The sequence below is a fragment of the Oncorhynchus masou genome, chromosome 17, assembly GCF_036934945.1.
Source record: "Oncorhynchus masou masou isolate Uvic2021 chromosome 17, UVic_Omas_1.1, whole genome shotgun sequence".
NCBI classification, from domain to species: Eukaryota; Metazoa; Chordata; class Actinopteri; order Salmoniformes; family Salmonidae; genus Oncorhynchus; species Oncorhynchus masou.
In genome coordinates, this window is record NC_088228.1 from 15,793,100 (window position 1) to 15,865,188 (window position 72,089).

The 72,089-nt window shown below is 42.5% G+C and overlaps 3 protein-coding genes across 5 annotated transcripts in view; all 3 read right to left on the reverse strand.

The window, feature by feature from the left end:
- Positions 1-16,101, reverse strand: part of LOC135558595 (choline transporter-like protein 5-A) — a 60,456-nt gene extending 44,355 nt beyond the window's left edge. The window contains exon 1 of one of the 2 annotated variants that reach the window (XM_064992515.1): positions 15,979-16,101. In XM_064992515.1, coding sequence (XP_064848587.1) covers positions 15,979-16,063 — 85 coding nt within the window. In that variant the 5' untranslated portion in view covers positions 16,064-16,101. The remainder of the gene's footprint in view (positions 1-15,978) is intronic. The other variant, XM_064992516.1, reaches the window with a different exon arrangement.
- A 5,978-nt stretch (positions 16,102-22,079) lies between these two features.
- LOC135558597 (epidermal retinol dehydrogenase 2-like) lies at positions 22,080-35,285 on the reverse strand. 2 transcript variants are annotated; one of them, XM_064992517.1, is made up of 7 exons: positions 35,177-35,285; positions 29,183-29,514; positions 28,633-28,764; positions 28,264-28,363; positions 27,482-27,626; positions 26,631-26,756; positions 22,080-23,277 (listed from the first exon to the last, which is right to left on the reverse strand). In XM_064992517.1, exons 2-7 carry the CDS (start codon positions 29,501-29,503, stop codon positions 23,181-23,183), a joined length of 921 nt encoding a protein of 306 aa, XP_064848589.1. In that variant the 5' UTR covers positions 29,504-29,514; positions 35,177-35,285; the 3' UTR covers positions 22,080-23,180. The 2 variants fall into 2 exon arrangements, with proteins under 2 accessions (XP_064848589.1, XP_064848590.1); XM_064992518.1 differs by lacking the exon at positions 22,080-23,277 and adding an exon at positions 24,991-25,739.
- Positions 35,286-39,978: 4,693 nt separating this feature from the next.
- LOC135558598 (proenkephalin-A-like) lies at positions 39,979-44,753 on the reverse strand. The gene is given in 4 exon segments (XM_064992519.1): positions 39,979-41,215; positions 41,218-41,371; positions 44,086-44,226; positions 44,454-44,753. Coding segments are annotated over 3 exon segments (669 nt in total). The 5' UTR covers positions 44,224-44,226; positions 44,454-44,753; the 3' UTR covers positions 39,979-40,838.
- Between the last annotated feature and the right edge of the window lie 27,336 nt (positions 44,754-72,089).

The following is a 72,089-nucleotide window of genomic DNA, read 5'->3' on the forward strand; positions in this document are numbered from 1 at the left end:
TATTTTGGTCATGTAGCGTATTTCAACATATGTCTCTGGCATTACGCATGTAGACAGAAACCACAAAGCAGAATAGAGTATTGCACCTTCTCTGTCACTGTCCATTCTCAGACAGCCCTGACCTTTGGAGCTGTGAGTTTAGTAGTACACTGGAACGTTACCTCTGGTGATATAACCAAAGATATCCCTCTGCAGTATCTGTTAACTCCACAGTAAGGTCACCTCCAGTAATAACATACAGTTCTGTCTCATCTCAGCACAGAGTGTGACTCACCTCCAATACTGACATACAGTACTGTCTCCTCTCACCTCCAAATAGGGTTGCAAAGGGTCAGAAACCTTCCGGTAAATTACCAGAATTTTTTTCATGGGAAGTTTGGGAATATTGCTTAAATTCATTTTTAAAAAGTTATCTTAGAACAGTGAACCTTTTTTGTGGGATACACATAAGGCAATTCTAGATCTTGTGGCATATTTTGGTTAAACTATCCCCAATTCAATGGAATTGCAACCCTCTGCATGCACAGTGCATTCTTCCATCACCTGTGCAGTGCACTCTTCTATCGCATGTACAGCTGATTCTCAAGATTTTGCACACTAATGAGATGCTATTGAGCCCACACTACTACACTGTATGAGACAAGGACTATATGCTTTCTGGTAAGTTTTGATTACAGTACTGGGTGGGGTGGATATTTTATATGACATACATTATTTTTTGTTAACTAGTAAATAGTAGCATACAACAAAGTGTTTTTAAATCATTTCTGCTAGTAAGTTTTTTCTACCATGTGGGTTTTAGCTTGCTTGAACCTGCTAACTGAGGAGTGTTAATTCACCTGTTTCCATACATGTTAAAACGTTTATCTTACAAAGGAGTTGTTTAATCTAACTGCTTAACTAATTATCTGTACATGGAATTGTATTTGGCTTTCTTTTTAACTCGTTTTTTCCCTAAACTTTACAGGAAAATGCCACGGGCACTATCTGATGTGTGGAGACATTTCACTGCAGCTAATATAGAAGGAAAAGCTGTGTACATTTGCAAATACTGTGCCCAATTATATGTGAAGAATGCAAAAAGATGCAGAATCATCTGGGCAAGTGCATCAAGTTTCCTCAGTGCACATAACCTCTGACAAAAGTCCCTCTACTTCTATTCGAGGTGAAAATGATGAATCAGACACCTTATCGATAGCAACAGCTCATGGTCCTCCTGGAATCAGAAGTTTTTTTGACTCAATGGAGGAAAGTCAGAGAAATTCTGACGAGTGTCTTGCTCGATCTGTGTATGCAACTGGTTCCCCTCTGATGCTCACAGGCAATGTGTATTGGAAGAGATTTCTGAATGTTCTTCGCCCAGCATATACCCCTCCAACCAGACATGTTTAATCTACTCATTTGCTGGATGCAGAGTTCAGAGTTTAAGTGAAGGTCAAGCAAATAGAGAAAGCAGACTGTATTGCAATCATCTCTGATGGGTGGTCGAATGTTTGTGGGCAAGGAATAATTAACGACATAATCTCCACCCCACAACCAGTATTCTACAAGAGCACAGACACACCAGTCTCTACATTACAGATGAGCTGAAGGCAGTCATGACCTTGGACCACAGAAGGTATTTGCACTGGTGACAGACAATGCTGCGAACATGAAGGCTGCTTGGTCTAAAGTGGAGTCCTACCCTCACATCCCACCCATTGGCTGTGCTGCTCATGCATTGAATCTGCTCCTCGAGGACATCATGGCACTGAAAACAATGGATACACACTACAAGAGAGATAAAGAAATGGTTAGGTATTTGAAGGGTCATCAAGTTATATAGCAGCAATCTACCTCACCAAGCAAAGTGAGAAGAATAAGACACACCGCCCCAGACCATGAGGGACCCTCTACCTCCAAAATCGATCCCACTCCAGAGTAGAGGCCTCGGTGTAACGCTCATTCCGTCGACAAATGCAAATCCGACCATCACCCCTGTTGAGACAAAAACGTGACTCGTCAGTGAAGAGCACTTTTTGCCAGTCCTGTCTGGTCCAGCGACAGTGGGTTTGTGCCCATAGGCAATGTTGTTGCCGGTGATGTCTGGTGAGGACAAGCCCTCCGTCCAGCCTCTCTCAGCCTATTGCGGACAGTCTGAGCACTGATGGAGGTATTGTGCATTCCTTGTGTAACTCGGGCAGTTGTTGTTGCAATCCTGTACCTGTCCCACAGGTGTGATGTTCAGATGTACCGATCCTGTGCAGGTGTTGTTACACATGGTCTATCACTGCGAGGACGATCGGCTGTCCATCCTGTCTCCCTGTAGCTCTGTCTTAGGCGTTTCACGGTACGGACATTGCAATTTATTGCCCTGGCCACATCTGCAGTCCTCATGCCTCCTTGCAGCATGCCTAAGGCATGTTCACGCAGATGAGCAGGGACCCAGGGTATCTTTATTTTGCTGTTTTTCAGAGTCAGTAGAAAGGCTTCTAGTGTCCTAAGTTTTCATTACTGTGACCTTAATTGCCTACCGTCTATAAGCTGTTAGTGTCTTAACGAGCTTTCCACAGGTGCATTGTCATTAGTTGTTTATGGTTTATTGAACAAGCATGGGAAACAGTGTATATTTAAACCCTTTACAATGAAGATCTGTTAACTTATTTGGATTTTTACAAATTATCTTTGAAAGACAGGGTCCTGAAAAAGGGGAATTTCTTTTGTTGCTGAGTTTATATCCAATGCAAAAACACATATACATTTAAATGGTATTAATTTCTACACATTTCAGTTAATTCTCATATATTCTCGTTAATTCCCACAGAAAGTTTCCACCTCTGAATATTTCCCAAAATGTGCAAACCTATCTCCAATACTGACATACTGCCTCATCTCATCACAGAGCGTAACTCACCTCCAATAATAACATACAGTTCTGTCTCCTCTCCAATAATAACATAAAGTACCGTCTCCTCTCACCTCCAATAATAACATACAGTACTGTCTCCTCTCACCTCCAATAATAACATACAGTTCTGTCTCCTCTCCAATAATAACATACAGTTCTGTCTCCTCTCCAATAATAACATACAGTTCTGTCTCCTCTCCAATAATAACATACAGTTCTGTCTCCTCTCCAATAATAACATACAGTACCGTCTCCTCTCACCTCCAATAATAACATACAGTACTGTCTCCTCTCCAATAATAACATACAGTACCGTCTCCTCTCACCTCCAATAATAACATACAGTACTGTCTCCTCTCCAATAATAACATACAGTACCGTCTCCTCTCACCTCCAATAATAACATACAGTTCTGTCTCCTCTCACCTCCAATAATAACATAAAGTACTGTCTCCTCTCACCTCCAATAATAACATACAGTATTGTCTCCTCTCCTCTCCAATAATAACATACAGTACCGTCTCCTCCCACCTCCAATAATAACATACAGTACTGTCTCCTCTCCAATAATAACATACAGTTCTGTCTCCTCTCACCTCCAATAATAACATACAGTTCTGTCTCCTCTCACCTCCAATAATAACATACAGTACTATCTCCTCTCACCTCCAATAATAACATACAGTACCGTCTCCTCTCACCTCCAATAATAACATACAGTTCTGTCTCCTCTCACCTCCAATAATAACATACAGTACTGTCTCCTCTCACCTCCAATAATAACATACAGTACTGTCTCCTCTCCTCTCCAATAATAACATACAGTACTGTCTCCTCTCCAATAATAACATACAGTTCTGTCTCCTCTCACCTCCAATAATAACATACAGTACTGTCTCCTCTCCTCTCCAATAATAACATACAGTACCGTCTCCTCTCACCTCCAATAATAACATACAGTTCTGTCTCCTCTCACCTCCAATAATAACATACAGTTCTGTCTCCTTTCCAATAATAACATACAGTTCTGTCTCCTCTCACCTCCAATAATAACATACAGTTCTGTCTCCTCTCCAATAATAACATACAGTACCGTCTCCTCTCCAATAATAACATACAGTTCTGTCTCCTCTTCAATAATAACATACAGTACCGTCTCCTCTCACCTCCAATAATAACATACAGTTCTGTCTCCTCTCCAATAATAACATACAGTACTGTCTCCTCTCCAATAATAACATACAGTTCTGTCTCCTCTCCAATAATAACATACAGTACCGTCTCCTCTCACCTCCAATAATAACATAGAGTTCTGTCTCCTCTCCAATAACAACATACAGTACTGTCTCCTCTCACCTCCAATAATAACATACAGTACTGTCTCCTCTCACCTCCAATAATAACATACAGTTCTGTCTCCTCTCCAATAATAACATACAGTACCGTCTCCTCTCTAATAATAACATACAGTTCTGTCTCCTCTCACCTCCAATAATAACATACAGTTCTGTCTCCTCTCCAATAATAACATACAGTACCGTCGCCTCTCTAATAATAACATACAGTTCTGTCTCCTCTCACCTCCAATAATAACATACAGTTCTGTCTCCTCTCACCTCCAATAATAACATACAGTTCTGTCTCCTCTCACCTCCAATAATAACATACAGTTCTGTCTCCTCTCACCTCCAATAATAACATACAGTTCTGTCTCCTCTCACCTCTAATAATAACATACAGTTCTGTCTCCTCTCCAATAATAACATACAGTACTGTCTCATCTCACCTCTAATAATAACATACAGTTCTGTCTCCTCTCCAATAATAACATACAGTTCTGTCTCCTCTCACCTCCAATATTAACATACAGTTCTGTCTCCTCTAACCTCCAATAATAACATACAGTTCTGTCTCCTCTAACCTCCAATACTGACAGCTACTCTCTCTCCTGCTACTCATTGTACCACAACACCTGATACAGAAATCTTAAATTCCAAACATCCACAGTACAGTATGCAAACGCATGTAGAATCACGCATGAATGCAGGATCATAGATCAGGCACGCACATACCATTCCCTTAAACACACTCCCACTCCCATCCATGTAAACTCAATGGCAGGGAGGGGGCAGAGGACTACTGGTGTGTCTGGCAGGTGGCTCCAGCAGTCCAGGACAGCCTGCCCCCCTGGGGTGCCTCGTTCCTGGGTACCCTCCACGCTCCGCCAGCCTTCTCTGATCCACCCCTGGGGGAATCTCCTCCCCGGCTAGCTCCCATTTCCCACTGCCTCCTCCCTTTGACTTTGTGATGCCTTCTCTCTGCAGTTAACCATCACAGTCATGGCAAACTGTAGCCTGACACTTTCCTCTGTTAATTACACTTCTCCTCCCTTTGACTTTGTGATGCCTTCTCTCTGCAGTTAACCATCACAGTCATGGCAAACTGTAGCCTGCCACTTTCCTCTGTTAATTACACTTCTCCTCCCTTTGACTTTGTGATGCCTTCTCTCTGCAGTTAACCATCACAGTCATGGCAAACTGTAGCCTGCCACTTTCCTCTGTTAATTACACTTCTCCTCCCTTTGACTTTGTGATGCCTTCTCTCTGCAGTTAACCATCACAGTCATGGCAAACTGTAGCCTGACACTTTCCTCTGTTAATTACACTTCTCCTCCCTTTGACTTTGTGATGCCTTCTCTCTGCAGTTAACCATCACCATCATGTCAAACTGTAGCCTGACACTTTCCTCTGTTAATTACACTTCTCCTCCCTTTGACTTTGTGATGCCTTCTCTCTGCAGTTAACCATCACAGTCATGTCAAACTGTAGCCTGACACTTTCCTCTGTTAATTACACTTCTCCTCCCTTTGACTTTGTGATGCCTTCTCTCTGCAGTTAACCATCACAGTCATGTCAAACTGTAGCCTGCCACTTTCCTCTGTTAATTACACTTCTCCTCCCTTTGACTTTGTGATGCCTTCTCTCTGCAGTTAACCATCACCATCATGTCAAACTGTAGCCTGCCACTTTCCTCTGTTAATTACACTTCTCCTCCCTTTGACTTTCCTCACTCGCTGTCTCCCCTGTCACTCTGCAGAATAATACCACTGTAATCCAAAGTTCCTCGGTGGTTAAGTTACAACTTGCCCATCACATTGAAATGAGTCATTTACTCAAATAACTATGAGACATCAGACAGAAAATAAACATGACGTAACACCAAGCACAAGATTCAGTCAGGACGCAGCCATCACAGAAGGGTCTATAGTCAACAGCTTGTGCTGTAACCATATCCATAGAACAGTGTTATTGTGACCAGCTGCTTAGTAACCTATGACAGTGTCTGTAGGAGAGAGACCTGAGGGACTGACGGCTGTCTGTGTGTTACTGTTAAAACTTCTTTGGGATAGCGGGCAGCATTTTCACTTTTGGATGAATAGCCCAAAGTAAACTGCCTCCTACTCAGTCCCAGATGCTAATATATACATATTATTATTATTATTGGATAGAAAACACTCTGAAATTTCTAAAACTGTTTGATTGATGTCTGTGAGTATAACAGAACTCATATGGCAGGCAAAAACCTGAGAAAAAATCCAAACAGGAAGTGGGGAATCTGAGGTTTGTCATTTTTTAACTAGGCCCCTATCGAATACACAGTAGGATATAGGTCATTTTGCACTTCCTAAGGCTTCCACTAGATGTCAACCGTCTTTACAAAGTTGTTTCAGGATTCTACTGTGAAGGGGGTCAGTCACGCACATTCACATGAGGTAGCTCTCCTTCCATTGCTTTTCTACAGACAATGTAATTCTCCGGTTGGAATATTATTGAACATTTATGATAAAAACATCCTAAAGATTGTTTGATGTTTCTACGACCGGTAATATAAGGTAGAGAGGGTAGGCCATATCCACACTAACAGTTTGGTTGTCTGTGTTATGTAGAGAGGGTAGGCCATAAACTGTTAGTATGGATATGGCCTACCCTCTCTACCTAACTCAAACAAGCAACAAAACCGTACCGCGAGTGCCCCCCCCAAAGTTTTTAGTCATTTTAAAATGACCATGAAATCAGCTAAAAATGAGTTTAATTTAGGAAAGCTGTTAAATAAATTAAAACCAAATTAAAAAGAGACATAACGGTATGTGATTATGTCTCAATGTAATCAAGGTAAGAATTTATTGTTATTTTCAAATACAATCTATTTTTGGTTGTGGTCAATTTGCAGTGTACAAATTATTATAATTAGGTTCCGGCACACGACCATGCGAACCAACAAAAATCAGCCAGCGGCTCAATCTAGTTGCCTACCCCCGTCATAGACAAATAAACCCATCTAAGAACCCATTACAGTTCATTCTAATCTACAGCGCTCAATAAAACCTTATGAAAAGGGAGATCCTCTCCTTTCTAGGTTTACCTACACACAGACCTTCAATCCACCTCGCTAAATCTCTCCAGAATCCCTGGGAAATCCAGCAAACAAGACAACTAATAACACGTAATGAGCGTTAATGAAGTCAACGCTGAGCTTGACACTCCCACTTAGTAGCTGAATGCTAGTGGGAATTGTCACTTCAAAGACCCAGAATCTGGAATCCAGATTGATTAACCGATTACAAAGTCTTAGATTCTACGGATTTATAATTTTTTAAATTCTACTGAATGTCTTACAGTAGACAAGTGTAACAGTTTAGCTTACTCTCCTCGCCCCTACCTGGGCTTGAACCAGGGACCCTTTGCACACGTCGACAACTGACACCCACGAAGCATCGTTACCCATCGCACCACAAAAGCCACGGCCCTTGCAGAGCAAGGGGAACAAATACTTCAAGGCCTCAGAGCGAGTGATGTCACAGATTGAAACGCTATTAGCGTGCACCACCGCTAACTGGATAGCCATTTCACATTGGTTACACTCACCCCCCTTTTGACCTCCTCCTTTTCCACAGCAACCAGTGATTCGGGTCAACAGCATCAATGTAACAGTATTGCTTCCGTCCCTCTCCCCTACCTGGGCTCGAACCAGGGACCCTCATGCACACATCAACAACAGCCACCCTCAAAGCATCATTACCCATCATGCCACAGCCCTTGTAGAGCAAGGGGAACAACTACTTCAAGGCCTCAGAGCGAGTGATGTCACAGATTGCACAGAACGCTATTAGCGCGCACCACCGCTAACTAGCTAGCCATTTCACATTGGTTACACAAGGACAAGCTAAGTTAAGCTGGCCTGTCTGGGAGAGAGAATATGTTGAAGAACATGCATGTTGGGTTTTGGGGGCTTATACAGTGGAGCATTTATTTTTGCCTGTGGATGTGCGAGTCCGTGGGAATGACCTTCATTTTCTCAACAAATTAACTAATTTCACTTCCTTAGACCGAGATTTGAGCGAGCATGCATGTGTATACAGAATACATACATACACACACACCACGGATGAGTCAGCTGCTAGCATGATACTAGACTTGAACTGTCACTCCCACAGAGTTCTCCTCAAGGACCCAGTCCCACAAACAATCCAAAAATATCAGCTCGTTCCCTCTAGTCTACACAAACACAGCATCTCTCACGCAATTAACTTGTGTTTACCTTACAGTAAGATAAAGTACCTACTAGTTACTCTCCGAAGGGAAGTTTATCAAACAGACTGTTGTTTACTCTGAGTTAAGCCTACAGGGAGTCTTCCAGCAAGTACACTTGATGACGGAGCAATCAGAGCAGTCCAGTCCAGAACAACAAAAGCATCCAACTACAAAACAAACAACAATCCACCAATAGATTCAAGACTGTTGTTGAGAATCATAAGAGAAGTGTTGAACTATGGGAAAGTTCAGTCATACACACTGCTCATTTATGTATTAAAATGCCACCCTATACAGAACGCTACTCCCCCCCCCACTACTATTTTCAATATATTTACGTATGTAGTTTCACATGGACCATGCCTATTAACATAATATTTCCAGTTTCACGTCAGTGTAAAAGTTCTGAAGATATGGTAGTTATTCAGTTCATGCATATTCCCTGTGAGGATGAACTGTCAGTCATCTGTAACTCCCAGATACAGTACTGGTCCCTTGTTATGCATGTCAATGAGCAAAGAGGAGACAGAGGCACTAGGAGACAAACAGACAACAGAAACCATCTTCAGTGAGGTCCTCCCAAACAGGCCTCTCAGAGGAACAAGTCAAGTGTACAGTGCAATGGGGAAAATTTCATTTATGCAAATTGCTCTAGCAACAGCTCACATCCATTTTTCTGAATAGTGGTAATGTACACTGAACAAAAATAAAAATGAAACATGTAAAGTGTTGGTCCCATGTTTTATGAGCTGAAATAAAAGATCCCAGAAATGTTCCAGGTGCAAACAGCTTATTTCTCTCACATTGTGAGCACAAACTTGATTACATCCCTGTAAATTTAAATGTAAAACGTTAGTGAGCATTTCTCCTTTGCCAAGATAATCCATCCACCTGACAGGTGTGGCATGTTGAGAAGCGGATTAAACAGCATGATCATTACACAGGTGCACCTTGTGCTGGGGACATTAAAAATAAAAGGCCACTCTAAAATGTGCAGTTGTCACACAATGCCACAGATGTTTCAAGTTGAGGCAGCGTGCAGTTGGCATGCTGACTGCAAGAATGTTCACCAGAGCTGTTGCCAGAGAATTGAATATTAATTATCTCCAATGTCGTTTTAGAGAATTTGGAAGTCTGTCCAAACGGCCTCACAACCACGCCAGCCCCGGCGCTTCACATCCAGCTCCTTCACCTGCGTGTCACACCCTGCTCTGTTTCACCTGTCTTGTGTTTGTCTCCACCCATCACCAGGTGTCACCCATTATCTCCTATGTATTTATACCTTTTTTATGCATCTGTGACCAACAGATGCATATCTGTATTCCCAGTCATGTGAAATCCATAGATTAGGGCCTAATTCATTTATTTAAAATGACTGATTTCCTTATATGAACTGTAATTCAGTAAAATCGTTGATTGTTGCATGTTCCATTTATATTTTTGTTCAGTGTACAGTAAATAGGGGCCAGAATATATGCCTGTTTTCACAGACTACATGTCGGTGGAAGTTTGAGGGCTATTGGTGTGGTGTTGTCAATGATGTGTGTGTGTTGATGTTTATTTGCTGGCAAGGCCTTATCTGTCCTCAGACAGTGATTTGTCTGAGGACAGAGATAATCCCGGCCTGTCACCCAGAGATAATCCTGCCTGTCCTGCTCCCTCCGTCTGAACACACATCACCTGGGAGAAGGTGTCTTTCACATACATGCATCATGTTCTCACTCTTTCTCTCAGAAACCATCCCTCCCCAACTCATCTTGTCTTAAAAACGAAGTTCCAAAGACAATCCCTCACTGCCCCACATCCAGATACAGATCCTACACCCGGGATGGGCAACTGGTGGCGACTCCCATTCGTAGGCCGGCAGATCAGTTTCCAAAAACACTCTTGCCAGTGTGTGTAAAGCTGTCAAGGCAAAGGGTGGCAACTTTGAAGAATCTCAAATATAAAATATATTTTGGTTACTACTTAATTTCATAGTTTTTATGTCTTCACTATTATTCTACAATGTAGAAAAATAAAATAAATAAAAAACTTTAAATAAGTAGATGTGTTTTGGGACCCTTCCCCAGAGCTGTGCCTCGACACAATCCTGTCTCGGCGCTCTACAAACAATTCCTTTGACCTCATAGCTTGGTTTTTGCTCTGACATCCACTGTCAACCGTGGGACCTTATATAGACAGGTGTGTGCCTTTCCAAATCATGTTCAATCAATTGAATTTACCACAGGTGGACTCCAATCAAGTTGTAGAAACATCTCAATGATGATCAATAGAAACAGGATGCACCGGAGCTCAATTACAAGTCTCATAGCAAAGGATCTGAATACTTATTTACATAAGGTATGTTTATTTTTAATACATTTGCAAACATTTCTAATAACATGTTTTCGCTTTGTCATTATGGGGCATTGTTTGTAGATTGATCAAATCATTTTTGTTTCTCATCAATTTTAGAATAAGGCTGTAACGTAATGCTGGACATGCAATTGCTTGTTAGGATCTCTAGTCTCCACCGAGTGTTGTAAACACCCCATGGTTCCTCTTATCCAACAGTCGGTGGAGAAACAAGTTTGAGTGTTCAGAGACAAAACAAGTTCTTCTGCCTGGCATGGAAGTGCCTCGAGTCTTCAGAGGTGTAAGGATAATTAGGAGTCTGAAACTAGGGGATTTGGTGCAGTGATACTGCTTTTGTTTCGAGCAAGAAAAGGAATGGCCTCCCACTGTGATAAGTAGCTATTGGCAGTGAGAATCTGTGGGTTTCATGCTTTAGTTTTTATCTGGGGGCTCTGTAAATCCTTTAGGTTTAGGGAGTGAGGATGAAAGGTAAAGATTATCTATTTTCTTAGAAAAAAACAGCTTGCAGCTCTTTATTAATCTGATGATAACAATTGTTATCACAAACCATTTCTGTATACCATACATGTCATACTGATCCGCCCTCATAGAATCATTACCGTACAGTCAATAACTCTGAAGTATTGTCTACTATAATCATGTAGGATCAGTGTCATTCAGCATCCTTGGGACATCTCTACCTAACCAGAACCCTTACCTGACCCTAGAAATGATCATTTAAAATGTCAACTTCAATGGGGTAGGGATGTCTCAAGGATCTTTCCAGACTGACAACTCACAAGGTAAAGACATAAATGTGTAACCACAAGTGAAAACTGTCATTTGACAGCAAGAAAAAAGAGCACCAATAGACAATGCAAACCAACCAACCTACCTATGTTGTACAGTTATATTCACAAGGACAAGCGATTCATGTCCTGTCTTTGTTCCATAAACCATTTTCCATTTGTGTGTTGCCAGCCTTCTCAGGATGACTTCAACCCATTTGAGGGTAACCAGGTGTGAAATACAGTAGAGATCCTCCTTTACTACAGACATTTACAAATATCTATTATTGATGTCACCTCGTAAAAAATTCAATCTCTATTCCTAAAACACTGAATAATTCAAGACTTTTATTCTCTAGCCTCACCTAAAATATGTTCATTCACATCTGTGATTTTACCATTTGGTGAGAAGTTTACAAGCATAATGAGGAGATGTTACTGATGGCAAAAACATAAAAACTGACTCGGGAAGGGAGTGAACAAAACCACATGAATAACCAAGAGTAAGGTTGCAAAATTATTTCCAAAAATTCACAGGTTTTCCAGAATAACAATTTCCTTAAGCCGTACACTCCACAGAGCTGGGATTTAAGGAAGAGCGGACAGAAAAAAAGCCATTGCTTGAAGAAATAAAATAAGCAAACACGTTTGGTGTTTGCCAAAAGGCATGTGGGAGACTCCCCAAACACATGGAAGAAGGTACTCTGGTCAGGTGAGACTAAAATTAAGCTTTTTGGCCATCAAGGAAAATGCCATGTCTGGCGCAAACCAAACACCTCATCACCCCGAGAACACCATGAAGCATGGTAGTGACAGCATCACACTGTGGGGATATTTTTCCCATCAGCAGGGACTGGGACACTGGTCAGAATTGAAGGAATGATGGATGGCGCTATATACAGGCAAAATCTTGAGGGAAGCCTGTTTCAGTCTTCCAGAGATTTGAGACTGGGAGGGAGGTTCACCTTCCAGCAGGACAATGACCCTAAGCATACTGCTAAAGCAACACTTGAGTGGTTTAAGGGGAAACATGTGAATGTCTTGTAATGGCCTAGTCAAAGCCCAGACCTCAATCAAATTGGGAATCTATGGTATGACTTAAAGATTGCTGTACACCAGTGGAACCCATCCAACTTGAAGGAGCTGGAGCAGTTTTGCCTTGAAGAATGGACAAAATCCCAGGGGCTAAATGCGCAACGCTTATAGAGACATACCCCACTATACGGCAGGGTAGCCTAGTGGTTAGAGCGTTGGACTAGTAACTGGAAGGTTGCGAGTTCAAACCCACGAGCTGACAAGGTCTGCCCGTTCTGCCCCTGAACAGGCAGTTAACCCACTGTTCCCAGGCCATCATTGAAAATAAGAATTTGTTCTTAACTGACTTGCCTGGTTAAATAAAGGTAAAATAAAAAATAATAATAAAAAAATACTTGCAGCTGTAATTGCTGCAAAAGGTCGCTCTACAAAGTATTGACTTTTGAGGGGGGGGGGATAGTTATGCACGCTCAAGCCTTTTGGATTTAATGTTTGAGGTTCTCTAAAAAACAAACATCTGGAATGATGCAAAGCCAGAACACACTGCAGTCAATGGACTAAATCCCTGTGGCTATTCCAGTAACTATATTACACAGGAATCAAGCAGTTGATATGGTCTGCGAAAGTGTGTATTTGGTTGGTCTGTATTGGTTGGTTTCTAATATCTTAAGCATATTATCTCTTGTAATATACAGTGTCCTCTCACTGGAATTGAGCCTTTATTCTCAAACAAATGTTTCCGGTCATTAATTTCCTCATGGATCATCATTATCTTAATTTCAATGTGGGCACACACACACACACACACACACACACACACACACACACACACACACACACACACACACACACACACAAAGCAAGCTTTAAACTGTGAGAAGACAGAAATGAAAAACAGGAACAGAGACAGGGAAGCAGCAGCATGCAGAGAAAATATGTTCTTCAGAAGAAAGAAATCGTTCAGAGGAGATAGGAGCCTTTGAAAATCATGAGGAACCACACAGCAACCGTATCCAGCAACCATTAGGAGGACTGTCAGCGGTTTCCCTCCCGCACACACCGTTGCCAGGCAGCTCGAGGGGAGAAACTACCAGATTAAAACCACATCTCTGGTTCATAACGATGCAGCAGAGACGCCACGGGGGAGCTGCTTCACTATGCATAAGCCTTTGTAAACAGGGGAGAGAAACTTCTCCAAGTACAAAGACACACTGGCCTACTCTCTTCCTCGCTACACTGCACCACCTCCAGCCCTACACTGTAGTCACCTAGGAAATGACACCCAAGCCAGTGATGTCTGTTTTTTGGAGTTTGTAGTGTCACCCACCAAATGCTGAACCCTGGTCATCAGTGCGAATCGAGACTGTGTTAGCCCATTGAACTAAAGCCTTGACACTGGGATGCTTCAGGTCTCAGGCAAGGTTAGCTTAATCTGCATGGGCAAGAGAGGAAGTGCCAGGCTTTGGCAATTTAACCCGGATGAAATCACTGTCAGCAAACAGCTGGACTTTGACTCAAGGACCACAGAAAGAGTACCAGTGTGTTACACTCCATGTAAATGCGTGAAACTGATCTGAGGCCCGTAACACACCCCAGAATAAAGCTGGGACGATAAACCGCAAATGAGCGATACCGACCATTTATCACGGACATTTTACTGATAACATTCCTCTAGTAAAGGCTACTTATCGTTAAGTTAGAAATAAAATAAGTCTGCTAATATGGGTTAACAGGACCATGATAGTCACAACATTGAAAGTAGTAGTTTTAGGGGTAATATTTAAAAAAATAACCGATGCGCATTAATGTTAAACTTATCGTTGAATTAACCGTTATCGTAATAATTCAGCCAATGTATAGTGATATAGATGTGTCTATATCGCCCAGCTCTACCCCAGAACACATTCACACACCTCACTGCCACACCTGCACTGCTTCAATGCATCCAACAATGGATTGTTCAAGTGAGAGAAAACCATTTCCCCACTCTGCTAAGGAATGAGGCATTTGGGCCAGTGAACATAATACTGGTTTATACTGGTCTGGTGCACATCCAACTCTTTCACTCAAATGGCAGCCTATACACATGCACACCAGAGGCTGGTGGGAGGAGCTATAGGAGGACACCTCATTGTAAATGGCTGGAATGGTATCAAACATACCAAAACCACATAATTGATTCAGTTTCATTCATTCCATTCCAGCCATTACAATAAGGCCATCCTCCTACAGCACCTCCCACCAGTATCCTCTGATGCACACCTGACAGATTATTTTCACTGAGCAGAATGATACTGCATTCCAGAAACAGAGCAGGTTGCTGTAGCCAGCGGGCACTCTAATACCAATCGACTGTGTCACAGAGAGCCTGGTATTCAGTAGAGCAGAGGGAAATATCCTGTAATTATGAACAACACAGCAACAATAGCCAGTAGACTACAGTGTTTCGTGGTGGCTTAATGTCCTTGAAAACCAGAAGTAGACTTGGAATGTTTTTTTTTGTGGAACGCATCAGAAAATAGAGGTCATTTTAATGTTGACAATAATAGAACATATTTTTTGCATCATCTTAAAATTCTCTGCGCACTTAAATGGGTATAGACTGCCTGTGTGATTTGTGCTCATGGTTTAGTGCGCAAAGGGCAACAGTAAAATTATTTGGATCGTATAGTTATGAACTCAAATACAGTAATTGGCCTATAAAAGTAGCCTAACAAATTATGAATAATGTTAAATACAGAGGGTTCCGTTACAGTTCACTGTCAGATGAGGTTGCAGTACAGTTGCCATCCTGCATATATACGGCGCCGAGATTTGTCCTGTGCGCGAGCGGCACACGACGTTTTAGCACCAAAGTTGCATGCCCGGCAATATGCAGGCGAGCGGCTCGTGCCATTGGTTAACCTGCGCGGCTTCGATTCGGACTCCGGACCAAAATAGCAAAGCTAAGTTAATGCGGAGTTCACGCGGGGTTGTTATGTCATAGCTAGCATTCATCATGTCCCATAGACCAACATTTCTTAATCCATGTATTTGGATGGCAGGTGGAATGCTCAAGGAGGCTCGAGAACGCGCTAGAATTAGTGGTCAAATTAACACCATAATACCCCGATACAAAAATAGACTTCAAATCCCCTTTCCCTGTTGCTTTGACAATATTTGAAAACTATTTCCCCTTATGCAATAGAAATATCATGTGCCAGCCGGGTAGGATATCTGAGGGTACAATTTCTCACCTATGCTATTGCTACATACGCTGTTAATGTGCAATATTTATTTAATAACAGACCCCATCAATGTGACACACTTTACTTCAATGAGCCTAGGTTAGGCTACTCACCGTAATAAAGGGAAGGGACGTCCGTTTTTCTTGCCATTTCACTGTGGACGGTAGAATCGTCTGGTGTGTAGTGATGCGATGGCATGGATGTTGGGAGTCAATGAACACTCCGGTATTTGGCTCCAAGTTTATAGGAAAGGTCCTCTCACCTGTGTGAAGCTAGCCACAATAAGGATTAGTCACAATTGTGGAATTTGTGGTTCGCCTTCAAAATAAAAGTCCATAATTGAAAGCGATTCAAAAGGATACCATGCGCCATATTTGGACAATATAATTAATGCTAAACAAGGTCGGAATGTTGTTACATAATTTCCACAAAATAACATAATTGGCTCATTCCTTCTAAATGGTGCCTTTTCTGTCGCCAGGAAATGTCACTACTTAGTGTAAAAGTGTAGAATCTGGATTCCAAAAGGCTTTCAATATCAGGTAAGGTGTCCTTTTACCTTAAAACCACTAAATATGAATATTGAATGGAATTTTGTATTTTTTGAACAATTATTTTATTTCAGTTGATGTAGGAGTTTTTGCCATGTCCCCAGCTGTTATTTGTCAAGTTCCACAAGAAATAGAAGCCATAAAATAAACCATTTAAAATACATCCTTACCTATGGATCTTGGGTCCATGAAACGGGGTATCAGCCTACTCCAACAGATTACAATTCTGAAATGTTTATATAAATAACGTCGTAGCTCTTTGTGGGACTGTGAAACCACATAGTAGGTTTACTGGTGATCTTGTGTGTCTCATTTCACAGTGGTTTCAGAGTCCTACAATAAGAGCTCGGACGCTAACAGTTGTGAAAATCTCTTCACAGCTGTGTTTTGTTGGTGTCACTGAGTAGGCTGATGTCCCATTTCATGGACCCAAGAGCCGTAGGTATGGCATGCTAAATTAATGTTCAATACGTACAATAGGCTCGAATAACCTGTACCCCTGCATATTTGACTCGGTACCGGTACCCCCTGCATATAGCCTCGTTATTTTATGGTGTTATTTAAAAAAAACGTTTGTATTTAGTAAATATTTTCTTAACACTGCATTGTAAGTAAGCATTTCACGGTAAGGTCTATTACACCCGTTGTATTCGGCGCAGGTGACAAATACAATTTGATTTGAATACTGAGGTGATTTCCCACACTTAAAGTTCCCTAATATGAGCTACAACGCTAATGTGTGTAAACTCTTCACAGCTGTGTTCTGTCAGTGTCACTGAGTAGGCTGATGCCCCATTTCATGGACCCAAGAGCCATAGGTAAGGCATTACAGTGCATACAGTATGCCCCCAATGCAATACTAAAGTATAATACATCCACAGTGTGAGTTCAACAGATTTGAGCTTGTGTGTTTTGTTGAATTGTTACACTCACCAGCCAGTGTCTCAACCAAGTCACAGACAGTTCTCTCTGCTACCACATGTCAAGCGGTACCGGAGCACCAAGTCTAGGACCAGAAGGCTCCTTAACAGCTTCTCTCACCAAGCCATAAGACTGCTGAACAATTCATCAAATGGCCACCAGACTATTTACATTGACACCCCCCCCCTCCTTCATTTGTTTGTACACTGCTGCTACTCACTGTTTATTATCTATGCAGTCACTTCACCCCTACATGTTGACCAACCTGTACCCCGTACATTGATTCGGTACTGGTACCACTGTATTTTGCCTCGTTATTGTTATGTTACTTTTTATTATTTTTAACTTTAGTTTATTTAGTTTATTTGGTTTATTTGTTAACTCTCTTGAACTGCACTGTTGGTTAAGGGCTTGTAAGTAAACATTTCACGGTACGGTCTACACTGTTGGTTAAGGTGCTTGTAAGTAAACATTTCACGGTAAGGTCTACACTTGTTGTATTCCGCGCATGTGACAAAAAGTTTGATTTGATTAGGTACACCAGCCCGTTCACGAAAATTGATTGCTCCCTACAAGACAGTGAGTCATGTGGCCGCGTCTTGCTGTGTAACACAGGCAGACGGGTATCAAGGCATTCAGTTACTGTTGGATTGAACATTTGAATGGGTAAAACGAGTGACCTAAGCGACTTTGAGCGTGGAATGATCAACAGGTGTGCCGGATCCAGTATCTCAGAAACGCCCTCTTGGGCTTCACGCGCACATTGTTTAAGGTTTACAGAGAATGGTGTGATAAATAAAAACCATCCAGTCAGCGGCAGTCCTGTGGGAAAAAACAGCTGGTTGTTGAGGTCAAAGGAGAATGGCAAGCAAACAGGCAAGCCACAGACAGACAAATAATGGCGCAGTACAACAGTAGTGTGCAGAACGGCATCTCGTCGATGCTTGTCACAGATGGGCTGTTGCAGCAGACGACCACACCAGGTTCCACTCCTATCAGCTAGAAATAAGAAGAAGCGGCTCCAGGGGGCATCACCAACACTAGACAACTGAGGAGTGGAAAAACTTTGCCTGGAACATGACAGCGAGTTCAGTTTACTAGAGTGGTCTGTGCAGTCCCCAGACCTCCACCCAATAGAGCATCTTTGGATGAGATGAAATGGGTTGTTCGCAGCATGAATGTACCGCCTTCCAATCTGCAGCAACTGCGTGATGCCATCGCATCAGCCGGAACCAACATCCCTTTTGGACATCCCTCCCCAAGGTACTACTTTCCCTATTTAGCCCATATCCCAATGCCCCAGGGCAGTGATTGGAGACATTGCCCTGTGTAGGGTCTTTTGGATGGGACGTTAAACGAGTTTCCTGACTCTCTGTGGTCACTAAAGATCCCATGGCACTTATTGTAAGAGTAGGGTTGTTAACCCCAGTGTCCTGGCTAAATTCCAATCTGGCCCTCATACCATCACAGTTACCTAATCATCCTCATCTTACAATTGGCTCATTCATCCCCCCCTCCTCTCCCCTTTAACTATTCCCCAGGTCGTTGCTGTAAATGAGAATGTGTTCCCAGTCAACATAAAATAAGGATTAAATAATATAAATCTCTGAATCTGGAACATTTCCAACACCTGTAGAATGCCCTGAAGAATTCAGGCTGTTCTGGAGGCAGGTCAGCATTATCTAGTTGAAATATGTCATTATTCCACTATTTGTATCCATTTGAATCACTTTCAAATGGGGGACCTCTATTTTGAAGGCCAACTGCAAATTCCACTATTGTGGCTAATCCTTAATGTGGTTATTTTCACCCAGGTCCTCCTCACCTCTCCCTCCTTTCTCCCTAAGGATGCATCCACGTACATAGCTCAGAGAGCCAATTTATGCCTTGCACCACTCAAATTTTGTAACAATGCGGAGAGCTCTGTATAGCTCCGCATTGGCATAATTGGTTGATGGTAGCTGAGGGCGGGAGGTCCTGTATAAAACACAAACTCACTTCCTTGACAACAGCTCTGCGCTGCTCAGCAAAGGTTAAGAAGTATGAATGTCCTGACCTCAGAGGCCACATCACCATAAAGGCGCTGCACGGTCAATCTGTGTCTGCATTGGCAGTGCAGCATTTGCGACTTTACTTTGTCTCTATACTGACTCTTAGCTTGTTTGATTGCCTTGCGGAGGGAATAGCTCCATACCGCATCGTGGTGCACCTCCCTGACTTCCCTGCAGAAGTCAGGGAATTCACACTTCTTGCACTTCACTAAGCAGTGCAAAACTGTTGTGAGGGAAGTTGTCAAGGAAGTGAGTGTGTTCATACAGGACCTCCCACCCTGACCTAGTCAACCAATCATCAACCAATCATGTCAATGTGGAGCTATACTGAGCCCGCCACATTGTTACAAAATTTGAGAGGTGCACCGCGATGCGGAATGGAGCTATTCCATCCGCAAGGCAATCAAACAAGCTAAGGATCAGTATAGAGACAAAAAGTAGTCGCAATTCAATGGCTCAGGCACGAGAGGTATGTGGGCAGGGTCTAGTCAATCAGGGGTCTCGACCCTGGGTCTCGACCCCGCCCTGTGCAACTGGGTCCAGGTGGTGAGGGTAGGTAACAACATCTCCACCCCGCTGATCCTCAACACTGGGGCCCCACAAGGGTGCGTTCTCAGCCCTCTCCTGTACTCCCTGTTCACCCACGACTGCGTGGCCATGCACGCCTCCAACTCAATCAAGTTTGCAGACGACACTAGTGGTAGGCTTAATTACCAACAACGACGAGACGGCCTACAGGGAGGAGGTGAGGGCCCTGGGAGTGTGGAGTCAGTAAAATAACCTCATAACCTCAACAAAACAAAGGAGATGATCGTGGACTTCAGGAAACAGCAGAGGGAGCAGCCCCCTATCCACATCGACGGGACAGTAGTGGAGAGGGTGGAAAGTTCCTCGGTGTACACATCACGGACAAGCTGAAATGGTCCACCCACACAGACTGCGTGGTGAAGAAGGCGCAGCAGCGCCGCCTCAACCTCAGGAGGCTGAAGAAACACAGCTCGTCACCAAAAACACTCAAACTTTTACAGATGCACAATCGATAGCATCCTGTCGGGCTGTATCCTGTCGGGCTTCACCCCGCTATCGTCCAGAAGTCAAGGTCATTACAGGTGCATCAAAGCTGGGACCGAGAGACAGAAGCGGTTTTTCAATCTCAACGCCATCAGACTGTTAAACAGCCATCACTAACATTGAGTGGCTGCTGCCAACATACTGACTCACATTTTTCCATTATTAAAGTGGATAGAGTTATGTAATAAATGTATCACTAGCCAATTTAAACAAATGCCACTTTATATAATGTTTACATACCCTACATTACTCATCATATGTATATACTGTACTCTACCATCTACTGCATCTTGCCTATGCCGCTCAGCCATCACTCATTCATATATTTTTATGTACATATTCATTCCTTTACACTTGTGTATAAGGTAGTGAAATTGTTAGATTACTTGTTAGATATTACTGCATGGTCAGAACTAGAAGCATTTTGCTACACTCGCATTAACATCTGCTAACCATGTGTATGTGACCAATCAAATTTGAGCTCATTTTGGCCTCGGGATCCCTCTCGAGGCTCCGCAATCGCGTCACACCATCCATATGGCGCCGCTGACCACATATGCAGATCAAGCATAAATTGGCTTTAAATGCTGTACGGCCAAAGCAGACGTTGGATTGACCATGCACAGCCTTTCAGCGTGCACTGCTTAGAGCATGTAACATCATCAAGAGAGCCAAGGAAGGGATGTATGGGCATTGCGCACCTCAGACAACCTTAATCACTTATGATTTGCATTTTGAAATGTCTGTTCTGGAATACATTATTCCCACATAAATTAATGCATTTAAACTATCAATGTCTATGGAATACATTTCTGTGCAAGAGAAAACATTTTTGGTACCAGACTAGAATTTGTTGCACTGTATTTCAGGCTGCTTGGCTTCTGCGGGTTCCAAGTCTATCCCCTCTGTATGACACCAGTGACCTCTAGTGAACAAAATGTAGTATTGCAGTGTCCAAAATAATCTCACCAACACTACATTTATTTTACCGTTATTTAACTAGGCAAGTCAGTTAAGAACAAATTATTATTTTCAATGAAGGCCTAGGAACAGTGGGTTAACTGCCTGTTCATGAGCAGAACGACAGATTTGTACCTTGTCAACTCGGGGACTTGAACTTGCAACCTTCCGGTTACTAGTCCAACGCTCTAACCACTAGACTATGCAAACATACACCAAGGTCAGCTTGAGTAAGTCAACTGTACTTCACATCTAGATAACAATATTGCAATTCTCTCCAGATGAGATAAACTGAGTAACAACTGAAGGGTCAGGAGGTTAAATCAGATGTTTATAAGATTATCTAATACATTAAATGAATACATCAAATCTCCCCCAGATGCATCCATTGTATTTGGAGACATCTGGGATTGAATCCAACTGTAGTCATTCACTAGCCTGGCTGACGTGCAGACCGACATGGTACAGCGAGGAGAGTGATGTGCAGCCCGAGTCTGTCCCTTTAGTCAGGAAAGTCATTGACAGGACTAGAACAGGTTAAGTTCTCCACAAGATGGGGCTATGATCACACAATCACCAAGTAACCACATTTAGTACCTGGTCAGGGATCATTCCAGAACCACCGGAGATATTTAAAAAAAAAAATGCCTGACAGAAGACTTAGATTTCAAACTTTTTACTATTAATAAATGTCCCATATCATTTGGATTGCAACACAAACACGTTTAAAAATGGATAATGTTCAGATACAGTTACACACAACATGATGCTAAAAGAGCGATAATTAATATGTAACATGACACATGGTTGAAATAAAATGATTAGCTCATGTTGTCAACTCTTCAATGTCAACAGAAAACATCTTCCTTTAACCAATAAAACAGCTCAGTTGTTCAAATGTAAAGGCTAGGTTCAGAGGACAAATACTGTATATGCAAACTTTGATAATTTTCCAACAGAACATTATTTATCCTAACCTTCCGATCCAATGCCGAGCACCTCTGTACAGAGCCACTGGATGCATGTGCATTATTACTTCATTGATTATCCTAATGGCAGTAGAGTAAACCGTCATCTGGCTACTGTAGACTTAGAGAACTTCACAAACCTGTGTGTACTGGACTAGTTAATTATCCTTTACATGACAGTTTAAGCTTCTCTACTAGGCCTTTTCTAATGTGTATTGTGCATGTGTGCGCATGAGGTAATCTAACCGCTAATGACAACATTGCAGTATACTGTACCTCCATACTACTCTGAAGTTGACTTCAATTCAACATCTGTGGTTCTGGTTATCACTGTCGGTGAAACTGGTTCGACCTCAAAACAATGGACCTTTTAAAACAAGTTAACATAAAAATAAAAAACCAAGTGTGTCAATAATAATAAAAACCTTCATTTTCCTTTAGGCCAAAAAGAGGACGTATTCCACTGAACGGTACAAGAGTGAAATAGCTACCAAATCTAGCAATACTTACATGTCAGTGTAGTGAGCTAACACCATATACTTATGCTACAAAAACACAATGTTACATACACTTTAAGGTAATACATTAATTATTTGATTACCAATACAGCCTACACATATAATTTGTCTGCAGAGTTAAACTAGTAAGTGGGCTTTTCTTCACACTTTAAAATTAATTAAAACAAGATTAAAACAAGTAAAAAGAGAAACAAATACAGAAACATGACAGGCACTATTAATCTCCTTTGAGGCACTAATATTACAGAGTATGTCGTTTTTCTTTCCTCTCTTCTCTATTCCACCTTCTTGACGCGTCCTTTGAAAGAATCCATAAAGTTGAACGCTCCCAGATACATCCCCAGCAGAATCCCAAGCTTGGCGGGTATAATACTGGTGATAAAAACAGTCAATTAGGCTACATATTATCAATGATCACTGCAATGCGCAATTTATAGCTTATTAGGAGAACAAACATTGCCTAGAAGAGAAAGTGAGTCCAAATTACTTCATTGGAACTTCATTAGAACCAACTACATTAAGTCATTTATTCTGTTAGCTCGCCTAACTAACAGAATAGATCACTAGCCTAACTGGTAATCACAGTGGGACAATAATTAAACCCATTAAAGAAGAAAACACTGATGAAAATCCAATAAATTATTCAGGGTATAATTGACACTGTTTGAATGTCTTCCAGTCCAGTAACAAAACTTATTTCAAAGGGCATAATAACCTCATAATTGCACTACTTATGATGTTAAGAGAAGCCATTTCATGCTTTAATCATTTTGTCTAATTGGTGGCGAGTGATCGCGTCTACCATATTCGTCATGGCTGTAGTGTGTTGTAGTCGACATGAAGCCAACGACTCACTCTTTCATTCAGACTCGTTCTCAAAGGCCTCAAGGAACTAAAGTAGCCATGGAAATCATTCCAAATCAAAACTTCCCCACCAGACATACTCAGCCTGTTCAAACTTCTATAAACCCTTTTTCTCAAGCACATTTCCATAACACAAAAAGCCTTGTGTAGATTTAAAATGTTGAGGTTGCAGATCATTTGTCAACTGCAGGCAAAAATCAGGTGTAGGTCTGAATAAATATGTTGTATCCAGCTAAATGTAGTCTTGCAGTCCACTCAACTAGGTGCTTCTATTACAGCAACTGCTCATCTGCATTTATGTCAAGTACGGATGCCAAAGTAAGTGTTTAGCAACAGCCCAAAGGCTGGCAGATGGTGATCGAGTCATTTCCATCTTACCGTCTAAACGCATTGTATGAAGCCGGTAATAGACTTGTATTCTCCTGGACTGGTTCGTAGCTAAAACATTATCCAGTCAGGCTGCAAAGGCATCGATTTCCTCCTGAACTAAATTTAATGGCAGGAAGCCTGGAATATATGCATACTTTATGAAAACACCCCTTTCCACCACCAAGCTAAAGTGGCTAATGCCTAGGAATGCTAGTCTCGGGTGTTACGTATCGCGTTCAGCCAATCAGGTTGCGGCAGTGTTGTTTACCCCTGACTGAACTCAGGGTGCAATAGGAAGTAGCATTAGCCACTAGCCTGGTGGTGGAAAATGGTGTTTCAAAGAACGTACTCATATCTTCTCGGTTTATTTCCTCCTTCTCGCAATTAAAATGTAGGAAAGACACCTTTGCAGCCAGAATTTGTTTTAGGTATGGACCGGGTGTATAGCCAAAGACAAGGTGTTGCGATCTCACGTTGGCAGAGGGGGGACATTGACCTTTTGATAGCCTTCAAAATAAATTGAAGGTTATTTTTTATTTTTATTTTTTTTTAAATATATGATCGATGTAATATGCTCTGGGGTGTACCCAAGTGGCCCTGCCATTACAACAAACTGTTTCCCCATTTCTAGGGGCATGTTCAGGAGGGTACAACATTACAAAAGGTTCTGATAGAAATGTATGGTGTAGATAAGAAAATATATGATTCTCGTACAATGAGAATCATACCAGCTGTGTATCCGGTTGTTTCCCCTCATTAAATACACCCCTGTAACGACTATTAGCGCTGACTAGGTTTGCACTGGGTATGAGTGAGGGTTTGCTGAATGATTGTAGAGTCTAGACTAACAGATCTTGTCTTACAAAAACACATTTATTATAATTCTTGAAGTAGTCACATATCCCAATGGGATTTACAATTATGGCCATATAAAAAGTTGAAAATACACCCAACCACAAAAGTGCATTTCTACATACTGTAACAGGTATTTAATTGGGCCTAATGCCGTTGTTAAAGAGGCATTGTGCACAAGTGAAACATTCAAACAGCTTTGACAGATTTTTGTAATTCAGTAGTCAAAAACAAACTCCCTCACTTTCACTAGTTCCCTAAAATATGTATCTGTATGCAAATTCACCAATGCACATGAACAATCCTTCTACAGGGCTTTGGGTGAAGTCTGTTTCACAAATAAAGTGACAGAATGTACCTTCAGTACTAGTGATAATGCAGTAACACTATGCAGATTCAATTTTCAGAGGTATCAGGGAATTCAATGCTGACAATTTACCTCAAGCTGTTGGATAATGTAAATGTTATGCTAACAGAAATCGGAGCCCTCTCTTAACAGCGTGAAATGTAGACATAACCGTTAAATCTACAATTTGCTATCGGTAGCCAGTGACGCTGATGCACGAATGGCTTCGTATGTTACAGAAAACACAATTCACACCCTGAGGGTGTGGGTTAAAGGGGGTCAGAGGGCAAGGGGCTCAAGTGAAGATCAGTGCAGCTTAAGGCTTGTTGTCTCACAGTGCTCTGGGTTCTCGAAGGCACCCAGGTACTTCCCCAGGAGAGCTGCCTGCTTCCACCTCAAGGAGCTATAAGGACACGTTGAAGGGAGGTCAGCAACTTTATAAAAACACTCACTTCACTCTTTGTGCATTAACCATCTAAGATTTATAACCAACAGTGGATCTGAGGTGACATTTTCAAACCGGAACCTGTGATCATTAATATGTGCCCCCAAATAACCACATTGTGTCACAATGTCTTAAGACACCACATGTACTTGAATGTATGTTAGTGAAAAAAATAACGTGTAACAAGTTTCTTTGAACTATATCAGAACTGACAGCCTGCCTGATGTAGTGAAGTAACAAGCTTCATAAGTGCTCACAGTTTAGCCTGGCAATGCATTCGTCCATAGACAAAATACTAAAGCTGTTGCTTGGCAACCCAGCTCAAATGCTTGGGTCCACATACACCAACAGTATAAAAATGCTTTGACTTAAAGCTTGGGGTGGTTTGGTTTCTCTACAAGTGCTAGTCACAAACCAGATGTTTGTCTGTCCATCCTTCCTCATCAATTACTACAGTAAATAATTCAACATCCTGTCGAGACTTGAAGACTCACTAACAGGCTAGTTTGGGTCAGGAACAGTAAAAACAAAAGAGTAACATCTCGGGAAGATGTGGACTATGCTAATTGAAAGACTTGAACGTAAACAACTTGTCAGGGAGGGAGGCTAGAAAACTAGACAGAGGGCACCCTACCTGGGCATAGAATAGTGAAGGAAACCATTTGCGACCAGGGGTATGACATTACTGTGCATTTTGAGCATGTAACCATTTCTGAGTATTAGAATGGAGTGACTGACAGTGTCATTGTGCGTGTTTGTGCAGCAGATCTGAGGCAGTGCGACAAATAGCTAAACCCAGCATGCTATCCCATCATGAAGTGTAGAGTGGAAGAACATAAAGGGACTCACTTCTTCAGGCCTATGATAAAATACATGGACCTTGGCAGCAGAAGGTAGACCTGGTCAGTTAAAATGGCTTCAATGATCTTGTTTGCTACGTAGTCTGGATCCAGGACGGGCAACAAGAGAGGCCACCTGTGGGGGAAACAATTTATTTTACCTACTAACACAACTGTAGCCAGTCCATAGTATGTAATGTTTCTTCTTGTGTACAGTACACACTTATGTTTGTTGTTGATAGTGATAAATTATACAACGTGTGGTTATAATCCTGGATACCGATTGGTTAAAACCGCATTCTAGTCGGTATCCATTCCACAAGTTACCACTGGTTAAATCTATGACGTTCAAATGCCTATTTACTCTGTTCCATCTCACTTCGCAATCCACTGTTTTATCAGCCCAGCCAGGCAATTTATAAACTCTACTATAAAAAGCATCTATACCGGATCTCCCATTTACTTTATACTAGCATTGATTTTTGAATGGAGATTTGTATAAACCTTGCTGTCAGTCGACGACATTTGCAACATTGTTTCAATATTGAAATTTTATCTTCTGGTGTCCCATAATAATGAACATGTCGGGAGGAGACAGACATGCATCTTCTCTCAGCCAGTGTAAATCATGAATCAGCTGGCATAATTTATGGATATATACAAAGAAACAGCTAAAAACAAAATGCAGCGAGTTTGCATATTAAAGTAGTTTTCTACATGAATGCAAACCCTTTTAGCAGGATTCAATCTCAAACTTTTAAAATATATGCAAAGAGGATAACCCTTTATAAAAGCATTAAAAAATAGACAACTTTAAAGTCAAATTAAATCCCGTATAACACCTTATGGCAAATAACTTACTTAGTATTGCAGCCATCGAACATGCCAGTATTGATGAAGAATGGACACACTATGGTAGTCTTGACTCCATCCTTCCCAGTAGCCAGCAGCTCCAGAGCCACAGACTCAGCAAAGCCAATAGCAGCAAACTTACTGGCACAGTAATCTATCAGGAGAGGGAAACGTGTATTTGCAAACAGTTTTAGAGCAGGATAAACAAAGGTCTCTACAACAAGATAATGTTTGTCTATACTAAATTGTGAAATTGCATTGGCAATGTCAATGTCAATTAAGTGTTGAAATAAATGGTTCAAGGACAGTCTTTCAGTCCATCTACCTCAGTCTGTTTTTGGAACTTTCAACTACAGTACAGTAGTACAATAAGTTACACATTAAACCTCTACCCCATTCGAGGTCGACTGATAACATCTGTATCGATCAGCTCCATGATCGGAATCTGATTGCATAATATACTGGCCAAAGTTTACAGCATAAACAAAGGTAATGTTCTGCACAATGGCTACAGGGTGTGTAGCACTGTTGGGAAAAGGACCTGGAACTAAGCATTTCACTGTTAGTCTACACCCGTTCTTTACGAAGCATGTGTCAAATAAATTAGATAGATTTTCTGTGCAGGCTTTTGTTCTTGCATTGCACCAACACCTGATTAAGCCAGTCATCAAACATTGATTAGCCATCAGATGTCTTGGTGCTGGACCGGAACAAAAGCCTGCATGTCCCGTCGCTCTCCAGGTCCAGGATTGAGGAACATTGGAGTAAGTCATGCATAGTGGGTAATTTACCTGCTAGCCCATTGACACCAATCAGACCAGCTGAACTGGCAATGCTGACCAGATGACCGTGGTTGTTGGCAGTCATCGCTGGGAGAAAGGCTTTATATGTCTAGAGAGATATTAGCAGGAGAACTTATACAATGAAATATGAATCAGTACACAGATCTGTGTTCATTTGATGGGGGAGGGTGGAATTGACACTACAAGGGACATAGGCCTACAATGAGGTTAGAGCCATCAAATTTTTAGAAACATATTGGCAGATTTAGGATAATGCTTTCACATTTAAAATGCCTGCACTGACAGATAAAGGCAGCAAGTGAGAGAAACCAGACAAGACAGTGTAGCAGATGTGCACTAGTCATCTCATTTGCTCACCCAAAAGTGTGCCATGGTGTTAACTTCGAAGGTTTTCTCAATGAGGGAGTCTGGTGCATCCATGAACTTCCTGCCCGTGACGATGCCTGCGTTGTTTATGAGAATGCTTACATCCCCCACCTCTCTCTTGACCTAAACATAGACATGTGTTAACTTACCACATTACTTCAAAAACACGCGTTGACTCGACACATCTTTTTGTTTCCTACATCCTGGCGACGCACTTATGGAAAGGATTATATAACATTGTTGCTGTGTAATTATGGACATGGGTAACAGGTTGAACCTGGGGGCGGTATTTTAAGAGGGACTGAACTGGTCGATTTCTCATCTGTTGCTCAGATTTCAGTCTTGGGGTTGTGGTTCAATGTGGGTGTGTACCCAGGCAGTTCGGGGGAGTTTTCAACCCTCTGGAATCTATTTAATATCACTGCCATACAATCACAGGAGACCATAAGGCTTGCTGAGAATTACCCAACAAACCAGCAACACTAATTCAGCAAAGTATAGTCTTGATGGAAGACTAGTTGATAAGAATCAGGTGGATTACCTTGTCAGCCACTCTGTAGACTTCGGACTTGTCACTGCAGTCACACAAGTAGTAGTGGACCTTAGTCGCCCCTTTCTCCTTCACTAGCCTTGAAGTCTCCTCCATGCCCTCCTGGTTGATGTCCCACAAGACCAGAGAAACGCCCAGGGGGGCAAACTTCTCAGCCAGGAGCCGGCCAATGCCGCTGCCCGCCCCAGTGATGAGGACGATTTCACCGGTGACATTTTTGTTCTTGGGTGGGATGAACAGTCGGACAAACGCCTCCATGTTGTAATAGATCGACATTACGATCACTTGAAGGGTTTCCAGGAGGAAATTCATTCTTCTGATCCCTGAAAAGACAGTTGTCACAATTAAAAAGTTCATTTGTTTGCCAACTTCTGTTTGATTTGATTGTTTTATTTGTTTGTCTATTGAATAGATTGCAGATGAGTTTTATAGCCCAAACTTTGCATTTTAGTGTTCTACTTTTGTAGTTGGTCAAATACATTTCTGTAGCCTATAGGATCAGCATTGTTTGATCTGAAAAGGAAAACTTTCAACTGATAATATAATGCATGAAATGCAACTAGGCTATTCATGAAATCACAGGACAAACTCAAACATGTTTGATTGTGATGTAAACAAAATGCATGTGCACTAAATTAGGGCTGGGCAATATGGACAAAATATCATCACGTATTGAAAAAAAATTGGATGGTATGACGGTAGTTAATGTTTCTGAATAATAAAAAGTTCTACATTTCTTTATGAGTAATGCACGACCCTAAGGTGCTAAGGATTACAAAATCAGTCTTCTCCATTCTGATTGTATTATATGGTTCAATTCAACTTCAACCCAAAATAATTTATACATTTTCTGCACTCATTTGAGATCATTTCCACACTGCCACGTAGGGCTGCACAATATTGTCAAACCATCTAGGCCTCATTTTGAACCAAATGTTGCAATTGCAATTTGACTTGCGATTTAGACAAAACACTTGGAGGATAGAATGATAAATTCTATAGTTGGAATATAATAGTGGGCACTTTGAATACTGTGTTTGACATGACAATGAATGAAAATGCCACGGGGAGGAGTTATTGTGACAGGGTAGACACCAAGGTGTTGACACCAAAGTGTTTCCTAGGGGACCCTATAATCTTTGGCTACATTGAATGTTCTCTCTTAACTACATGAAATAGATAACATTCTTACATTGCACATTCCTCTATTTTAGAAGTCACAGCTGCATTATCAGGCTGTATAGCCAATTTGCTCTGATCCAGTACATTTATTAGCTAGCGATTAGCATTAGCAGCTTTACAAGATTTAGGCTAAACTTGCGAAGACAAACTAGCTGTTGGCAGATGTAAGAAAAACTAAGTGTAATTATAGAACGCTAGTAGATTTATATTAAAAAGCAAAGTGAATACAGCATTGTCATCAACATTGTTGCATGCGCTGCATTGACCATGAAGTCTGAACGCAAGAGTCTCGTGGTCGAGGAACAACAAATATGCTCCCTGAGTGACAGAGGGCGGGGCTAAGTCTGTGGAAAGCGGCATGGAGAGAGCCGACTGAAGTAGCGCAGTAAACTATAAAAAAATAAAAATAAATGGACATTACACATGCCGTATCACATTTAACAAACATTCAAATACCGTTATAGAAGGTAAAGTAAAAACCTAAACCGGTCCGTGCATCAATACCGGTATATTATAAAATACGGTATATCGCCCAGCCCTACATGACAGGCCAGAGCGAATAAAAAGTAGCAAAATATAAATGTCAGCGTTTCAAAATGTATCCACATTTTACCCGTGCAAAAGTTAGGCCTGAGGTTTCCGTCAAATTGCCGACGGATTTTAATGCGAATATTCTAAAATCCTCAATAAAAAAAAATATGCCAGAGGGGTGTCACCATTAAAATGTGCGTGATGACGTAGTGCAAATAAAAAATTACCATGTACCGAAAAAGTTGCATTTTCAACTCGAATGGTTGTTTGTAAGAATGTTCTGTTATATAGTGGATGTGCCAACTGGTCTTGGCACATGTGCTCTAGCCAATAGTTCACAGTCATGGCCAAAAATTTAGAATAATATTGGACTGATGGCAGCCCATTCTTGCATAGTCAATGCTTGGAGTTTGTCAGAATTTGTGGGGTTTTGTTTGTCCACCCACATCTTGAGGATTGACTACAAGTTCTCAATGGGATTAAGGTCTGGGGAGTTTCCCCGCCATGGACCCAAAATAGCGATGTTTTGTTCCCCGAGCCACTAAGTTATCACTTTTGCCTTATGGCAAGGTGCTCCATCATGCTGGAAAAGGCATTGTTCATCACCAACTGGTGATTGTCAAGCAAATAACTGTAGAGCTCACAGTAATTGGCATTACACATTTAGCATCTCCTGGTTTCCTAAAAACCACTGATGCAGACCTTTAGAACATCTATATTTACAAAAAAGTAAATAAATCCATGTCATATAGCCTACGCCTTCACAATAAATCCATTATTTATTTTAGACAAGTCTAAAGAAGCATGATATAAAGAAAATGTAGTCTATTTCAGAAGAACAGAATAGCATACTCTTGAGTTTGGTCCTGATCTGGTTATGCCAAATGGCTGTGGGCTACACTACTTCATTTAGCTGACAAGATTTGCTTAGAATTCCGTGGCATTATGATAGGTGAGAATTGTCTGTTAATTGAATGATTAGAATATTCCGCCCTGAAACATAATTGATGTATAAAATCATAATCAATAAATGTGTAGTCCAAGTCAGAATTAGGGTAAAACAATATGTCTTTATGGTATTTTAAACAGACTGAGTTTGGTGCCGACCTGACTAGAGATTTGGGAGAAAACGGGGAGTACGTCTCCAAGGACAAGGTCACCATCTATAGTGTGAGGTCTGCACAACGAATCACCGGGGGCAAACTACCTAGCCTCCAGGACACCTACACCACCCAATGTCACAGGAAGGCCATAAAGATCATCAAGGAAAAACAACCACCTGAGCCACTGCCTGTTCACCCCGCTATCATCCAGAAGGCGAGGTCAGTACAGGTGCATCAAAGCAGGGACCAAGAGACTGAACAAAAGCTTCTATCTCAAGGCCCTCAGACTGTTAAACAGCCACCACTAACATTGAGTGGCTGCTGCCAACACACTGACTCAACTCCAGCCACGTTAATAATGGAAATTGATGTAAAAATATATCACTAGCCACTTTAAACAATGCTACTTGATATTGTGTTTACATACCCTACATTACTCATCTCATATGCATATACTGTACTCGAATACCATCACTCATTCATATCTTTATGTACATATTCTTTATCCCGTTACACTTGTGTGTATAAGGTAGTAGTTCTGGAATTGTTAGGTTAGATTACTTGGTTATTACTGCATTGTCGGAACTAGAAGCACAAGCATTTCACAACTCACATTAACATATGCTAACCATGTGTATGTGACAAAGAAATTTGATTTGACTATCTGTGTCAGCTGGGTAGTGAGACTGACAGTGTGCGCGTAGCAGGACATGTGTTTGTGCGTATGTTTGTGTGCGCATATGGCTGTGTGAATGTGTAGGCGTGAGAAGCTAGTGAGGGAGATGAGTTTCCAGTTTCAGAGATTTTTGTAGTTTGTTCCAGTCATTGGCAGCAGAGAACTGGAAGGAAAGGCAGCCAAAGGACGAATTGGCTTTGGGGGTGATCAGTGAAATATACCTGCTGGAGTGTGTGCTGCTGGTGGGTGCTGCTATGGTGACCAGTGAACTGACATAAGGCGAGGATTTACCGAGCAAAGACTTGTAGATGACCTGGAGCTTGTGGGTTTGGCAACGAGTATGAAGCGAGGGCCAGCCAACGGGAGCGTACAGGTCGCAGTGGTGGGTAGTATATGGGGCTTTGGTGACAAAACCGATCGCAATGTGATAGACTGCATCCAATTTGTTGAGTAGAGTGTTGGACGCTATTTTGTAAATGACATCGCCGAAGTCGAGGATCAGTAGGATAGTCAGTTTTACGTGGGTATGTTTGGCAGCACGAGTGAAGGATGCTTTGAGGTGCATATTGAAGAGATTGGATAAACTACACATTTACTTTGCCAGCCAACAAGATAAGTAGGCCTAACGAACAGCTTATGTCAATCTACTGTCCCCCATAGTACAAAAGTCAACCTATTCTATGCGAGAACCTATTCTAAATATTCCAAACAGCCTGGGACAGTTGTATTAATGTGGGATCTATTGCATCCCACAACCACTAGCATAAAAAAAAGTTGTATTTATAAGTTTGTAGTCTTAACATCTGGCACAATTGCCAGAAAAAAAGCATCATTGTTTTTTGAAGTTCTTCCAAGTGTTTCTTGCAGAGATTAAGATCCTCGTTTCAACTTTCAACACTCAAACTCTATTGTCAGATTTGTCAATAGTTTATCGACATCCGTTGATGGAATATTATCTGGAGAGTTTAATAACGGCAATTGATATTTTAACTTGCGACATTCAACTCACAATTATTTTGATTGAAAACCAAATTTGCTGGTTTTTAGGAGTCTTCACTCTTGAAATTTTAGCTAGACCTGGCAACCCTGATCTTTGTTAACGGTTGAGAAAAGGCAAGGGACAGCAGCAAAGTATTGTATGGCAAAACTTCGAGAAGTTAAATGAGAAGGAAATACAAACTTTGCGAGGTGAAATTGAAATACAGTAATGCTACTACAGGTGCAATGCTTAACCATCTGAAATTGACGCACCGTGAGACCCAAACTGTTGCAGCAGCAGTGTGAATTCACGCGGAATGTTTTTTTTATTTTTTATACATTTTACCGAATTTCATCTTGTTAGTCACACTAACTCAGATATCACATTCAAAACTGCAAAAATTCGTAGAGTAGCAGGAAATGTGTTATGAAATTGCTAAATATTTTAACAGCCCCATGGCAAAGTTGCAAAGGCTAGGGCTGACACTGACTTCATAATTTCTATTTGTCAAAACAGCAGCCAAGACTCAATCATGTCACCAGAATAAGAACCTCGATATTTATTGGAAAGATCATTACCGTGCACTTTCACCACCCTGTGAAGTTCATAATTTATTTAATCTGTAGCCTAATAAACTGCATGCTTTCACGAGTCGTAGCGGGAGAACCACACACCTGTTTCGTGTGACTTTCGATAGGACGGTTTAATATATCAAAGATGTTCTATTATATATTGGTAAGATAGTCCATTGACCGCTCTAAAAATGGAAATACATGTCCTCAAAAGGTAAGCAGGCGAGAACAGGTGGGACATTCTAGACATTGAGAGGGCTGATACGCGTATGAACAGGCCATTTGGATTGATGGCTCATCTTTGTAGCCCTCTGGCAATGTCCATACTAATGAGTCCATCGCTCTACAACAGACACAACTGATTAAAAGTTGTATTTCCACAGCTACCGAAATGCCACGTGCGTCCACTTATAGCAGGCAATACTAACCTAACCATTGCGAAACTTCTATTCGATAAAATAAGCCTCACGTAGCGAATGACCAATTCCATTTTTTTTTTTTTTTGCCAAACGCAACACTCGGACCTCCATACAAACATTCCTCACTTCGTGGACATATTTTAGTTTGAGTAAAACCGCTCGCTTCGCCGCTTCCACTCTGAACATCAAAATCTGTGCATAAAGGCGTTTCCGCCGTAATTTCTCGCATAATACATTTAGCGTATTTTGTCGACATTTGTCAAATTTACCGACAAATTCAATGTTTCCATCAGGCCAATCGTGGCACTCTAACAGACACGTCCTTGATTCACATTAAAATTGCTGGATGTAAACCTGATTTCTTAATCAGCTTCAACCTCATTTTGTAACAACCATCGCTTCATTTCAACACTGTAAATGCGGGTCTGTTAACGACCTATGCACTCGCGAAACAAAGCAACAAAAAAAGAACTGAAACAGGATTTTGTCTCCTTATGTTGAGATATGTCTTCAGTGACGTTACCTTCAGCGTGGTTTATTCGTTGCTTTCCCGTCGTCAAATGCCTGAACAGTGCAGCCTACTTTCCTTGAACTGAGCTGGAGCCTGGTTATGTAACGTCACATGACCCCCAATCAAAGCCACTGATCAAAACCAGAAGTGAAGAGAGAAGTCCAACGGGGGGAAATCCATCTCCCTCCAGCAGGTGGCGTTTTATCGTTGTTTTGCCCACCAAGCAAGGAGTATGGAGGTCAATGAAAGTGTTGAATATTATTTTTTCTTTTTTTTACCTTTATTTAACAAGGCAAGTCAGTTAGGAACAAATTCGTATTTACAATGACGGCCTACCAACAGGCAAAAGGCCTCCTGCGGGGACAGGGGCTGGGATTAAAACACATGACACCACAGCATGGTAGCAACACGACATGACAACAACGTAGTAGTAACACAACATGACAACAACATGGCAGCATCACAACATGGTTGCAGCACAAACATTATTGGGCACAGACAACAGCACAAAGGGCAAGACGGTAGAAACAACAATACATCACGTGAAGCAGCCACAACTCTCAGTAAGTGTCTCTGATTGGGTCTTTGAATGAAGAGATGGAGATAAAACTTGTAGTTTGAGTGTTTTTTGCAGCTCATTCCAGTCGCTAACTGCAGCGAACTGAAAAGAGGAGCGACCCAGGGATTTTGTCAACGAATAAATAATGGTTTATTTGCTACGTGAGGTTCATTTGATTGAATAGAAGTTTCGTAATGCTTAAGTTGTTACAAGTGCACTGATATAAGTAGGGTACGTGACATCACGGCAACTTTAAGAAGAAAAAAACACACTTTATATCGGATGATGCTAGTAGCATCGTGTCTCTCCATTGAATACAGGCGGCTGACGTCAACAGCCCTCATCGAATATTCAAAAATGATTGGGAGCTAGACAGCTTGTTGCTTTGTGGACAACGACTCCCATTGTTAGGGCACAGAGACTTGTATATCTTGTAAGTATTTCCATGTTCTTTGTCAAAACTCGAGCTCTGGAACTACACAAGGAATTGTGGGATTTATTGATGTTTGTCATTCACAAGTGCCTGCAGACTATATTTTACAACATTATTTCGATAGTTTCTCTTGTAGAATGTCAAAACAATTTCCACACAAAAACATGACCGACTACATAATCACATGGTACATAACAATTAAAATTTTCTGAAGCATAGACCTAATGTGAGATTAATGAGGGTTGACAAGACATTCAATTAATAAGAATTGATTAATTAATTAATATAATATTTTTTATATATATAATATTGTTTTTCCCTATATTCTTTTTTTTTAAATGTACATTCCAAATACAAACTTATACATGCAAACAACAACTTACATACACACACAAACAATGACTACATCTCATCTATTGCCTACATTATTGTTTGAAACTTGGCCTTAAATTATACCAATTTGTTTTTCTCATTCACCCATAATATTTCAACAATCATTAGATTTTTCCATTGTGTCAATGAAGGCTGATTGATTGACATTCAAGTTTTTAGTATATGTCAAGATGAGTGATATATTTTGACAAAAATTATGAACCACCGCTCTTTCAATTACATAGATAGACTGACCAGGTGAATCCAGGTGAAGCTATGATCCCTTATAGATGTCAAATTCTTTCATTATTATAAAAAAAATGTTGTACCTTTATTTAACTAGGCAAGTCAGTTAAGAACAAATTCTTATTTACAATGACGGCCTACCCCAGCCAAACCCATATGATGCTGGGCCAATTGTGCGCCACCTTATGGGAATCCCAATCACGACAAGATGTGATACAGCCTTTATTTTGTTAAAGCCACATCAGTGTAGATTAAGAGGAGGAGACAGGTTAAAGAAGGCTTTTTAAGCCTTGAGACATGGATTGTGTATGTGTGGCATTCAGAGGGTGAATGGGCAATACAAATCATTTAAGTGCCTTTGAACCGGGTATGGTAGTAGGTGCCAGGTGCACCGGTTTGTGTCAAGAACTTCAACGCTGTTCTTTTTTAAGTTCAACAGTTTCTTGTATGTATCAAGAATGGCCCACCACCCAAAGGATATCCAGCAAACTTGACACAACTGTGGAAAGCATTGGAGTCAACATGGGTCAGCATCCCTGTGGAACACTTTCAACACCTTGTAGAGTCCATGCCCCGATGAATTGAGGCTGTTCTGAGGGAAAAGGGAGTGGAGAGCGGGCAACTCAATGACAGAGTTAATTAAGAAATGAACATCCCATCATGCTTAGGTTCATGTATTATTTTGGCTACCTTAGAAGAAAAGATCTCAGTGACTTTTAAAGAGCGGTCTCAAAGGAGCATAGGCGGTTTTCTGTTTTTCTGTGTGTGTGTGTGTGTGTGTGTTCAGATCTCAACCCAATTGAACACTTATGGGGGTTTCTGGAGCGGCACACGAGAAAGCTTTTTTTACCACCATCAACAAAACACCAAATGATGGAATTTATCATGGAAGAATGGTTTCAGACACTTGAAGAATATATGCCAAGGTGTATTGAAGCTGTTCTGGCGGCTCGGGGTGGCCAAACGCCCTATTGAGACACTTTATTTAGGCAGTTACCTGTATTTATACCACAGCATAGTTGAATACTAGTTTCTGATTGGCTAGAAGGGCATTATAGAATGGACATTAAGTAAGGGATAATCAACGAGGGGCTATGCGTTCCATGGAAAGTGTGTTCCACAACGTGCTAGTGGAGTGGAACTGACCTTCCACGGAGTTGCATTATATTCCAGAGAACCCATAGAGCCTCGAGTTGATTATCCTTTTTATACCATGACTGCATGTAGAAATGTGTTCATTTGCAGGTAGAAATGTGTTCAACATCACTGAAGTAGCTAGCAAGTTTACTAGTTAGCTACAGTAGTTGCCGTGGTAACTGAACAAACAGACTTGCTAGTTTAGCTAACCAAACCATCAGTCCTAGCTTGCTATTATGAAAATCGAATTCAACAATACCAATATTCTATTCAATTTGACTTTTGCTTTTAAAGGCAGCTTAAACAAAACATGCACAAATTAACTAGCCATTGAATTCTACCATGCAAATATACCATGCATTATTGGGAAATAATGCATTCTCTAGAATGCCCTTTAAGCCAATTAGAAAGGAGTATTCAACAACACTCTGGTATATTCTGGTTGCTAGCCGGCTAGCTAACATGCAAGGGATAAGAACATTGCCAGCGAGCATGGCAATGGAACATAAAGAACGAATGACTGGGTCACGTCTGTAAATATCGAACTAATCAAAAGAACGACTTGGTCTCATCTCTAGCAACCAAAAGATGAGAAAGTATGAATTTGCGTTTAAAAATCTAAATATCAATGAAGAAAAGTATTTTTACCAGTAAATGTGTTCTTTCATATTGTTTTCTTTGGCAACTGTTATAAGCGGGATAAACACCAATGTTCTGTACATAGAACATCCCACAGTGGAGGTGTCATAAGACTCATAAAACCTAGCGGTCAAACAGGGAAATGGTTCCAATCGTTTTTCAACCATTCATTTTTCCTATAGGAAATTTTAGAAACACTTAAATTAAGGGCTGTGTAGGCTTACCCTGGCGTGACGTTTTGATAACATGTAAATCTCTCTCGGACAAGGTGACTTATCAATATATTCAGCTCTATTTACTCTCAGATTCTAAAATTATAATTAGCATCAAAGTAGGCCTCATGCAAAACTACAAATCCCTGCAAGCTCCTGCACATCATCTCTCGCTGACATCTTTGCTAACAGGTATTGTGTCAATTTAAAACTTGCATGAGACAGTCCACAGAATTGTCCATTTAAAGAAATGTAGCCAAATTATGAATTACTACATTTAGCTAACATCAGAGATTCTTACCTTTACTCCGATTCGGCAGTCTCATCCAGGTCATCATGTCATTTGTAATTATTAATGATAGCCAAATTAGTAGCCAATTAGCATTTCACTTTTGGGGGGGTAAATACAGGCAAATATACTGATAAAAGTCACCTTGTCCTAGTGAAATTTTCAAAACGTCATGCCTGGGTAAACAAACACAAAACACTGCCTTTATTTTAAGTTTTTCTAAAATCTACTTTTGGAAAAATGAAATGTGGAAAAACGATTGGAATCATTTCCCTGTTTGACCGCTAGGATTTATGGGTATTACTATGGTAATCTATGATCTTGGAAAAATGAACTACACAAAGGAACTTGGCTCTGCCTCGTCCCGCTGCGTCGTCCATTATTTCCCAAGGTAATGTACAAAACATCAGCGTTTATTCCTTACAATATGTATGTATCTGCCAACATTTTGGAAGTTAATGGCTGTGGATATAGATATGGTGGTGCCTTTGGAAACAACTACCATTGAGAAGTGAAGTTCGAGAAATTAATGATATAAATTAATGTGTCAGACAGGAGAGGGGGCTATTTATCCTGTTTTGTAGATCTAACTTGTGAGTCATTTAAAATACTGCCTTATTGTGAGGAAGAGCATTCTTCATATAAACCTCTGGGGGGGAGATTAAGTTAAGCAAAATATCAATCAGTGAAGTTTTGGTAGTCTGAGACATTAGGGAGCTAATAAACTAAAAACTGTTAATATTGTGCGCTCACTTGAACAATCTGTACAAAAAAAGATAGACATAGTGCTGAGTGAATGCGTCAAATAAATACAATCCTCACCATTAACACCAGTTATTATCTCAGGTGGGCTTGGCAGAGTGAGGCAGGAACATTTGGCTCCACTTCCCAAGCAGAAAAACACATCAAACAGCCAGTGGAGTCCACTTATTTCTGCAGGATACATGGGTTTATTATGTTTTGTACAACTAATTGGTCTGAAATGCTGCACTGTTCTCAATAGAAAGAAGAAAAAAAGAGGGCATTTATCGACTGAAAGCAACATGTTTCAACATCAGCATACGGGGATAACTGTGAGCACTGTGGAAAGAGCAACATGGTTATTATAACAACAATGAAAAGCCACCGACACACTGCCATTAGATGGATAACTACAACACATGGGTATAGCAGTACTTAGAGTAGGGTACCTCCATGTTCCAACAACAAAGCGGATAACATTGATGGGCCCTTCAGTTCTAAAGACCAAACCACCAATGGGAAGGCCACAATAGCCTGCTCCCCCATAGTTACAGCCTTTTGTGATACTTTGTGGTGGAAATGGAAGCTTCAGAAAATGTTCTATGGCCCCTGAAAGGGATAATTCACTTTTTTGAAGCTGTAGCTTATTTTAATGTTAGCTCGCCAGGAGAGTCTGGACATTTCTAAATAACCAACTAACAAACTTAAAAATAGTTTGGATGACAGTTTTTAAGTGGGAACTCAACTAACATTTAAAAAAAAGTGAACTATCCCTTTAAAAACCAATGGCAAGACAAATTGAAAGAAAACAAACAGGTCATGCCACGATTTGTTTTCCACACATGCCCCAGCCTCATACACCACAACGAACACAGGTTATTTTATAAATAACCAAAACCATAAAACATACAGTACTCTTTTTTTTGTCACATTATACCCAATCAAACGAAAAGCATGACAGTGAAGCTCTACAACGGAACAAGAATGGATAATCTAATCAACATTGAGAGTCCAGACTCAGGAGAGGTTGGAGGAGGGGCCGACCCCTAGTCCATGAATCCTCCATATCTCTTCTGTATTTCAGCCAGGGGGGAGTCACCCTGCTCCCCCTCCCAGGAGCGCTTCAGGAGACCCCCCTGGTTCTTCTGATCCTCCAGCCACTCAGGCCTTCCCACCCTTCTCATGAAGCCCCCGTAGCGCTTCTTCAATGGCCTGCCCACCCCCTCCAGGCCCCCCAAGTCCCCCCCTCTTCTCATGTACCCCCCATAGCGCTTGGCCAGTTCCTCATCCCTCTGGCCCTCAGCCTCTGCATTCAGAATCTTCAGGATCTCCAGACGGATGTCCTCTTCCTCAGCCACCGGGCTGTTTTCTCCTTCGTGCACTCGCCCCTCTACGGGTGAGCGCCTCCTGATCATGAACCCCCGTAGCGCTTCATGAAGCCGCCATACTTCTTGGCCAGTTGGTGCTGCTGACCCTGCACCTCTTCCTGTTTGATGTCATCTACCTCCTCCAATAGGACGTCTTGGCAAAGGTGGAGCTTCGTGGTGTCCAGGCTGCCCTCACATTCTATTGAGCATGTCTGTAAAGACAGGAAGGGAAGAGGAACCTCAAAACACAGAGGTGGATCAGCGGCTCACAAACCCATACCATACTGGAAATCTAGTTTCATTGGAGACTTGTCTCTATCAAGGGGCGCATGGTACACAGCCGTGAAGCAGCAATGGCAAGAAAAAGTATGTGAAGCTTTTGGAATTACCTAGATTGGTCAAAACATTTTAAGTCACAACAATAGACAAACACTTTGTGCTTAAACTAATAACACACAAATTATTGTATTTTTCTTGTCTATATTGAATACATAATTGAAACATTCACAGTGTAGGTTGAAAAAAGTATGTGAACCCTTAGGCTAATGAATTCTCCAAAAGCTCATTGGAGTCAGGAGTCAGCTAACCTGGAGTCCAATCAATGAGTCGAGATTGGAGATGTTGGTTAGAGCTGCACTGCCCTATAAAAGAAACACAACATTTGATTTCCTATTCACAAGAAGCATTGCCTGATGTGAACCGTGCCTCAAACAAAAGACATCTCAGAAGACCTAAGATGAAGAATTGCTGACTTGCATAAAGGTGGAAAGGGTTACAAAAGTATCTCTAAAAGCCTTGATGTTCATCATTCCATGGCAAGACAAATTGTCCATAAATGGAGAAAGTTCCTCACTGTTGCTACTCTCCCTAGGAGTGGCCGTCCTGCAAATATGACTGCAAGAGCACAGATAATGCTCTGTGAGGTTAAGAAGGATCCTAGAGTGTCAGCTAAAGACTTACAAAAATCTCTGGAACATGCTAACATCTCTTTTGACGAGTCTATGATACGTAAAACACTAAACAAGAATGGTGTTCATGAGAGGACACCACGGAAGAAGCCACTGCTATCCAAAAAACCCCATTGCTGCACGTCTGACGTTCGCAAAAGAGCACCTGGATGTTCCAGTGTGCTACTGGCAAAATATATTCTGTGGGCAGAGGAAACTAAATTTGAGTTGTTTGGAAGGAACACACAACACTATGTGTGGAGAAAAAAAGGCACAGCACACCAACATCAAAACCTCATCCTAACTAAAGTATGGTGCAGGGAGCATCATGGTTTGGGGCTGCTTCGCTGCCTCAGGGCCTGGACAGCTTGCTATCATTGGTGGAAAAATGAATTCCCAAATTTATCAAGACATTTTGCAGGAGAATATAAGGCTATCTGTCTGCCAATTGAAGCTCAACAGAAGTTGGGTGATGCAACAGGACAATGACCCAAAACACAGTAGTAAATCAACAACAGAATGGCTTCAACAGAAGAAAATAAGCCTTCAATAAAGACATGAAAGCATATAATTGTTTGCGTGTTATTAGTTTAAGCAGACTGTGTTTGCTAGTTGTTGACTTAGATGAAGATCAGATCAAATTTTATGACCAATTTATGCTTAATTCCAGGTAATTCCAAAGGGGTCACATATATGTTTTCTTGCCACCGTATTGACTGGAGTGACAGTCATATGTGTTTTTGCAATACAAAAGGCATATTTTGCATATAAAGTAGTGTTTAATTAAACAATATTTAACAGGGGATACAACAAGTCAAATTCTGGTGCATGGAATGCTCTGGATGTGGCTGTTACTCTCGCCAATGTCGGAGAGACACGGTTGGATGTATGAACAAATTCATCCTATTTGCCAGTTCCAATGTGATGTTCATGCTCTACTCGTTTTAAGAGTCGTTATATTGAAACAGATGGAAAGACACTTATCTGGTGCATTTTACCACTTTTTAGAATCACAGTTAATGAGACATGATGTTCCTGAAAGCCTGATGTTCCTCAAAGCCTACACCTTTAATGCCTCATAAACATGTATTTTTATGTCTGAGCTGTCAAAGCAGAAGAGAAGAGTGCTTTTGTATAGCCAACATATAATTTTAAATACATTATCTGATAGAAAATAACTTCTCATATGAATGTTTATTTTATTGGGGGTATTTGAATGATATGAAAATATGCTATCTACCAACATTTTTATTGAGGCTAAATTGAACCACCAACATGCCCCCTGATGGAGCTAAAACATACTAAGGGCCACAAATAAAGACAGGTTTGATGGAGATATTGAATTTATGCCATTGTGGTAAGATTTTAGACTTTTTGTTCGATGTTGAGCATTTGGGATAGGCCAGTACTATTGAATGGCTAATCAGACATGGATTCAGTCACTCCTCAATTGCCTTTAATAGCCTACATTTCAAGAATCGAAGTGACAAGGCTCCCATGAAATTGATGATGCGCAACAGTCTTGGTTTTACTACAGGCTATATGTAATAAATTAAACTAAATCCTTTTCTAATTTCAAAACTTCATAAAGCATGGCAAAAATAAATGCCTCGTGGTCTCATGTTGTCGCCAGTTAGACCAACAACACAAGTTGTAACCTAGATTAAAATCCAACCGACATTAATCATTCATGTCATATTGATGCAATTGACATTATGGGTTGCCTAATATAATTGGTGTTACATTGTCTACGTGGATCAAAATAAATTAAAAAGAGTGTAATAAAGTTGTGTTCCAAGGATACACGCACCTCATGGAATATTGCCTATCCTTTGCTTCTTTTGGTGACCAAAAAACACAGGTGCGTAGCCTACTGCGCTATCTTTCCCTACGAAAAAGTTAGACGCGGGAAAAGGTATCACCCCGTTACTTTACTTGAAATATATGCTTTAAAACATGTCCAAATGTACGTGACCTACCAGAGTGGTAATCGCCGTCTGATGCCCCCGTAGACGGTTGAGGCAGAGCGCACAGTCCTTCTCGCAGTCTGCTCCGACCGTCAGCGCTAAATACGCACCGAGAAGCAGCATCCGTAGTGAGTTCCCCGGCACAGCCATAGACTAGAGAAAATATTTTTGGCAGAGAAGTCAACACATATCATGGATTAGAATACGTTTGTGATTAAGAGTTTTACTTACTGTTAATTTCTCACGAATTGATAAAACATGGACAATACGAAAAAGCCATGCATGTGCCTAAGTGGACACTAAATTAAATGGTCAATGGTCTTCTTTCCAAAGTAACAAAGTTACCAAGAAGAAACAAACCAAGAAAAGCCCATACTTGCCTCTGTTTTTCTGTTTAGTCCAAGTCCTGTTGTGTTGCTGTAGAAACTGTTGATTGTGAGGCTTTGTAACAAATATATTACCGTCTTGCCGTTAGAAAAAAAGCACTTGCAATTGAGCCAATCAGCTTTCTCTGAAGTCGCACAGCTGGACAAGCTTGTGGGTCACGAAGCCAAATACTCAGGAGCATGCTCAAAATGTATACTGAGTTAAGTTATACTGCGTCTTAAGTTCGAGTTAAGTTCATAACGCAATTTTTGTGTCTTGATAGGTATAAGTACTTCTCCAAAAACGCCATCATAATGTATCCAGTCGTCAGAAGAGAATTTCACGCATAAATGGACGCAATTCTTTAGATTTATTTGACCTTAGATAATAGGATATTTGTGAAATTGTACTTTGACATGTATTATAATATGCTTTGTGTTTGCATTTAATAATGGAGTAAGTATGTACATTTACATAATGAAAATGTTCACTAGATAACAGAGATCAATAACATGACTTCTCAGTCATAAAACATGAGATGATGATCCTGATGCTATCACACTAGGTTCTGTCATAAGGTAGGGTGCTAGACATTGCAGCTGAGATATTCACAGACACACTTATCCTGCTCTGAGAGATTATATCACATAGAGCCAAGAGTTAGCAGCTGTATAAGATACTGAATATGCACCTACATAAAACATAAAAGTCCAGATGAATCATGAAGTTAATGTTTGATTGTGCATTAGCAATCTCGTCAGTCAATATATGTTTCACACAGGGATTTGTTACAAAAGCGTCCATTGAAATAGGTCTAACTGAGTCGTTAGAAAAAGTTTCCTTGCTGAATTTTCTTCTAGGAACCATATCTGTAGAACAGTCCTAGTCAGTCAAGGACTGATCGTTTTGTATTGGGCTGAATGTAGGCTATCATCTCTCTTTTTGTTAAAACTGGCTTGATACTGTTAACAGCCTTGTTAACTGTGAAGATGTTTGTTGGGAAAGAAGAGCTACAGGCAGATAAAGTTGAATGTGGTCAGTTGCCATAATGATGGTCTACAGCTGTCTTGTCCTTATCACAGTTTGCCCAGTGAGTAAACAGTCAAAAGGTAGAGGACAGGTTGGGAAGGAATTAAGCAATTACTTTCACCTCTGATGATTTCTGATGTTGCCTCTTTCTAGGGTATTAATGGACTTGAATACTATAGTTCATAGAAACCAGAAACCCTAGACCCACCCTATTTGCATACCACCCCAACAGATCCACAGATGATGCAATCTCTATTGCACTCCACACTGCCCTTTCCCACCTGGACAGAAGGAACACCTATGTGAGAATGCTGTTCATTGACTACAGCTCAGCGTTCAACACCATAGTGCAGTCAAAGCTCATCACTAAGCTAAGGACCCTGGGACTGTACACCTCCGTCTGCAACTGGATCCTGGACTTCCTGACGGGCCGCCCCCAGGTGGTAAGGGTAGGTAACAACACATCTACCACGCTGATCCTCAACACAGGGGCCCCTTAGGGGTGCTCGCTCAGTCCTGTACTCCCTGTTCACTCATGACTGCACGGCCAGGGACGACTCCAACGCTATCATTAAGTTTGCCGATGACACAACAGTGGTAGGCCTGATCACCGACAACAACGAGACAGCCTATAGGGAGGAGGTCAGAGACCTGGCAGTGTGATGCCAGGACAACAACCTCTCCCTCAACATGATCAAAACAAAGGAGATGATTGTGGACTACAGGAAAAGGAGGACCGAGCACGCCCCCATTCTCATCGACGGGGCTGCAGTGGAGGAGGTTGAGAGCTTCAAGTTCCTTGGTGTCCACATCACCAACAAACTAACATGGTCCAAGCACACCAAGACAGTCGTGAAGAGGGCTCGACAAAACCTATTCCCTCTCAGGAAACTGAAAAGATTTGGCATGGGTCCTCAGATCCTCAAAAGGTTCTACAGCTGCACCAACGAGAGCATCCTGACTGGTTGCATCACTGCCTGGTATGGCAACTGCTCGGCCTCCGACCCCAAGGCACTACAGAGGGTAGTGCGAACGGCCCAGTAAATCACTGGGGCCAAGCTTCCTGCCATCCAGGATCTCTATATCAGGCGGTGTCAGAGGAAGGCCCTAAAAATTGTCAAAGACTCCAGCCACCCTAGTAATAGACTATTCTCTCTGCTACTGCACGGCAAGCAGTACCAGAGCGCCAAGTCTAGGTCCAAGAGGCTTCTAAACAGCTTCTACCCCCAAGCCATAAGACTCCTGAACACCTAATCAAATGGCCACCCAGACTATTTGCATTTCACTGTTGTATTTGGCGCATGTGACTAATAAAATTTGATTTGATTTGATAACTGTGTTTAAAAAGTTAATCCTATTGAAGTGATATGAATGTGCACGCTGTTGTGTGAGGCAATGCCAATGATTATGCAGGTAAACAATATTGATGACAATGATGATAATGACGAAGGTGAGAATGATGGTGACAATGATGAAGACTAGTCCTGGTTGAGTCACAGATTATGTAAACCCATGGTGCTATTACACCCACATTACAGCACTCAGCTCTCCTGATGAAATCGGCATGTCAGATGGCACCCGTAATAGCTGTTATTTCATATAAATGTGTTATTTTTCCTGGAGCAAGGGAAGCCAGTTGGCCAACAGGCTGGGTAGATGACATACCACTGTGCAACAATATGGCTTCCCATGTCCCACTGACTCCTGATATAATTCTATTCTAGAACCCTAATGGAAGTCTCAGTGGTTGGATGGAATAATTTCAGTTTAGCTATTACCTTGTCGCCTACACAATTTTCTTTATCGTTTTTTTCTTTCAAAACTATGAACTACGAGGCCTCCCGGATGGCGCGGTTTTTAAGGGCGCTGTACTGCAGCTGTGCCACCAGAGACTCAGGGTTTGCGCCCAGTCTCTGACGTAACCGGACGCGACCGGGAGGTCGGTGGTGAGACTCACAATTGGCCTAGCGTCGTCCGGGTTAGGGAGGGTTTGGCCGGTAGGGATATACTTGTCTCATAGCGCACTTCACTCCTGTGGCGGGCCGGGCACAGTGCGCGCTAACCAAGGTTGCCAGGTGCACTGTGTTTTCTCCGACACATTGGGTTGGATGCGCGCTGTGTTAAGAAGCAGTGCGGCTTGGTTGGGTTGTGTATCGGAGGACTCAACCTTCGTCTCTCCGGAGCCCGTACGGGAGTTGTAGCGATGAGACAAGATAGTAGCTACTAAAAACAATTGGATACCACGAAAAAGGGAAACAAAAAAAGTAAACTATGAACTACAAGCTTAGTCTATAAACTCAATTGAAATGGTTATTCCCTTCTTTTTGCAGTTTGTGTGTAATGTGAAAGTCCACTCCAATCCAGTGATATTTGATTTCTAAACTAAATAGCTCAACCGTGCGTGATGTGTGTGCACCTAAACATTAATTAATAGTGTAGGAAATCCTTGTTAAGCCATTCACAAAAATGTCCACTGTACTAACAAACCATCCCCGATGATGACTACTAATATTCAAACACATCCCTGTTTACAATACAACAGCATCACAGGAAATTATTATCCTGGCAACACAGCTTCTAGGAACCTACTCAATATGAGAAGTCTATTGGTTATGGGAAATAAATATTCTGTGTGCGTTCCACATGGCACCCTATTCCCTATGTAGTGCACTACCTTTGAACAGGGCCCTCTGGTCAAAAATAGTGAACTATATAGGGAATAGGGTGCCATGTTGGACTCATCCAGAATGACATCATGCTGAACAAGATCAGATATCAGTTTTGACTGCATATCCTGGATGCTGAACCATATGATGAGGTTTTGCGGTTGTGAAACCATTAGGATTTAACCAATCCTGTGTCATGTTGCATTTGATCATTGTGATCCCCTTTTTTTAGGTGATCTGTAGTATTAGCTGTAACAACAATTCCCCCTCCTTATATAAGCTACTGTCCATCTTTGAGTTGTGGGCTTTTACGTCAAAGAGACCCTAGTACTGGTCTCTGCTCTATGCTGCCGCTGTCATACGATTTACATATGTAAAATGATCAAATTACTCATCTGATTTAAAAACAAAACCCTTGGTTTTCCACTCTGATGGGAATGATAGGTTGTGTTATATGCCCACACGTTGTAAATGTCAACCTTTGTTTTCTCATCATAATTTTCATTATTTTCATCATGTTCATCTCTTTCTCTCTTTCCAAATTGCTGTCTGCTATTGTAGAATGCTACATTGTTATCAAAACAATGAAAAGATGCACCATCCTGTTTCTGAGAAAGAGCCTATTACGTACACTATGCAGTATGTGCATGTATGTGAATAAAGGATCTTTGTTGGAGTTTAGTACATCAATTCCAGAATCTAGATTATACCCTTTCTTTATTTCTGTCTATATGTCCCTGTCACCCCCTTCTCTCATTACCTCAGTAACTTTGATTTTAATGTAGGACATTATTGAGTATTCATACTTTATGATTAAATAAGCTAAAAGAACAATAAACACAACGTCTCTTGCAATTAAACTGCCAGACAATAGTCAGGCTCTAGTAAAGTGCAGTGATGCGCTGAGCAAGCAAACCTTTAATATTCTCCCATATTCAATTTCCTGCGATGTGAGAGAAGCATTGGGGGTTCAACCTGGTAATGCCTGTGTAGGTAAGACTAAAGCATGGATAGATGACAGGAGAGTTAATAGGTAAGACTAAAGCATGGAGAGATGACAGGAGAGTTAATAGGTAAGACTAAAGCATGGATAGATGACAGGAGACTTCAATGTCTGTGTAGGTAAGACTAAAGCATGGATAGATGACAGGAGAGTTAATAGGTAAGACTAAAGCAAGGATAGATGACAGGAGAGTTAATAGGTAAGACTAAAGCATGGAGAGATGACAGGAGAGTTAATAGGTAAGACTAAAGCATGGATAGATGACAGGAGACTTCAATGTCTGTGTAGGTAAGACTAAAGCATGGATAGATGACAGGAGAGTTAATAGGTAAGACTAAAGCAAGGATAGATGACAGGAGAGTTAATAGGTAAGACTAAAGCATGGAGAGATGACAGGAGAGTTAATAGGTAAGACTAAAGCATGGATAGATGACAGGAGACTTCAATGTCTGTGTAGGTAAGACTAAAGCATGGAGAGATGACAGGAGAGTTAATAGGTAAAACTAAAGCATGGAGAGATGACAGGAGAGTTAATAGGTAAGACTAAAGCATGGAGAGATGACAGGAGAGTTAATAGGTAAGACTGGAGCATGGAGAGATGACAGGAGAGTTAATGAATGTGTAGTTAAGACTGGAGCATGGAGAGATGACAGGAGAGTTCAATTTCTGTTTAGGTAAGACTAGAGCATGGAGAGATGACAGGAGAGTTAAATTTCAGTGTAGGTAAGACTAGAGCATGGAGAGAACCCTGTCTCTCTCTCTCACATGCACACACACGCATGCACAGGAGCATGCACAGGAGCATGCACATCAGTGGAGGCTGCTGAGGGGAGTACGGCTCATAAAACATCTGGAACTGAGCTAATCAAAACCATGTGTTTTTTGATACAATTCCATTTATTTGATACAATTCCATTTATCCCCCTTGACCACAAGCTCGTCCGACCCAATTAAGGTGCCACCAACCTTCTGTGGTGCACACACACACACGCACGCACGCACGCACACACACACACACACACACACGAGGCTGCATGTAAGGGAGTCAGGTGCACTCTAACATTTACGTAGGCCTGCTGAACTGTATGGAGTCCCAATGCCAGAATATTGGTTCATTTGAGTCCTTTATTGCCATTACACTAGTAGCTACACATGGATGTTCTACACTCTCTGACTCCCTCTGACTAAAGACAAACAAGACAGATGAACTCTACCCTTCCACCCCAATATAGTACAGTACAGAGAAGACATATTGTCATCCCTGCTTGGTTTGCATGTTAAATAGGGCACACTGTTGAAGTATTCACTATCTTCATCAGCAAAGTGCTTGGCTCAAGAGTAACTGTTTTTCCTGAAGAGAGTTTTTACTATAGATGTGTCATATGATTAGTCATCAAACAGCCTGTTCTATCTAATCAACCACTCTGCACTGTTCCCCTGCCCAGTGTTGAATAGAATATGATCCTCTCTCATTACTATAATGGCAACTTAAAGCTGCAATCAGCAGTAGAAACAATAACAAGGCTTTTTCCCCTGCCCATATTTCGTTAAAAATCTGAGGGATGGGGCTGGAGAAATGTAACCACTCAAAGTCATAGACGGAGTTATGGATGCAAGCACTAACCACCCATGATATCAACATTAGAGTTTGAATCATGTTTTGAGGCTATATGGTGTTCGTTTACATTTACTTTGTTTATAGACATTTGGAGTAAAACATGCTTATATTTTGAGTTCTGATAGGGTACAACAGTTGAACGTAAACTCATGCGGCATTTTTTAATACGTTATATTCTTCAAAACTCGGTACATAAATGGGTACATATCATGAATTTCTAAATCCAAAAATGAATGTAGCAACTGCTGATTGCCCCTTTAAATGTAAATTGAAAACAATCCATTTCTATCTAAGGCGTATGATTTGTATAATTGCGGTAACCTCAATTGCAGTCTTAATAGGACATTTATTTAGTTATACCTTAATGTACTAATTCAAAGTTCAACATTTACATAAAAGAGGGGACAATAACAAATCTGCATGCGTACAGGACACAACTGTGTAGGCTTTACATTTGGGTCACAGCAGAAGATTGTCTGCGAAAGGGAAAGTGAAACACTTCATTAACAGAGAGAACATGGTTAAGGGGGATGCTAAAACAGAGTCAGCACGACGTCCTGTATGTTTTTCATCTAACTGCCTGTTGAAATTCAGACGTTGATTTAGAGTCTAGACTCCAGAGCTTTGTCCTAGTTTGACCTACTCAGTAATGAAGGAATGTCAACGTGACTTATGTGACACTGACTGATTCAACTCCCACACTCTAACAGAATGTGAAACCAAGATGCCATTTGAGTGAGAAGGGAAGGATTCGATTTTTGGCTTTGTTTTTTTAAATCCTGAATATCTATTTGGGGTCAGCCGCACTTCGAGAAAGTTTGTGGCTTTGCTGAAGGTTTTTCAGACACACATTTTACTCATGTATTATTCAATGTTGGGACATTCAATCATTTTTTAAAGTTCAGGAGGGTCACGGACACCGAAATACATAGTTATGGATGGCTAACATACATTTCTTTTACAATTACACACAATCTAGAAGACTCAAAATGCACTCTCACTCAAGCTTTATAAGGACAAACCATCAAAGAAACAAATCTGTTTCAATGAATAAACATTCTACAAATCAATAAAAGCACAAAGCACAGAAGCATGTTGTTTGTTGGGATCCATCAGTAATATCCCAGCTACTTTCATCAGGCACAATAGCCACAATAGTGCTTTGATATGAAATGGTTTTGTTGGGTCATTTGATGTCAAACTGTAGTAGATGTTACCCATTATCCCTCTCCTTGTTCGGGCGATGTTTGGCGGTCAACGTCACCGACCTTCTAGCCATCACTGATCAATTTTTCATTTTCCATTTGTTTTGCCTTGTCTTCCATCACACCTGGTTCCAATCCCATCAATTACATGTTGTGTATTTAACCCTCTGTTTCCCCTCATGTCCTTGTCGGTGATTGTTTGTTGTATGTATTGGTGCTATTATGTTCTGGTGTGCGACGTGTTTTGTACCCACATTCATTATTTTTGTATATGTTGGTTTTCGGAGTTTGTGAGCACTTATTAAACGACTCCGTATATACTAAGTTCGTTGTCCTGCGACCTGACTTCCCTGCCACCAGCACGCACCCATCACACCCATTGTGTCATCTCTCTTGTTTCTGCTGGACATTATCTGCTATACATATAGGCTAGCGAAGGGATGATTGTCAGTGTAGCATTACACTCTGTTTTATGCTAAATGCATTGCCATGGCCATTGGTTCAGGGAGAAACTACAGTGCAATCGGAAAGTATTCAGATCACTTGAATTTTTCCACATTTTGTTACGTTACAGCCTTGTTCTAAAATTTATTAAATAAAAAATAAAAATCCTCAGAAATCTACACACAATACCCCATAATGACAAAGCAAAAAAAATGTTTGCAAATGTATTAAAAATAAAAAACAGAAACACCTTATTTACATAAGTATTCAGACCCTTTGCTATGAGACTCGAAATTGAGCCCAGTTGCATCCTGTTTCCATTGATGATACTTGAGATGTTTCTTGATTGCAGTCCACCTGTTGTAAATTCAATTGATTGGACATGATTCGGAAAGGCATATAAAGTTCCACAGTTGCCAGTGCATGTCAGAGCAAAAACCAAGCCATGAGGTCGAAGGAATTGTCTGTAGAACTCCGAGACAGGATTATGTCAAGGCAAAGATCTGGAGAAGGGTACCAAAACACGTCTTCAGCATTGAAGGTCCCCAAGAACACAGTGGCCTCCATCATTCTTATATGAAAGAAGTTTGGAACCACCAAGACACCTCCTAGAGCTGGCCGCCCAGGCAAACTGAGCAATCGGGGGAGAAGGGCCTTGGTCAGGGAGGTGACCAAGAACCCAATTGTCACTCTGACAGAGCTCCAGAGTTCCTCTGTGGAGATGGGAGAACATTCCAGAAGGACAACCATCTCTACAACACTCCACCAATCAGGCCTTTATGGTAGAGTGGCCAGATGGAAGCTACTCCTCAGTACGGTGAGTCCAGTGAAGCATGGTGGTGGCAGCATCATGCTGTTGGGATGTTTTTTAGCAGCAGGGACTTGGAGACTAGTCAAGATCGAGGCAAAGATTAACGGAGCAAAGTACAGAGAGAAAAATGAAAACCTGCTCCAGAGCGCTCAGGACCTCAAATTGGTTCACCTTCCAACAGGACAACGACCTTAAGCACACAGCCAAGACAATGCTGGAGCGGCTTCAGAACAAGTATATGAATGTCCTTGAGGGGCCCAGCCAGAACCCGGATTTGAACCCAATCGAACACCTCTGGAGAGACCTGATGATAGCTGTGCAGCGATGCTCCCCATCCAACCTGACAGAGCTTGAGAGGATCTGCAGAGAAAAGTGGGAGAAACTCCCCAAATACAGGGGTGCCAAGCTTGTAGCATCATACCCAAGAAGATTCAAGGCTGTAATTACTGCTAAAGGTGCTTCAACAAAGTACTGAGTAAGGGTCTGAATACTTATGTAAATGTGATATTTCAGTTGTTGTTTTTTTAACACATTTGCCCAAAAACAATAGTGTTTTTGGTTTGTCATTATGGAGTATTGTATGTAGATTGATGAGGATTTCAGAATAAGGCTGTAACTTAACAAAATGTGGAAAAAGTCAAGGAGTCTGAATACTTTCCGAATGCACTGTATCCCAACTAGATTTTCAGATTTTCACACCTCAAAAGCAGTGTTTATAGAGTAGATAAGGGGTCCCCAGAGCCCACAATATCTGCTGCTTTCAGCTCTTGCCTTTTTAAAAGTGGTTGATTTAGACCTAAGAAATCAGACGTGTGAGCTCTTTGCCTTGTCTTAAAAACAGAATTGCCCATAATGCATCAAAGACGCAGGGGTCCGTACACCTCTGAGTGGATAAAACATTAAAACATGGATTTGAACCACTAACATGTCTTTAAATCTATATTTACATGCAACACCAAATTAGCAGAAGGCTCCACGTTTTCCCAGAAACAAAAGTAAACTTCTGTCAAGGCAAATCCAAATAGGGTGACCTTTATGAGATGAATTGGAATAGCAAGGGGCTACAACCTTTGGTTAAATGGGAACCCTCCTATGGGAACCCTCCTATATTAGCCACTTTGACATTTGGTAAGGTTAAGTGTCAGTCTGAGCCAGAGACTGTCCACTGAGCTATGGCTGCCGGATAATTACCACACTGCATAATGAGCAATTACACTAAATGAAATTAACAAAAGCACCGGTCAGTCATCATATGGATGTAATTATCATCATGCCAAGCCGTGCAGACTAATTGTTTGCATAACTGTTAAGTGTAAAATAAATATTTGTTTAGATACTTTTCGTAAATATATTGAGCGCTAATTGTAAGTATTCATTAGGTCTGAGTGTAAAAAATATATATAATTGCTCCTGAAATATGTGAACCAACTCAGAAATCTAACCTTGCTTGATATCAACAGTGTCTAATCATTAGGGATCCAATAATAAAATTGTTTTTCAAAGATGAATAACGACAAACAACATTGTTGCCTAAGTGTTTTTGTTTTAGAGCAATTTACCTGAAAGGTACAGATCAATGTTGTTCTCAACTGACCAAGGCAAACAGGTATAGATGTGGGATCTTAATTTGAGACAGTTTGCTACAGCAGGAAAATAATCCTGCAGCAACAGGAAATGTGATTTATTTTTGTGGGATATAATTCATGGACCTTTTTGTAGGGGTTGATAGATTTTACGTCAGGGCCTATCAGGTCTGAAATGTCCAATTTTGGAAGCTTTTTAAAACTCAAATACACAGCAAGTTTGCAAAATTCTCAGATACGAAAGATTGATCAAATGAATATCCTACATCTGTGAATGCGTAAATGAGCTATGAGTAATGACAGTCATCTTCATCTCGGAATGTGACCTGTCAAACGGAACTATGGATTTGAATAAATCTTCTATCAAGAATGATTGGGCTAAAAAACTTCACAGAACATTTCTCTATTCATTTATACACATGTAATTGCTGGGTTTGCTTTCTGCAGACTCAGATGACTACATTTCTCAATCTCCTCCATCTTTTCACCCACTGTTTGAATATATATGAAGAGGACAATCTGTCACTGCTTTCTGTCTCTCAAATAGGTCCAATTACTGAAACCCCAAGACAAGACTTGATGGCTTAAGCACAGCCACCATCCATTTATTTCCCAGTTTGCACATCGACAAAGACAACTTACATATGTACCAAGACTGAAGGGTTCTTGATAACGCATTCCACTATCAATTTAACACACACAAAAAAAAGAATTGTGTTTGAATAACAGTGATTATGGCTAGAGTCTGATTTCTTATTTTAAATGGAACATAGGGCAGAGAACATCATTCTGCGTATTGTTAACATTTTTTGACGAGACACAACAAATTCAAGAGGTGGAGGGTGAAAAAAGGTTATATCTAGAACCTTTCCACAGGTGGTTCTAAATGGAACCAAAAATGTTCTTCCTGGAACCCAAAAGCATTATTTAAAGGATTCCCCCACGGGGACAGCCGAAGAACCCTTTGAGAACCCTTTTTCCAGAGTGTAGATAATGGTAGAAAACACTTCTAAGCCCATCTACAAGGCAGAGTGCAAAGTGCATTCTGGGGAGGGTCTTTGGTTTGGCCAGTAGGTCAAAAGGACCTGATCTGTGATGCACTGAGGAGCCATACTAATCCTCTCCAGAGAAAACACATGCATTTTCAGACAATGATTAATGACATGAGTAAAATATAACGTACAGTGCCTTGCAAAAGTATTCACCCCTTTCGCATTTTCCCTATTTTGTTATCTTACAACCTGGAATTCAAATAGACTTTTGGGGGGTTTGTATCTTTAGATTTACACAACATGCCTACCACTTTGAAGATGCAAAATATGTTTTATTGTGAAACAAACAAGAAATAAGACAAAAAAATTGATTATAATAATAATTGAGTGTGCATAACTATTCACCCCCCCCCCTCCCCAAAGTCAATACTTTGTAGAGCCACCTTTTGCAGCAATTACAGCTGCAAGTCTCTTGGGGTGTCTCTATAAGCTTGGCACATCTAGCTACTGGGATTTTGTCCATTCTTCAAGGCAAAACTGCTCCAGCTCCTTCAAGTTGGATGGGTTCCACTGGTGTACAGCAATCTTTAAGTCATACCACAGATTCCCAATTTGATTGAGGTCTGGGCTTTGACTAGGCCATTCCAGGACATTTAAATGTTTCCCCTTAAACCACTCAAGTGTTGCTTTAGCAGTATGCTTATGGTCATTGTCCTGCTGGAAGGTGAACCTCCCTCCCAGTCTCAAATCTCTGGAAGACTGAAACAGGTTGCCCTCAAGAATTTCCCTGTATTTAGCACCATCCATCAGTCCTTAAATTCTAACCAGTTTCCCGGTCCCTGCCAATGAAAAACCTCCCCACAGTGTGATGGGATGGTGTTCTCGGAGTGATGGGAGGTGTTGGGTTTGCACCAGACATAGCGTTTTCCTTGATGGTCAAAAAGCTTCATTTTAGTCTCATCTGAGCAGAGTACCTTCTTCCATATGTTTGGGGAGTCTCCCACATGCCTTTTGGTGAACACCAAACGTGTTTGCTTATTTTTTCATTTAAGCAATGGCTTTTTGTCTGGCCACTCTTCCGTAAAGCCCAGCTCTATGGGGTGTACAGCTTAAAGCGATCCTATGGACAGATACTCCAATCTCCGCTGTGGAGATTTGCAACTCCTTCAGGGTTATCTTTGGTCTCTTTGTTGCCTCTGATTAATGCCCTCCTTGCCTGGTCTGTGAGCTTTGGTGGGCGGCCCTCTCTTGGCAGGTTTGCTGTTGTGCCATAGTTTTTCAATTTTTAATAATGGATTCAATGGTCCTCCGTGGGATGTTCAAAGTTTCAGATACTTTTTAATAACCCAACCCTGATCTGTACTTCTCCACAACTTTGTCCCTGACCTGTTTTGAGAGCTCCTTGGTCTTCATTGTGCCACTTGCTTGGTGATGCCTCTTGCTTAGTGGTGTTGCAGACTCTGGGGCCTTTCAGAACAGGTGTATATATACTGAGATCATGTGACAGATCATGTGACACTTAGATTGCACACAGGTGGACTTTATTTAACTAATTATGTGACTTGCACCAGATCTTATTTAGGGGCTTCATAGCAGAGGGGGTGAAAACATATGCACACCACTTTTCCTTTTTTCATTTAAAATAAAATTTGAAACAAGTTATTTTTGTTCATTTCAATTCACCAATTAGGACTATTTTGTGTATGAAATCCAAATGAAATCCAATTTAAATTACAGCTTGTAATGAAACAAAATAGGAAAAACTCCAAGGGGGTGAATACTTTTGCAAGGCACTGTATATTGTCAATTAAAGTGTCACGCCTTGGTCTTAGTATTTTGTGTTTTAGAATATTAGTTGGTCAGGCCAGGGTGTGACATGGGTTTATGTTATTGTGTTGTTGTATTGGGGTTTTTGTAGGCATTGGGATTGTGGTTGATTAGGGGTGTGTTTAGTATAGGTTTGGCTGCCTGAGGCGGTTCTCAATCAGAGTCAGGTGATTCTCGTTGTCTCTGATTGGGAACCGTATTTAGGTAGCCTGGGTTTCACTTTGTATTTCGTGGGTGATTGTTCCTGTCTCTGTGTTAGTGTTCACCAGACAGGCTCGGTCACTTTTGGATTTTCTTGTTTTCTTGTATTGGAAGATTAGATTCATTCTCATTCACGTCAGCCATATATTCCTCTTCCAGGTTGAGGAGGTGGTCGATGGCTTCGTCCACCAACTCAGGACGACCAGTAACAAACACCTGATTGGGGTCAGCAGCGCCGGGCTGGGGGAATCTCAGATCCACCTTGAACTCATCCATGAGTACGAGCGCTATTCTCCTTGCGGAGATGGTGCTAAATACATCATCACGGTCGGTCCCTGGGATTGGGCTGGCTAACACGATTCGTTTTGCTTGGAAGGAAAAGGAGTTGGAGCCTTTCGGACGAGAATCTTTTGGAAGGATTATATTGATGGGGATTCTAAAGCTGACGGTGAAGGACGTGTTTTGTTTCCAAGGCAACTCGTTGGAGGGAGCATACGACGTCGCGCTATATACAGAAGAAAAACATGATGATATCCTGAGAAGGGCAAGAGCAGTGGGAGGTGAGAGGCCGATGTGCCACTACGAAATATCAAGCCTGGCGAAGAATAACTTTAGGGTTGTAACTGTTAACATTTACAACCCTTACGTTAAGGATGAAGAGGTGAGGGCTTTTCTGGGGAGATACATGGATAACGTTTCCTCAGCTAGGCACCTCAAAGACTCCCTTGGGTTTTGGAATGGGAGGAGTGGTTTCCAGGCCCTCCTCAGGGAGGACCCAAAGGGACATGGTGGCTACCTCCATCCTCCTGCTATGTTCTCCCTTGGGGCTGACAGGGGGACATTGTTTTATGCACGTCAGCCCCCATTTTGCAGGCGCTGTATGGCCTTCGGTCACATTTTCGCCTCGTGCAGCATGAGAAAATGCAGATTTTGTGGATCTGAGGATCACGAGGCGAGGGATTGTGACAAGCCTAAGACATGCCATGGGTGTGGCTCGTCAGCACACCTGTGGCGGGGGTGCCCGGCCCGTCAGAGGTCATATGCGTCTGCGGCTGGGGGGGAGCAGGAGCGGGGGATGGGGGAAGAAGAGGAGGGGAAGGAAACACGCCTCATGACAAGAATACAAGTCCAGAGGGGAAGGCCACAAGGAAGGAAGAGGAGCAAGAAGCGGCGGATGGAAGAGAGAAGGAAACGGAAGGCACGGGAGTAGGAGAACCAGGAAAAGCGGTGGAAGAAGGCAACCGAGTGGAGGAGCATGAGAGAGAAGAAAGCGAGGGAGGAGTGGTGGAGAAGAAGACGGTGGAAGAGCAAGTGGACTGGGGGGAAAGTGACATGGTGGAAGAGATGAGGGGTATGGTGGAGGAGCTGGCGGGGGGGTGGTATCTCTCCACTGCCGCCATCACCAAAGAAGAGAATGAAGAGGAGGGTGCGATTGGCCGACAGTGAGGGGGAGGGGATGGCCAAGAGAGTGATGGGGGTGGGAGAAACCTCTGGGTTGCTGCTGGTTTCCCAAGACTCTCAACTTCATTTGGGTGGGGACACACCTAACAAGACTCAGGACTGGGTACAGGAGGAGGTGGGGAGTTTTTTGTTTGGGGACTCAGCCTCCCCAATTTTTTTCCAAACCAGCTGCAACACTGGGGAGGGGGAGGATTGTGGGGGTAGACCCAGGGTGCAGGGCACCCCGGAGCCAAACACTATTCCTGCATCCTGGGATGGTGTGATGGAGGAAGTGGGGGGGATGTTGGGATTACGGATGGTGTTCTCACCAGTAGATATGGAGCAGGGGAGCATCGGGTGAGTCTCCTGTTTTTGTTTTTTTTCTGTCTGGGTTTAGAATTTGAGTGTATTACATGTTTTATTTTTTCATGGAGTCTAATTTTACTTTTGTTAGTTTAAATGTAAGGGGTTTAAGAGTTATTGTTAAGAGGAGGGTGGTTTTTAGTTATTTGGAGGGTGTGGGGTTTGATTTTTGTTTTTTACAGGAGTTTCACCTGAGGGATGGAGGGGATGTTAGTAGATTTAAGAGGGAGTGGGACAAGGGGGAGTCGGTTTGGGGTGTAGGGGGGGTGCACTCATCGGGGGTAGGGATTTTGTGTGGGCACAGGGAGGTAAAAGTGGAGGATTCTTTTGTGGTAATGCAGGGGAGGGTTATAGGGGTGGATGTCACGATAAGGGATTGTAAATTTAGATTAGTGGTGGTGTATGGGCCACAGGTGGTGACAGACAGGAAGGAGATGGTGGACTGTCTGACGCCCCTGTGTGTCACAAATAGGAAATTAGTGATAGGGGGGATTTTAATACAGATTTAGGAAGAGGGGGGGATAGCAGTGCAGGCGCCATTGCTAGGCTAATGGCTTGCCATGGTCTGGTAGATGGTGGTATGCACACTACTCCGAAAATGGACGGTCCTACATGGCGTAACTCCAGGGGGGTTGAGCGGAGGCTCGATTATATTTTTGTACCCAGGTCTTTGGGTAAGTTGTCTGGGCGGCTGTTGCCTGTTTTCTTTTCGGATCACGACGGGGTGCTCCTGCAGGTGGGGTCGCCAGTCTGTCTCTTTGGTAAGGGGTACTGGAAGCTAGATCGGGATGTGCTGGAGGAGCAGGCTTTTGTTGACAGGTTTTATGGTTTCTTTAGGAGGCTTGAGGGCCTCCGGTCCATGTGTGAGGGGGTGTTAGAGTGGTGGGAATTAGTTAAGGTGAGGATTAGGGCTTTTATAATAGGGTATTACAAGAGGAAAAACAGGGAGGAGAGGAGGGAGGTGGATCGTATCCAAAGGTTAATTGAACTCGAATACGAGGCAGGCAACCTCGGCGGGTCGTTTGACTGGGAGAGATCCGCAACCCTAAAGGCGCAGCTCAGGGAGTTGCAGGAGCGGAAGGCTCGAGCTTTCCTGGAGCGTGCGCATAGTGGCTTTCTAGAACATAATGAGACTTGTTCTGCTATGTTCTTTAAGTTGGTTAGGGCAAGACAGAGTAGGAAGGTAATGCATGGTGTTAGGGAAGAAAATGGTAGTATAGTTAGAGAACCAGAGGATATGGTCAGGGTGACAACTGATCATTTCCAAGGTTTATTTAAGGAAAGGGAAATAGATGTAGAGCAGGGAAATGTGTTTTTAGAACACTTGTCCAGGCGGTTGCCGGAGGACATTAGAGAAGTGATGGAGGCCCAGATCTCACTAGAAGAGGTTGAGAGCGCTCTTAGGAGGATGGGAAAAGGGAAGGTGCCTGGGATGGATGGGCTGCCGGCTGAGTTTTATCTCAAGTTTTGGGGTATACTTGGACCAGTGGTCCTCGAAGTCTTGAAGGCCATCCTTGAGACGGAGTCCCGGGGGATCAATGGCTGTTGGTGTGCTGTCACTTTTATATAAGAAGGGGGAAGTAACAGACCTTGGCAACTGGCGGCCGTTGACCATGCTGTGTGTAGATTACAAGCTACTTGCAAAGGTTTTAGCAGACCGGTTGCGCACAGCCCTTCCCTACGTCGTTCATGAGGATCAGACGTGCGGGGTAGAGGGCCGCTCTATTAGATGGAACCTACAGTTAATCAGGGACTCCATCGCTTGGGTTGAAGATAGAGGACTGCCTGTAGCAGCGCTAGATCAGGCGAAAGCCTTCGATCGCGTGAATAGATCCTTTTTATTCAGAGTGTTAGGTCGATTAGGATTTGGGGAGAAGTTTATAGGATGGATTCGTACATTATATGTCGGAGCGGGGTGCCGAGTTAGTGTAAATAGTCACTTGGGTGACGTTTTTGACCTCTCGTCTGGGGTCAGGCAGGGGTGCCCACACTCGGCTCTCCTCTTCGTTCTGTACATGGAGCCTCTGGGGGCTGCCATTAGGGCAGACACAGGGGTGGAAGGTTTGCTGATCCCTGGAAGTGGTGGGCTGCGTGTTAAGATGACGCAGTACGCCGACGACACTTCCTTGCTGTTGTGCAAGGACTCACGCCTGACAAGGTCCCTTGCCATCTTTGGGGATTTCACTCGTGCGTCGGGAGCAGTTCTGAACCATGCAAAGTCTTCCGTCAAGTTTTTCGGAAAATGGTGCGGTAGAACGGATGTGCCTGGGGGGTTATCTCTCTGTGAGGGGGCCCTGAGGATTCTTGGGGTCCATTTTGAGACCTCCAGCTCAGCGACGCTAAACTGGAACATGCGTATTGCAGTGGTACAGAGGAAGCTAGCAATGTGGAAAGCTAGGTATTTGTCTTTTATGGGCAAAGTCCTGGTCCTAAAGGTGGAGGTGTTGCCGTCGCTTTTGTATTTGGCATACATCTACCCATTGCCGGCTTGTCTGAGGAGGCCTCTAGTGAGGCTTGTGTTTCAGTTTATGTGGAGTGGCAGGTATAATTGGGTCGCCAGGGCACGCATGATCTGTCCCATCGGGGAGGGAGGTAGGGGGGTACCACATTTCCCCCTCAAGCTGGACACAATTTTTGTTTCTTTCTAGTTAACGGAGCATGCTCAGCCAGTGATACACCCGTCCGGTTACCTCCTGCGGGTATTTTTCTCGTATCAGGCGAGAAGCATAATGGTGTGGTCTAACACGGGTCCTCGGGCGGAACAACTGCCGTGGCACTTTGGTCATGCGGCCAAGTGGCTGCGTGCGCACCCTGAGGTTGAAGTTGCCTGAGTAGATCATAGGCACCTGTACGAGGAGGTCAGAAAGGCAGAGAGTCCGGCGCCTGTAGTAGGCATCTCGGAAGTGGTCTGGGAGGGAGTGCAGGTGCGGGGTCTGGACAACAGGCTCAAGGACCTGAATTGGTTGAGCCTTCATAAGTGTCTGCCGGTACGTTCCATCTTGTACCGGTATAGTTTAGTGCAATCCCCCACCTGTCCAAGATCCTCTTGTGGCAGGGAGGAGACTGTGCGCCATGTCTTTTGGGACTGTGCCTTTGCCGGAGTAGTATGGGCTAGGGCACGGGTGTTGTTAGGTTTGGTAAAGGGGGATTTTGTATTGACGTGGGCCAGGTTAGAGAGGGGTGTAGGGAGAGTGAGAGGGACGGATAGGGACAGGTTTCTGCTCTGGCTTCTCATGAGTCTCTTTAAACGGGGGCTGTGGGAAGCAAGGCTGAACATGGAGAAGACAGGGAGAGATTGGGGGGTGGAAGGGATAGTGAGGAGAGTGGAAGGAGATTTGAGGGGGAGGATGAAGAGGGAGGAGAGGAAGTGGGGGCAGCATGCTGCTCGGGAGAGGTGGAAGGGGGGTTTAGGGCTGGGTGTCATTTAGATTTGTAAGACGATAGATTAGGGACGGGGAGATAGGGAAAGATATTTTGTAGGGTGACGGGGAGGGAAGATGCTCCCCTGAGGTTTTGTTTGGGGTTTATGTTTAGTTTAATTTAATTTAATTAAAAATACCATTATTTGAGTATGTATGTAAATTCTGAGTTGTAAAGAATGAATGGTATTGAAGATAATAAATTATTTTTTATTTAAAAAAAACAGGCTGCATAGGTTTTTCACGTTCCGTTTGTTGTTTTTGTATTTATAAGTTATTTCATGTATCGTCATTTGTTTCATTAAAGACATGAGTAACCAACACGCTGCATTTCGGTCCGACTTTCTTGCGAAAAACGAAGAACGCCGTTACAGAATCACCCACCACACATTGACCGAGCAGCGTGTTAACAGGCAGCTGGAGCAGCGAAGGGAAGACGTTATGGACAGCAGAGGCTTGGAGTATACGACGTGGGAAGAAATAGACAGGTGGGTGGCCGACCCAGAGAGAGTGCCGGAGCCCACTTGGGATTCGCTGGAGCAGTGCGAAGAGGGCTATAGGAGAATGGAGTCGAAAAGAAAGACACGGCGGCGCAGAGCGAAACCCGAAAATCAGTTCCAAAAATTTCTTGGGGGGGGGGGCTCAGAGGGAGAGTGGCTGAGTCAGGAGACAGACCTGAGCCAACTCTCCCTGTTTATCGTGAGGAGCCAAGGAGGAGACCAGAACCGGTGTTGGAGGTGAGCGAAGCAGAGACTGTGAAGGAGTTAATGGGGAAATTGGAGGAGAGAGTAATGAGGGAGTTGCTAGTTTGGTGCTTTAGGTACAAGATTCGTCCGACGGAGCGTGTCGGGGATTTAATGGCACCTGGGTCAGCGCTCCATACTAGTCCTGAGGTGCGTGTTAGTCTGCTGGTGAATAATGTGCCAGCCTCACGCACTAGACCTCCTGTGTACCTACCTAGCCTTGCACGTCCTGTGCCAGTCCTGCTCTCAGGCTCTCCAGTACACCTTCACGGTTTAGTCCATCCTGTGCCACCTTCACACACCAGTCCTCCGATGGCAGCTCCCCGCACCAGGCTTCCTGTGCGTGTCCTTGATCCAGTACCACCAGTTCCAGTACCACGCACCAGGCCTTCAGTGCGCCTCGCCTGTTCAGCGCAGCCAGCGCTTTCTCCCTCTCCTGCGCTGTCGGAGTCTCCCGCCTATTCAGCGCTGTCGGAGCCTTTCTCCCTCTCCTGCGCTGTCGGAGTCTCCCGCCTATTCAGCGCTGTCGGAGCCTTTCTTCTCTCCTGCGCTGTCGGAGTCTCCCGCCTGTTCAGCGCTATCAGAGCCTTTCTCCTCTCCAGCGCTGTCGGAGCCTCCTGCCTGTTTGGAGCAGCTAGAGCTGCCAGTCTGCATGGAGCTGCCAGTCTGCATGGAGCTGCCAGTCTGCAAGGAGCTGCCAGTCTGCATGGAGCTGCCAGTCTGCATGGAGCTGCCAGAGCCGTCAGTCAGCATGAAGCAGCCAGAGCCGTCAGTCTGCCAGGATCCGCCAGTCAACCAGACTCTTCCAGATCTGCCAGTCAACCAGACTCTTCCAGATCTGCCAGTCAGCCAGACTCTTCCAGATCTGCCAGTCAGCCAGACGCTTCCAGATCTGCCAGTCAACCAGACTCTTCCAGATCTGCCAGTCAGCCAGACTCTTCCAGATCTGCCAGTCAGCCAGACTCTTCCAGATCTGCCAGTCAGCCAGACTCTTCCAGATCTGCCAGTCTACCAGACTCTTCCAGATCTGCCAGTCTGCCAGACTCTTCCAGATCTGCCAGACTCTTCCAGATCTGCCAGACTCTTCAAGATCTGCCAGACTCTTCCAGATCTGCCAGACTCTTCCAGATCTGCCAGTCAGTCAGCCAGACTCTTCCAGATCTGCCAGTCAGTCAGCCAGACTCTTCCAGATCTGCCAGTCAGTAAGCCAGACTTTTCCAGATCTGCCAGTCAGTCAGCCAGACTCTTCCAGATCTGCCAGTCAGTCAGCCAGACTCTTCCAGATCCGCCAGTCAGCCGGGATCTGCCGGATTCAACTGCCTGGCTGGGCTTCATCTCAGTACTGGGCTTTCTCTCAGTTCCGAGCTGCCCCTCAGTTCCGAGCTGCCCCTCAGTCCCGAGCTGCCCCCTCAGTCCCGAGCTGCCCCTCAGTCACGAGCTGCTCCTCAGTTCAGTGGGGTTCTGGGTGAGGACTATTAGGCCATGGTCGGCGGCGAGGGTGGATCATCCCAGGACGCGAAGGGGAGGAACTATGACATTTATGGAGTGGGGTCCACGTCCCGAGCCGGAACCGCCACCATGGACAGACGCCCACCCGGACCCTCCCTATGGTTTTGAGGTGCGTCCGGGAGTCCGCACCTTAGGGGGGGGGGAGTTCTGTCACGCCTTGGTCTTTAGTATTTTGTGTTTTAGAATATTAGTTGGTCAGGCCAGGGTGTGACATGGGTTTATGTTATTGTGTTGTTGTATTGGGGTTTTTGTAGGCATTGGGATTGTGGTTGATTAGGGGTGTGTTTAGTGTAGGTTTGGCTGCCTGAGGCGGTTCTCAGAGTCAGGTGATTCTCGTTGTCTCTGATTGGGAACCGTATTTAGGTAGCCCGGGTTTCACTTTGTATTTCGTGGGTGATTGTTCCTGTCTCTGTGTTAGTGTTCACCAGACAGGCTGTATAGGTTTTTCACGTTCCGTTTGTTTTTTTTGTATTTATAAGTTATTTCATGTATCGTCATTTGTTTCATTAAAGACATGAGTAACCAACACGCTGCATTTCGGTCCGACTTTCTTGCGACAAACGAAGAACGCCGTTACAGAAAGGAAACATTCCGTTGCCTTTCATTGACAATATACATTATTACTCATACTTAAACAACCACCTCACCAGGGAAAACTAGTCTATAGTCATAAATGCCCTGTTATAGTGTGCATTACACCATAGCTCTTAACCCTCTAGTGCATTCTTATTGGTTAGAAAACAGGTGAGATCTTAAGAAGACACCAAGGTATCTAACCAATCTTAACACCATTATATGGTCACAAGGGAAATTAGAGGAGAGGAATTTGCAGGTAAAATGATTGGCTATAGGTCTAGTCCACTGGTTTAACATGGCTAGCCAGCTCCACTTACTTTATTTACTTTGAAAAACAAACACTTGTATATTACTTCAGTGTATTTTTCTGACTGACAGACCTGTATCATGATACCCCCCCCCCAACTTGTTCCCACTAACTCAAGACAAAACTATTGTTATGATCACTTCACCAGAATGCACTTGATACCTACCTCAATCCAGTGGACGCTGCTGATGGGAGGATGGCTCATAATCCTGGCTTGAACGGAACTAATTGAATGGCATCAAACACATGGAAACTACGTTTGATGTATTTGATGCCATTCCACCTATTCCGCTTCAGCCATTCCCACGAGCCCATCCTCCCCAATTAAGGTGTCACCAACCTCCTGTGCCCCAGTCACTCCAGTACAGTGTTTCTTGCTTTTATTTCCTTCTTTTTTTCTGTTGTTGGGAAACAGCTCGCAACTTCGCAAGTTAAGCATTTCACTGTATTGTTTTACACCTGCTGTATCCTGTGCATATGACAATAAAACGTTGAACTTGACCTTTGAACTTTGATACCCACTGTGCTGAGAGGGGCTGAGGGTGGGTGGTGCCACTCAAGGCGGTGGCATGCTGAGAGAGGCTGTAATGTAATGTCTGCCACGCCACCTTTGAGGTCACATTCTTCAGAGTGATGGGACGAGGCCTAACGCTCCTCTATCACTCTTCAGCTCCTTCCTCCTCCTTACCTCCCTAGAGTCCTTCTTCTGTCACTGTGCCTCCTCTCTTCACTCACTCTAAACCATAGAGATATTCCTTCAAGATGAAGAGACCTCAGGGCTTCCAGAGCACCTAATACACTGAACCTTCTGATGTGCTTTATTGATGCGTAAAACTGACTAGGCATGAAGCTTCTCAACAGAGCTGAGATTGACAGATTTAGATTAATAGTATATTGGCAAAGTGCATATAGTGAATTCCATTCTTGTACTTTTAGATGTGTGTGTATTCGTTTTGTTAGATACTACTGAACTGTTGGAGCTAAGAACACAAGCATTTTGCTACAACCGCAATAACATCTGCTAAATATGTGTAATGTTACCCAACACATTGGATTTGATTTAGGCTAAACTAAATGTTTAAATATAGATTTTTTTCTGATATTAGTAGTGGAACATAGTCTCCCTTAGCAGAGAGGTTGCCTCCCACAATGTTTACAATGTTCCCTAGGTCTGTGATATCTGGACATATCTGGACAAATTGGACATACCAGGTCTTCACTACACAGTTAAAAGTATTTGTTTCAAACTATTGAAATGCACACACAATGGGACTATGGGGAGACAATTTGCTACAGGAAACTCTGGGGTTCCACTGAGAAGAGGAAGGTAATTAAGCAGAGTGGTAATCTGGCTCAGATAACACTGAGTCAACTAACAGGAGTTTGTACAAAACACCCACCCTGGATACTTCCACACACAGACCACAGATTAACAAAGGAAAGTAGGCTTATCACTGTCCGTTTGCAGTCTTAGTGAGATGGTGGAATGTTCGAGACTAGTGATAATGATTGGCATTGACAACGACAAAACACTTACCAACAAAGAACACCCAAGTGTAAGTAAAAATATTGAAACATAATATAACAAAAGTATCACTGGTCATAGGTCCAATTTACATTGAGAGATCCATATTTGCAACAACATTACACATCATATACACTACATTACCAAAAGTATGTGGACACCTGCTCGTCAAACATCTCATTCCAAAATCATGGGCATTAATATGGAGTTGGTCCCCCTTTGATGCCAAAGCAGCCTCCACTCTTCTGGGAAGGCTTTCCTGTAGATGTTGGAACATTGCTGTGGGGACTTGCATCCATTCAGCCACAAGAGCATTAGTGAGGATGGGCGCTGGTGTTGGGCGATTAGGCCTGGCTCACAGCTGGCGTTCCAATTCATCGCAAAGGTGTTTGATGTGGTTGAGGTCAGGGCTCTGTGCATGCCAGTCAAGTTCTCCACACCGATCTTGACAACTATTTCTGTATGGACCTTGCTTTGTGCACAGGGGCATTGTCATGCTGAAACAGGGAAGGGCCTTCCCCAAACTGTTGCCACAAAGTTGGAAGCACAGAATAATCTAGAATGTCATTGTATACTGTAGAATTATGATTTCCCTTCACTGGATCTAAGGGGCCCGAACCATGGAAACCCATTTCATGATGCTCCCGACGAACAGTTAATGTGCTGAGGTTCCTTCCCAGGGCAGTTTGGAACTCAGTAGTGAGTGTTGCAACCGAGGACAAACGATTTGTACAAGCTACGTGCTTCAGCACTCAGAGGTCCCGTTCTGTGAGTTTGTGTGGCTTACCACTTCGCGGCTGAGCTGTTGTTGCTCCTAGACGTTCCCACTTCACAATAGCAGCACTTACAGTTGACTGGGGCAGCTTTAGCAGAACAGAGATTTGACGAACTGACTTATTGGAAAGGTGGCATCGTATGACGGTGCCACTTTGAACGTCACTGAGCTCTTCAGTAAGGCCATTCTACTGCCAATGTTGGTCTATGGAGATTGCATGTCTGTGTGCTCAAATCTATACACCTGTCAGCAATGGGTGTAGCTGAAATAGCCGAATCCACTAATTTGAAGATGTGTCCACAAACTTTCGTACATATAGTGTATATTTCAAAATATGGTATCCCCAACAAGATATACCCTACATATGTGAACAAGTGATCCTCTTACGTATGAAGAAGGATGGTACTTGCGAGAGACAATAGGCAGACAATGGACAGGGTAGCCTAGTGGTTAGAGCATTGGACTAGTAACTGGAAGGTTGCAAGTTCAAACCCCCAAGCTGACAAGGTACAAATCTGTCATTCTGCCCCTGAACAGGCAGTTAACCCACTGTTCCTAGGCGGTCATTGAAAATAAGAATTTGTTCTTAACTGACTTGCCTAGTTAAATCAAAAATCGAATTATCTTTTAAGTGTGCCTAGCAGTTAAGAGCGTTGGGCCAGTAACAGCAAGGTTGCAGATTTAAATCCCCAAGCAGATGAGGTGAATAATTCTATATACTGTAAAACAACTGTTAAGGATGTACTGTGGCATAGCACTACTAGTACAAATGGCTTTGACCATAATGTACATTAAAATCCTGCCGAAAACCCTGTTTCCTATATCTTGTGAGTCCACTTACTTTGGTCTCGTAAAATACATGAGTTCACTCAACTTCTCCAGAATCCTTTGCTTTGTACCTTTCAGGCATGAACTCAGGGTGGGTAGAGTCTCCCCATCTGCTTCACAGCACATGCAGATGGTTTGGATAATTACTACACTATATGCCTGAGGAATACTACTCATTGACGCATATATTCTACGCCAACCTCTTTCTTACTGTCTTTCTGTCTATCTGTCTATCTGTCTATCTGTCGTTCTAGCTGCCTTTCTGTCTATCTGTCGTTCTATCTGTCATTCTGTCTACATGTCTTTCTGTCGTTCTATCTATCATTCTGTCTATCTGTCTTTCTTGTTTCCTTATCTCCATGTGTATGTGTCTCTCTCTCATTTACACAATCTAAAACTAGATCGACCACACAATCTAAAACTAGATTGACCAATATCTCTTTATGGTTCCTCCCTATGAAAAGCAAACAGCAGCACAGGAGGAAGTTAATTAACAGCTACAGTGAGGGACCAATAAAGTGAAGGACCAGCAGTGTCACCTGTCCGATTATCATCTCCAAACTTGTAGCCAGGTCATTCAAACGTGTGTTTTGTCACTATCTGGGTGGCCTCCACCTTCGCTTAGACTGTGAGGATGTGTAAATGTTCATTTAAAGAAAGGATGACATCATCTCAACTATCAGGCCGGGACAATATTCAATTAAGCACGGTTACAGTCTTTCTCAGTCGCTTTGGTGCATTTCTTAGATCAAAAGTGCAATTCTTGATACTACTTGTACAAATTCCAAGTCATCTAGTCACTTGTGCACATCATTAAAGCAAATTCTTATTCCTTTGAACAAATTGCAATTGATAATGTACAAGTGTCAGCTTTCTTCCACATTATCAATTGCTCATGTCATGTTGATCAAAATATAGTAGATGGTTCTCTGTTGAATAGTCTTACCCCTCAAAACATCTAGGCATTAGTTCCTTGCATAAGCCATTACATGCAAAATGATTGAACTATTTGTTATAAACTGTCAAGCATAGTTTTACACATTTCTATTAGACCTTTCGTACAAAAACGTGAATTGATGAATCGTGCAGGTGAAATTGACCCCCACTCATGAAGGAATGTAAAGTGTTAGTTCAACCAACAATCAACCAGTTATCTAAATTGCTCAAAGGTGCATCTCATGAAGAATAAATTGGCAAGCATATATAGACAGACCACGACACAGAGTTGCAATTTTCCAATAATGGATAGACCAGGAAACAAACAGGGTCAACAGCCAAAAGGACGAAGAAGAGGAGCAAGGATGCGTGGTGGAAGGCAAAACAGAGGAAGAGGCAGACGAGGACATAGGTGCATATCTGATGACATAAGGGCCACTATTGTAGACCATGTTGTCAATCATTGCCTTACAATGGCTGAGGCGGGTCGAAGGGTGCAGCCGAATATTGGGAGATCAACCGTGTCCTCAATAGTTCAAATGTTTCGAAGAGAGAACAGGTATGTCCACCAATGTACAGTGCACTGTTACTGTATATAAGCAGTATACTGTATACTTCCTACAATGCTTCATATTACAGTAGTCCACTTGTATTTCACAGCATACAGAAATATACTCTATACAGATACATACTGCACCTTACATGCACCCACCTGTATGTTTTACAGTAAAATGTGTGTTCGCATAGTTTTTGTCTATGTGAAAGTATGCGATGCATCACTGCATTTTTCCCCACATAGGACTGCAAGATTACCTCAAACCGGTGGCAGAGGACGCCTTTTCACACCTCAACAGGAGGAGGCTATTTGCACCATGGTCTGTGCAAACAATGCCATGAGTCTCAAGGAAATACAAAGGACCATTATAGAAGACAACGATGTCTTTGTAAACATCCATACGGTTAGCATCTCAACCATCGACAGGGTGCTGCATAGAAACCAGATGAGTATGAAACAGCTGTACCGTGTGCCATTCCAAAGGAATGAGGACAGAGTTAAGGAGCTACGGTACCAGTATGTACGGGTAAAACATATCTATGTAACTACTTTACAGCAACATTTTATAGTGATACATAGTACAGTAAGCATAGACTGCACACATTTCCATTGCTGTGGAAGGAACATGCAATATATGTACATTTTATGTCACTCTTCCTTACCAAAACAAATTCAACTGTGTGTTCTGGGATATAGCGTATAATGGAGTTGGAATCAAGTGAACCCTCTCACAACTTTGTATACGTGGATGAGGCTGGCTTCAACCTGACCAAATGCAGAAGGCGGGGTCGGAATATCATCGGTCACAGAGCTACTGTTGATTTGCCAGGCCAACGGGGAGGAAATATCACCATGTGTGCTGCTATTTCGGAGCATGGTGTCCTAACTCATATCCCCCTTATAGGGCCATACAACACCCAGCATCTACTCAACTTTTTAGAGACTCTACAGGGCTCTCATCCCTGATAATGAGAGGGGTCTGTTTAGAGAAGATTTGCCAAAGTATGTGGTCATTTGTGATAATGTGAGTTTCCATCGATCAAACATTATTAGACAATGGTTTGTGACCCACCCGAGGATGCTCGTAGAATTCCTCCCACCTTATTCACCATTCCTTAACCCAATTGAGGAGTTATTTTCAGCATGGAGGTGGAAGGTGTACGATCGTCAGCCACACACACAGATGACCCTGCTGGCTGCAATGGATGCAGCATGTGAGGACATCACAGTAGATGCCTGTAGAGGATGGATAAGGCATTCCAAAAGATTCTTTCCACGTTGCATTGGAAGGGAA

What these genes read in the sequence shown, in the direction of transcription:
- LOC135558597 (XM_064992517.1), bottom strand. Translation starts at nt 29,503, where the DNA reads ATGAATTTCCTCCTGGAAACCCTTCAAGTGATCGTAATGTCGATCTAT. An exon ending in ACACCATGGCACACTTTTGG is followed by an intron (nt 28,364 to 28,632) that starts GTGAGCAAATGA and finishes ATATCTCTCTAG; the next exon opens with ACATATAAAGCCTTTCTCCC. An exon ending in TTCGATGGCTGCAATACTAA is followed by an intron (nt 26,757 to 27,481) that starts GTAAGTTATTTG and finishes TTTCCCCCACAG; the next exon opens with GTGGCCTCTCTTGTTGCCCG.